The 72,089-nt window shown below is 39.1% G+C and overlaps 1 protein-coding gene, 1 long non-coding RNA gene and 1 pseudogene across 2 annotated transcripts; 2 read left to right on the forward strand and 1 right to left on the reverse strand.

The window, feature by feature from the left end:
• Positions 1–2,564: 2,564 nt before the first annotated feature.
• On the forward strand, positions 2,565–4,399 carry LOC122236304. The gene is made up of 2 exons (XR_006214382.1): positions 2,565–2,762; positions 4,161–4,399. It is a non-coding gene; the product is annotated as an uncharacterized LOC122236304 (long non-coding RNA).
• Positions 4,400–23,626: 19,227 nt separating this feature from the next.
• On the reverse strand, positions 23,627–33,159 carry LOC122236305 (ankyrin repeat domain-containing protein 26-like). The gene is made up of 6 exons (XM_042977171.1): positions 32,962–33,159; positions 32,217–32,434; positions 30,752–30,980; positions 26,246–26,293; positions 25,180–25,225; positions 23,627–23,781 (listed from the first exon to the last, which is right to left on the reverse strand). The coding sequence occupies exons 2-6, from the start codon at positions 32,363–32,365 to the stop codon at positions 23,762–23,764; spliced, it is 492 nt and encodes a 163-aa protein (XP_042833105.1). The 5' UTR covers positions 32,366–32,434; positions 32,962–33,159; the 3' UTR covers positions 23,627–23,761.
• Positions 33,160–61,052: 27,893 nt separating this feature from the next.
• Positions 61,053–63,781, forward strand: LOC122236306 (annotated as a pseudogene).
• Positions 63,782–72,089: the final 8,308 nt, after the last annotated feature.

A 72,089-nucleotide genomic window follows, 5' to 3' on the forward strand; every position in this document is an offset into this window, starting at 1 on the left:
GGGAAGGAAAAAAAAAAAAAAAAGAGGTTAGAGTGGGAGAGAGCCAAAGCATTAGAGACTGTTAAAAACTGAGAACAAACTGAGGGTTGATGGGGGGTGGGAGGGAGGGCAGGGTGGGTGATGGGTATTGAGGAGGGCACCTTTTGGGATGAGCACTGGGTGTTGTATGGAAACCAATTTGACAGTAAATTTCATATATTAAAAAATAAAAAAATAAAAAAATAAAAAAAAAATAAATAAAATCTACAAAAAAAAAATTTGCTGATATATATTTTTTCTGTGTATAATTTTCTCAGCCTCTTATATTTCTGATCAATGGAAAGGTATACATAAAAGTACACGTGTTCTTATTCATGGACTTGAAAGCTATTTTCGCCATTGAAACACAGTTTTTACCTAGAAATAAACATAAAGGTCACAGAGGTAAATATTTAGGAAAAGAGCTTTTGGGGAAAAGATGCAACATTACCTTGGTAGCTCCTTAAGTCATGTCATATAAAAAACGTGGTTTATATTTTATATCGTATTTATTAATGGTAACACAAAATTGTTTGAATAAAGCCTTCCCCCATCATCTGGTATTAAGTTATTAATTTTTAAGTCTGGTATAGTAATGTTGTCCCATTCATTTTATAAGGCCCGAATATAATGCTATTGTCAAAAAAGTGTTATGTTTCCTCAAAAACTTAAAAATAGATATTCATGAATCCCACTACTGCGTATTTACCCAAAGAAAATGAAAACAGTAATTTGAAAAGTTGTATGCATCCCTATGTTTATGGAAACATTGTTTGTGATAACCAAAATAGGGAAGCAACCTAAGTGTCCATGGAGAGATGAATGGATAAAGACAATGTGTAATATGTATACAATGAAATATAGCTCAGCTATCACAAAGAATGAGATCTTGCCATTTGTGACAACATTGATAGACCTAGAGGGTATTATGCTAGGTGAAATAAATCGGAGAAAGACAAATAAACACTATCTGATTTCACTTACATGTGGAATATAAAAAAACAAAACAAGTGAACAAACAGAATCATAACTACAGAGGACAAATTGGTGGTTGCTAGAGGGGAGGTGCAGTTATAAAGTAAATAAGTCACAGGAATGAAGAATACAGCATATGGAATATCATCAAAAATATTGTATTAATGTTGCATGGTGACAGAGGGTAACTACACGTACGGTAGCAAGCATAGCATAGTGTATACAATTGTCCAATCTGAATTTGTATACTGAAAAACTAGTGTAACATTGTATGTCAACTATACTTCAATTAAAAAAAAGTATTAGGGAAAACAGTCTCTGAAAATACGGGGAAACATGTCAGCTAAAACATTTGTCCTCACACCCAAATTTGTAAAGACATTGGAATCCTTATCACCACAGTGTTGACTATGTTCAGTACACTATTTTGGAGCCCGATTGGGGCATTCAGGGAGAGGCTAACTTGTCTAAGGAAGATCTAAATAAGAACATTCTAGACAGGAACAGTTGTAATATACACTTGACCCTTGACCAACATGGTTTTGACCTGTGCGGGTCTACTTTACTTACACATGGATTATTTTTGGATAGTGTACAGTATTGTAAGTGTATTTCCTCTTCCTTCCGTTTTTCTCAATGTCATTTTTTGCCCTAGCTTATTCTACTGGACAAAACACGTATGAATCGACTGTTTATGTTACCGGTAAGGCTTCCGGTCAACAGTAGGCTATTAGTAATTAAGTTTTGGGGGGATGAAAAATTGTATACAGGTTTGTGAATGTACCCCAACCCCTGTGTTATTCAAGGGTCACCTGTAGTCAAGTGTTTCAAAACTTGGTCCTAATTTGGAGAAAGGAAACAAAGTTACAATTGAAAATTTTATACTGTTTTCCTTATCTGTAATTGAGAAAGTTATAAATCAGAAGCTAAGTTTGAAAACTGTTGTAACCCTCTATTTTTCCTTTCTTCAAAGAGATTTTCTGAAATCTTTGTGTGCATATGAAAAGAAATAAGTGTTTTAGTCATAATACAGATAGCAAAATATTTTTACTCAACTTTTTGCCAATAGAATTTCCACATGACAGTATGACAGTCCCACTTTCTTCATTTTATATATATTTAAGAGTCAGTCCTGAAAAACTAATAGCAAAAAGCATTCCTTCAAATTTTGTTTTTCTAAGAGTGAAAAAATGGAAAGCCCATTTTAAGGAACAATTCATTAAGGTAAAAACCTGATTAAACTTTCACAAATGGCAGTTTTTCTAATCATTTCCAAGTAATAATTCAGTATACAATATGAATCTTGTTTAAACTTTTTTGTACCAGTAAGATCAAACATCACCTTTCAGAGATTATACATATTCAATAGATCAATATTAATTGTGCTTTTTATCAGATTCGCTTAAATAGCATTATATATATATTATACACATATTATATGTAATATATATGTGTTATATATTACACACACACGTATATATATATACATATATATACATATATGTATGTGTGTGTATGTATGTATCTGTTCTCCATTATCTAAAACTAAAATAAAATAGGAATTTATTTTATTCATGTGATTGTCTTCCTATTTAAGCAATCCCTAACTTTGGTTTAATCTCTACAAGTATTATTTCAAGACCACATGTCGTAAGCTATATATAATTCCTACAATGACTTTTGTTTACCTTACACATTCTAAATAATATTTGGCTTATTTCAGACGCAGCAGGAGTTGGAGAAAAGAATAACCAGAGCACTAGAAGAAGGTATGTTGCCAAAATGTATGAAGTTAGATATCATTGATTTCTGAAATAAACTATAAATAGTAAATGGCATCCCTTTCCATTGTTTGGATAATAGATGCTACATTCACATTTTTTTGTACATAGCTAATAAAAAATGTAAAAGCATGAGCATAATGAAGAACACACTTCTTCCTCATTTAGTCCTCATGTGTCATAGCTCTTTTAAAATCTCCCACAAGTCTAGGGGCACCCAGGTGGCTCAGTCGGTTGGGCGACGGATTTCAGCTCAGGTGGGTTCAGGCCCCACAGAGGGCTCTGTGCTGAAAGCTCGGAGCCTGGAGCCTGCTTCAGATTCTGTGTCTCCCTCTCTCTGTGCCCCTGCCCGCTTGTGGTTTGTCTCTCTCTCAAAAATAAATAAACGTTGAAGAAGTTTTTTTCAATCTCCCTAAGTCTTTATATCTGTTATTATTTCTGGCGACAATCTTCCTTCACTGGTGCCATCCCTGTGGAACTGTCAACCTGCACAAATCTCAGAAAAGGTGTGCTTTATCAAATTGTTGTTTCTGCTAGTGATAGAAGACCCAAAAAGCCAAAGTCGTCTTAGTAATGCTTGGTTAAGTAATTAGAGGTCATATAGCTGTCACTTGACAGGTAACGGGTTTCAATCTTCACTCATTGACTTTGTCATTGCTTTTGCCCTTGGGTAAAACTTCAAGTTCCTTAGCATGGAACGAAAACACCCAAATCAGTTTGCTTCTTGCCAGATGATTCAGCCTTGTCTCTCACTATTTGCCCTACTCTGCTGCTTTGCTCTAGCACCTTGTCAAACTAAACTACTCATAATTAATTGCACAAGTGTTCTTCCTCACTTCTAGCCCTTTGTATGTGCTTCTTCCATCTAAGTAGCATACTTTTTCCTTATCCTTCAGGTATCAGCTGACATATCACCTTCACCAAAGAGCAGACAATATTGACACAAAACTGGGATGTCCCTTCTGTATGTTCCAGTAGTGCTGTGTTTCATACCTGTCACTTACATCTGTATACTTGGCTCTGTTTGGAAATGCCTGTTTGATTTTTCGGTTTATAGTTTATGATTGTTCAGGGTGGACTGTGTCCTCATCTTGTACTTTCATCTTGTAATGAAAAAAACAGAAACTCTGACATTTATCTACAATAGCAATTAATTCAGTGTGCAACCCTGAGCAAAATATATTTAATACTAATCTTGGGTTTCATATTGCAGTTGTACGTAGGTATTTTTCATTTTTCTTAACACTCATAAAGGCCCCAACTTTTTTTTTCTATTTCCTTTCCTTTCCTTTCCTTTCCTTTCCTTTCCTTTTTTCTTTTTTTTTTAATCACTTGTAGTGAAAAGTATTTTGGAGAAAGAAGATAATTCTTTCTTTTCCTTTTCAGCTGCTACCAAATTTGAATGAGGATCCTGTAGAAATCCTTTAGTATCTACTGATGATTCAATTCTAAATCAAGATCCAGTATGGAGAGCGTCACGAGAATATGTACAGATTTTGAACCAAAATTATACAATTTGAAAAATAAATAGAAAAAATTTACTGGATGCTTACAAAACATTTTCATTGCTTCCCAATTGAACACACTATACGGCAAAATCTTGATTAAAGGAAAAAGTTTTTGTATCATATGTGTGTAATGAAAATCTTTATAATATTTTAAACTATGTTTCTTGGCATCTCATTAACTTTTAAGCACATTTTGTACGTGGAAACTACCACTAGAGGGTTTTACATACATCAGACTGCTCCACTACCAGCGGTTTAAACAGCACCCAAACAACCAAGTTGTCATTAATACTTCAGTAGTGTTCATGGATGGCTTTTTGTATTTCCCAATTTTTATGACTATATGTGGGCCTAAAGATTTAGACATTATGTTGATATATTCCTGCTATGGCTATTGCCAATGTTTGTACATATTACAATTTTTTTATACTACCATAAAACCTATCTATAATTTTAATTGTAAACACTGATTTGTAGCTCTTTCCACATGGAGAAATAAGATTTGCCTAAGGCTTTTCAACTTTTCTATTTATTTATTTATTCATTTATTTATTTTTGATTTGCTTTTTGGAAACAAAGTTAGAGACAAGAAAAATTAGAGAAAACAAAACAAAAAAAACTCCCCGCCCCCCGCCCCAGAGCCATTTGCAAGTAAACTGCTAATGGGATGCCTGATTCCTGTAGCATTTAAATCCTACAAGTCAGGGGGCGCCTGGGTGGCGCAGTCGGTTAGCGTCCGACTTCAGCCAGGTCACGATCTCGCGGTCCGTGAGTTCGAGCCCCGCGTCAGACTCTGGCCTGATGGCTCGGAGCCTGGAGCCTGTTTCCGATTCTGTGTCTCCCTCTCTCTCTGCCCCTCCCCCATTCATGCTCTGTCTCTCTCTGTCCCAAAAATAAATAAAAAACGTTGAAAAAAAAATTAAAAAAAAATAAAAATAAAAATAAATCCTACAAGTCAGTACATTCCACATAACTACCATACAACCTTCACAATCAGAACATTAACTCTAATACACTCGACTCTTAAACAACGGGGTTAAGGGCTCTGACCACGCCCCCCACAGTCAAAAAGCCATGAACAACTTTTGACCCCCAAAGACTTAACCACTACTACTACCAGTAATCTTTTGTATATTATACGTATCATACTATATTCTTAAAGTAAGCTACAGAAAATAATACCATGAAGAAAATTATAAAAGAAATTACATTTCCAGTACTGAAAAAAAAAAATCTGTGTGTAGTCAGTGCACCCATTAAAACTCTTTTGTTCAAGGGTTCAGTATAATTCTATCATTTATTCCTCATAATTCTTTTTAAGTTTGGTCACTTATCTGTAGTATACGTTATACCAAGGAAGGTCCTGTTTAGAGCCATGTATTGAATTGTGTGTCTTAGTCTCTTTCACTCCAGAACAGTTCCTTTGTCTTTCCTCGACTTTCATGACTTTTGACCTTTTGACGAGTAAATTCCAGTAATGTGGAATGTCTTTCAATGTGGATTTTTCTTAGGCTTCCTTATGGTAAAATTCAGACCATACATGTTTAGCAAGAGTATCACTACAACCTACTCTTTGCATCCTATCATGTGACCTACAATTTTCATTTGTCCCCATACTGGTGATGTTAATGCTGGCCACCGGAGGTAGTATCTGCCAGGTTTCTCGCCTGGAATGTTAACTTTCCACTTTCCAATTATTTAGTATTTTATGGGGAAGTACTTTGAGACATGTAAATATCTCCTTTCTCAGACACCCTGTGCCAGGCCACCTCTTCTGCAGATGACTTGCCCCCCTGCAGGTTCTGAAAACCCCCACTGGGCTATTCTCCCCCTGTGCAGATGCCTCCCTACCCTGTTCAGGCTGTGATACTTCATTATTCTATACCATTCACTTTTCAGGGATGCTCTCACTTGAGCTCCAACACTGTGCAGGGTGACTGTCCTACACATAATGCCTTCCCCATTCTAACACCTCACTCTGGACCCCCACAACTCCATGCCTCTGTTTCTAGGACTGGGAACTAAAATGTTGGGGATGAGAAAGAAGAAAGGAAGAAGGGCTCCACAGGTCTTTTATAATCAACTTGGCAAGCTCTCCAAAGCCGGTTCTCATTGGAATTGCATCGAATCGGCCAACAGTTTGTAAGGAAAGACATTTCTTATACTGATTTTTCCAAACAACTAGTCTTTTAATTATCTAAGATTATTCCCCACAATATATTGTTTCTTACTCGAGTGTTTTATCTGCAGATTCTTTTGGATTTGGTACATGCAGTGACATATAATCTATAAATAGTGGCATTTTTCTTTCCAATTCCTAGAGCTTTCATTTTTTTTCTTTCCTACTACAAGAATGACGTTGAGTAAATGTGAGGATAGTGAGTGTTCATGTCTTCTTGAAATTGCAACATGTAAAAGTAGTTTTCTATAACTATGTAGATAGTGGGGTTTTTAAAAGTGTGCGTCTTTTATTAGTCTCTTAGTTTGCTCTTGCCGTTTACAACAGATCACCATCCACGCAGTGTCTTAAAGCCACACGCATTTATCTCACATTTTTATGGGCCAGAAGCTAAGCAGTGGCTTAGCTGGGTCCTTTGTTCAGGTTCTCACAAGGCTGTACTCAAGGTGTCTGCTAGACTGCGCTTCCCCATTTGGGTGCTTCAACGGGGAAGAATCTGCTTCCAAGCCCATTGAGTTTGTTTATAAGAGAATTTCCTTGTGACCGTATGACTGGACTCATTTCCACAGCTCTTTGCTAGTTGGAGGCTAGTTGGAGGCTTAGGTCCTAAGCGTTCCCAGACACTTGTCTTAGTCTTTTTGGGCTGCTCTAACAAAATACCATAGGCTTATGGAAAAAAAAAAAAAGTTTTATTTTTCACAGTTCTGGAGGCTGGGAAGTCCAAAATGAAGGCACTGGCAGATTCAGTGTACAGCGACGGCCTGCTTCCTGGTTCATGGACGCTGGTCTTCCTGCTTGGCACAGGGCCAAGGGAGCTCTCACAGCCCTCCTTTATAAGGGCACTAATCCCATTCATGAGGGCTCCACCTTCGTGACTTCATTTCCCAAATCCCCCACTTCTAAATACTATCACGTTGAACATTAAGAGTTAACACATGAATTTGGGTGAGTGGGGACACAAATATTCAGCCTAGAGCAAGGCTGTTCCTTGTTCTTGGCCACGTAGACTTCCTCAATACGGCCGCTTAGTTTAGGAGGCCAGCAAGGAGACTGTCACTTCAGCGAAGGCTCAGTCCTCCTTGAAGGGTGTTCACGTGATTAGATCAGGGTTGCCTAGCATAATCCTCCTTTTGATTAACTCAATTAACTGAATTAATTATGTCTGCAATTTTCCTTTACATGTGCCATATTCTAATAGCTAGAGTCAAGTCACAGATCTTAAGCGAAAAGATTTATAAAGAAAAGGTGACAACACTAAAGGGCAGATACTATGGGGTCACTTAGGGTCTTTCTGCTACAAGTATATTAAGGAAGTTCTCTTATAATACTAGTTTTCTAAGTTCTGTCATGAATGAATATTGACTGTTAAAAGATGTTTATTTCACATCTATTGAGATAATTTTTTTAACTGTTTATTTTTGAGAGAGACCAAGCAAGCCAGCAGGGGAGGGGCAGAGAGAGAGGGAGACAGGATCTGAAGCAAGCTCTGCGCTGACAGTGGCGAGCCCAATGTGAACCCCACGTGGGGCTTAAACTCACATACTGTGAGATCATGACCTGAGCCTAAGTTGGATGCTTAACCGACTGAGCTACCCAGGTACCCTGAGATAAGTTTTTAAAATATTTGTGAATGGGGGGAGGGGCCAAGATGGCGGAACAGCATGGAAGTTTTGTGTGTGTCTCCCATCCATGAAATACAGCCAGGCCAACACAAAACCATCCTACACACCTAGAACACTGATTGGAGGACTAACACAACAATCTGCACAACCCGAACCACAGAATTCAGCAGGAATTTACCCCAAAAGAAAGAGCATGAAGAAACCACAGCCAGGGATTTAACCAACACAGATACAAGCAAGATGTCTGAACCAGAATTTAGAATCACGATAATAAGAATATTAGCTGGGGTCGAAAATAGATTAGAATCCCTTTCTGCAGAGATAAAAGAAGTAAAAAATAGCCAGAATGAAATTGAAAATAATATAACTGAGCTGCAATCCGGATGGATGCAGTGGCAGCAAGGATGGACAAGGCAGAACAGAGAATCCATGATATACAGGACAAACTTATAGAGAATAACGAAGCAGAAAAAAAAAAAAAAAAGAGGGAGATGAAGGCAAAAGAGCATGATGTAAGCATTAGAGAAACCAGTGACTCATTAAAAAGGAACATCAGAATCATAGGGGTCCCAGAAGCGGAAGAGAGAGAAATAGGGTTATTAAGGTTATGTGAGCAAATGATAGCGGAAAACATTTACAAAACCTGGGGAAAGACACAGACATCAGAATCCAGGAAGCACAGAGGACCCCCATTAGATTCAACAAAAACCGACCAACAAGGCATATCATAATCAAATTCACAAAATACTCAGGCAAGGAGAGAATCATGAAAGCAGCAAGGAAAAAAAAAAAAAGTTCCCTAACCTAAAAGGGAAGACAGATCAGGTTTGCAGCAGACCTATCCACAGAAACTTGGCAGGCAAGAAAGCAGTGGCAGGATATATTCAGTGTGCTGAATCAGAAAAATATGCAGGGGCGCCTGGGTGGCTCGGTCGGTTAGGCGTCCAATTTTGGCTCTGGTCATGATCTCGCAGTTTGTGAGTTCGAGCCCCCTGTCGGGCTCTGTGCTGACAGGTCAGAGCCTGGAGCCTGCTTCGGATTCTCTGTCTCCCTCTCTCTCTGCCCCTCCTCTGCTCATGCTCTCTCTCTCTCTCTCTCTGTCAAAAATAAATAAACATTAAACAAATAAAAAAATAAATGCAGCCAAGAATTATTTATCCAGCAAGGCTGTCACTCAAAATAGGAGAGAGAAAAAGTTTCCCAGACAAACAAAAATTAAAGGAATTTGTGACCACTAAACCAGCCCTGCAAGAAATTTTAAGGGGGACTTTCTGAGGGAAGAAAAGATGAAAAAATATATATACATACATATATACATATACATATATATATACGTATACATATACATACATATATATATATATACTAAAAGCAACAAAGATTAGAAAGGAGCAGAGAACTCCACCAGAAACTCCAAGTGTACAAGCGTCATAATGGCAATAAATTCATATCTTTCAGTACTCACTCTAAATGTCAGTGGCCTCAATGCTCCAATCAAAAGGCATAGGGTAACAGAATGGATAAGAAAACAAGGTCCATCTATATGCTGTTTACAGGAGACCCAGTTTAGACCTAAAGACACCTTCAGATTGAAAATAAGGGGATGGAGAACCATCTATCATGCTAATGGTCAACAAAAGAAAGCTAGAGTAGCCATACTTATATCAGAAAATCTAGAGTTTAAAATAAAGACTGTATCAAGAGATGCAGAAGGGCATTATGTCATAATCAAGGTGTCTATCCACCAAGAAGACCTAACAATTGTAAACACTTATGCGCCAAATGTGACAGCACCTTAATATGTAAATCCATTAATCACGAACATAAAGAAACTCATCGATAGTAATACCATAATAGTAGGAGACTTCAACACCCCACTCACAGCAATGGACAGATCATCTAATCAAAAAAAAAAAAAAAATCAACAAGGGAACAATGGCTTTGAATGACACACTGGACCAGATGGACTTAACAGATATATTCAGAACATTTCATCCTAAACCAGCAGAATATACATTCTTCTCCAGTGCACATGGAACGTTCTCCAGAATAGACCATATACTGGGACACAAATCAGCCCTAAGTAAGTACAAAAAGATTGAGATCATACCGTGCATATTTTCAGACCACAACACTATGAAACTCGAAATCAACCACAAGAAAATATTGGGAAAGGTAACACATACTTGGAGACTGAAGAACATCCTACTAAAAAATGAATGGGCCAACCAAGGAGTTAAAGAGGAAATTGAAAAGTATATGGAAGTCAATGAAAGGGATAACACCACAACCCAAAACCTCTGGGATGCAGCAAAGGTGGTTATAAGAGGAAAATATATAGCAATCCAGGCCTTCCTAAAGAAGGAAGAAAGATCTCAGATACACAACCTAACCTTACGCCTTAAGGAGCTGGAAAAAGAACAGCAAATAAAACCCCAAACCAGCAGAAGACAGGAAATAATAAAGATTACAGCAGAAATTAATGCTATCGAAACAAGCAAACAAACCCACAAAAATACCAGTAGAACAGATCAATCAAGCCAGAATCTGGTGCCTTGAAAGAATTAACAAAATTGATAAACCACTAGCCAGTCTGGTCAAAAAAGAAAAAAGGAAAGGACCGAAATAAATAAAATCAGGAATGAAAGAGGAGAGATCACAACCAACACAGCAGAAATAAAAACAATAATAAGATAATAGTACGAGCAATTATATGCCAATAAAATGGGTAACCTGGAAGAAATGGACAAATTCCTAGAAACATATACACTACCAACACTGAAACAGGAAGAAATAGAAAATTTGAACAGACCCATAACCAGTAAGGACATCGAATTAGTAATCAAAAATCTGCCAAAAAACAAGAGTCCAGGGCCAGATGGCTTTCCAGGGGGGAATTCTACCAAACATTTAAGGAAGAGTTAGCACCTATTCTCTTGAAACTGTTCCAAAACATAGAAATGGAAGGAAAACTTGCAAACTCTTTCTATGAAGCCAGCACTACCTTGATTCCAAAACCAGTCAGAGACCCCACTACAAAGGAGAACTATAGACAACGTTCCCTGAGGAACATGGATGCAAAAATTCTCAACAAGATATTAGCCAACCAGATCCAACAATACATGAAAAGTATTACTCACCATGACCAAGCGGGATTTATACCTGGGATGCGGGGCTGGTTCAATATCTGCAAAACAATTAACGTGATTCATCACATCAATAAAAGAAAGGGCAAGAACCATATGACCCTCTCAATAGATGCAGAGAAAGCATTTGACAAAATACAGCATCCTTTCTTGATAAAATCCCTCAAGAAAGGAGGGAGAGAAGGAGCATACCTCGAGATCATAAAAGCCATATATGAACAACCCAATGCTAATATCCTCAGTGGGGAAAAATGGGAGTTTCCCCTCTAAGGTCAGGAACAAGACAGGGATGTCCGCTCTCGCGACTGTTACTCAACATAGTATTGGGAGTCTTAGCCTCTGCAATCAGACAACACAAAGAAATAAAAGGCATCCAAATCGGCCAGGAGGAGGTCAAACTTTCCCTCTTCTCAGATGACACGATACTCTATATGGAAAACCCCCAAAATGCCACCAAAAAACTGCTAGAATGGATTCATGAATTCGGCAAAGTTGCAGGATATGAAATCAATGCGCAGTAATCGGTTGCATTCCTATACACCAACAATGAAGCAACAGAAAGAGAAATCAAGGAATCTATCCCATTTACAGTTGCACAAAAAGCCACAAAATACCTAGGAATACATCTAACCAAATAGGTGAAAAATGTATATACTGAAAACCATAGAAAGCTTATGAAAGAAATTGAAGAAGACACAAAAAAATGGAAAAAAGATTCCATGCTCCTGGATAGCTAGAACAAATATTGTTAAAATGTCGATACTACCCAAAGCAATCTACATATTCAATGCAATCCCTATCAAAGTAACACCAGCATTCTTCACAGAGCTAGAACTTACAATTCTAAAATGTGTATGGAACCAGAAAAGGCCCCGAAGAGCCAAAGCAATCTTGAAAAAGAAAACCAAAGCAGGAGGCATCACAATCCCAGACTTCAACCTATACTACAAAGCTGTAATCATCAAGACAATGTGGTACTGGCACTTGGACAGACAGTCAGATCAATGGAACAGAATAGAGAACCCAGACATGGACCCACAAATTTATGGCCAACTAATCTTTCACAGAGCAGGGAAGAATATCTAGTGACATAAAGACAGTCTCTTGAGCAAGCGGTGCTGGGAAACTGGACAGCGACATGCAGAAGTCTTAGCCTCTGCAATCAGACAATACAAAGAAATAAAAGGCATCCAAATCGGCCAGGAGGAGGTCAAACTTTCCCTCTTCTCAGATGACATGATACCTGTTCGTGGTCTGTCTCCTCTACCCACACCCTGGCGCTCAGAATGTCAACAGGAGAGCAGGGTGATCTTAAGTCTGTAAGCTTAAGTCAGCCCGAAGATGGAAGATCCAGTGGGGGAAACTGAAGTCCGGCAGGAACGGGGAGGTCTTGAGCATTGGTGAGCTACAGTAGCACGCACGTGGTCTCTGCTGTGCCAGGACCTCCCCACAGCTCGCTGCTGCCTGACCTCGGCGAGTCCTGTCCCTTCTCCAAACCTCAGTTTCCCCCTCTGAAATGGTCACGTGATGGTGAGAAAACATGGAGCACTTCACCTGGTGCTCAGGCTCTCCCGGCAAGCTAGTGGCATTGCTAAGGCCTGGACCCTGGCCACCTGACTCCTGAATGACTCTGTCCCCTTGTGGTGATGGTCTGGTCACTGCTGTTCCTTTCTCTTCTTTCTCACACTCAGTGGGACATTTGGGCACTTGCGGCCCTTTTCCGGAATGCTCTCGGGATCTAGAAGAGGGAAAAAACTAATCAGAGGAGGAAGAACAGACTGGCGGCTCCATATGAAGGAGCAGGGTCCCGGTGCCTACAGCTCTGCATGGTGCCCTGTGCCATTTGGTGAGGGCTTCTTGAGTGTCCCCCGGTGGAGACGGTCGGGTCCTGAGCCAAGGGCACCGGGGCCCCTCGAAGGCAGGGGTGGGCAGAGGTGGATTGGGAAGGGAAAAGAGAAAGTGCTCATTGTTCCAGCTCCACGGAGGCTCCCCAGGTGCACCTGCTCCATGGCACCTCTCCTGAAGGAGGTGGACGACCTTCCTCGGGCTCCCAGAAAGCTGGAGCTGTAGGATCTGGGACAGGAGCAGCCTGGTCACTTCCCCAGATCCCTTTGAGGCGGTGTTACCAGCCCCTGCTTTTCTGCCTCCAAGAGAGGAGGATTCCAGAGTTGGGGGCGGGGGGCAGAGCCAGGGTCCCAGCCCATCCTTTTAGCCAGGAGCAGCCGGGCATGGTGCCAGGCACTAAGCACCCAGGGGTGAACCGAGATCTCTTCCTGTTTCCCCTCCTTCCTTGCTGGGTCTCCTCCGGACCATCAGCCATCCTGCTCAGAGGGCTTTGAAGGATGGAGTCCTTCCCCGTGTCTCCGCTCTCCAACACTTCCCTCCATTGTGGGGGACCCGTAGAGTTCCTGTACATGAGCCACCTCATCGGGGTGTGCCTTGCCCAGGCAGGACTAGACTTTTTCCAACCCCAGACCAGTTCTGAGAGCCCAGCAGCACTGACTGCAGGTGCAAGTGTGTGGATTTGGGGGCGGAGGAGGAGTGTCGTTTATTCATTCAACAGGCCAAGGTCAGCACCTCCTTTGCATCAGGCTCTGTGCTGGCGCCCCAAGAGAGTTGGGCAGCACCACCCAGGGTAGGGTGAGGAGCCCTGGGGGCAGGCCAGGGGTGAGGCAGCTCAGTCCTCCCTCAGTCTGGGGGAAGTGCAGTTCAGCTGAGCCTACCTGGGCAGGGAGTGAAAGATTACACAGAAACTTGGAGCCTCCTAGAGTATTTGGATTTTATCCTGGGAACAGGTGTTCCAAGCTGAGAGGGGCAGCATCAGATGTGGCTTTTGCTTGGCTCGTGGGGCTCAAACCAGGAGCCCCTTCCCTGGCAAGGCTGCTGCTGTTGTCCAGGTGAGTGTGGATGGTGGCGCAAGCAGCATGGGACAGTAGCATAGGGGGCCAGGTGGGACAAGTACCTGGGCATTGAAGAAACCTGCCTGGCGATGGGGAGTGCGAGGTCAGCGAGAAGCCAGATTCAGGATGACTGCCGGGCTCCTGGCCTGGGAGACTGGGTGGATGGTCACATCTCGGGTTATCAGCTCAGGTTTCAGGAACCACTATTTGAGCGAGTTCTTTGTGCCTGGTTTTGCAGCAGAGGGTCCCAGGCAGGATGGGAGCCGACTCTGAGCTCAGGCCTCTGCCCTCCAGCTTGGCCCAGACCCTGCCGGGTCTGCTCCTCTATCTCCCTTAACCCTACAGGCACTTTAGCCTCTTGAGTGCATGGCTGCACCTCGCAACTGTGCCCTGTACACATGGGGGAGTGTTACTCCACTCCTGCTGCCTGGGTACACGGGGACAGCCCTAGCCCCCACACGCCGACCCTGTGCATTGATGTGTCTCATCCCCTCGCTGTGCAAGGGCATTTCCCCCACGTCTCAAGGCGCAGCTTCTGGAACAAAGCCTCTCTGCACTACAGTTTGGATCTCTCACCCTCCTGGCCCTATGCTAGAGCAGGCTCCATGAGGACAGAAGAGGGCTGGGGCACACCCTCCCCTCCCCTCCTCTTCCCCACCTCAGGCCTGTGGGCTAGAGATGGAGCTGAAGCTCTGTGCTGAAGTGGCCCTTTGTAGATTGTCCCCCTGGAGGATGGGGGAGTCACTGACTAATTTCACTTAGCATAACACCCTCCAGTTCCATCCATGTAGTTGCAAATGGCAAGATTTCATTCTTTTTGATTGCCGAGTGATATTCCATTGTATCTAGATACCACATCTTCTTTATAAATTCATCCATCGATGGATATTTGGGCTCCTTTGCATACTTTGGCTATTGTTGATAGTGCTTCTATAGACATGGGGTACATGTGTCCCTTCGAAACAGCACACCTATATCTCGTGGATAAATGCCTAGTGCAATTGCTGGGTCGTAGGGTAGTTCTATTTTTAGTTTTTTGAGGAATCTCCATACTGTTTTCCAGAGTGGCTGCACCAGCTTGCATTGCCACCAACAATGCAAAAGAGATCCTCCTTTTCCACATCCTCACCAACATCTGTTGTGGCCTGAGTTGTTCATGTGAGCCATTCTGACAGGAGTAAAGGGTCAGCTCAGTGTGGTTTTGATTTTTATTTCCCTGATGAGTGATGTGAAGCATTTTTTCACGTGTCAGTTGGCCATCTGGATGTCATCTTTGGAGAAGTGTCTATTCATGTATTTTGCCCATTTCTTCACTTGATTTTTTGTTGTTTGGGTGGATGAGTTTGAGAAGTTCTTTGTAAATTTTGGATACTAACCCTTTATCTGATATGTCATTTGCAAATACCTTCTCCCATTCTGTCAGTTGCCTTTTCATTTTGCTGATTGTTTCCTTCACTGTGCAGAAGCCTTTTAGTCTGATGAGGTTCCACTAGTTCATTTTTGCTTTTGTTTCCCTTGCCTCCAGAGACGTGTTGAATAAGAAGTTGCTGCGGCCAAGATCAAAGAGGTTTTTGCCTGCTTTCTCCTTGAGGATTTTGATGGCTTCCTGTATTGCATTGAGGTCTTCCATCCATTTTGAGTTTATTTTTGTGTAAGAAAAATGTAAGAAAGTGGTCCAGGTTCATTCTTCTGCATGTCGCTGTCCAGTTTCCCAGCACCGCTTGCTCAAGAGACTCTTTATGTCACTAGATATTCTTCCCTGCTCTGTGAAAGATTAGTTGGCCATAAATTTGTGGGTCCATGTCTGGGTTCTCTATTCTGTTCCATTGATCTGACTGTCTGTCCAAGTGCCAGTACCACATTGTCTTGATGATTACAGCTTTGTAGTATAGGTTGAAGTCTGGGATTGTGATGCCTCCTGCTTTGGTTTTCTTTTTCAAGATTGCTTTGGCTCTTCGGGGCCTTTTCTGGTTCCATACACATTTTAGAATTGTAAGTTCTAGCTCTGTGAAGAATGCTGGTGTTGCTTTGATAGGGATTGCATTGAATATGTAGATTGCTTTGGGTAGTATCGACATTTTAACAATATTTGTTCTAGCTATCCAGGAGCATGGAATCTTTTTTCCATTTTTTTGTGTCTTCTTCAATTTCTTTCATAAGCTTTCTATGGTTTTCAGTATATACATTTTTCACCTATTTGGTTAGATGTATTCCTAGGTATTTTGTGGCTTTTTGTGCAACTGTAAATGGGATAGATTCCTTGATTTCTCTTTCTGTTGCTTCATTGTTGGTGTATAGGAATGCAACCGATTACTGCGCATTGATTTCATATCCTGCAACTTTGCCGAATTCATGAATCCATTCTAGCAGTTTTTTGGTGGCATTTTGGGGGTTTTCCATATAGAGTATCGTGTCATCTGAGAAGAGGGAAAGTTTGACCTCCTCCTGGCCGATTTGGATGCCTTTTATTTCTTTGTGTTGTCTGATTGCAGAGGCTAAGACTCCCAATACTATGTTGAGTAACAGTCGCGAGAGCGGACATCCCTGTCTTGTTCCTGACCTTAGAGGGGAAACTCCCATTTTTCCCCACTGAGGATATTAGCATTGGGTTGTTCATATATGGCTTTTATGATCTCGAGGTATGCTCCTTCTCTCCCTCCTTTCTTGAGGGATTTTATCAAGAAAGGATGCTGTATTTTGTCAAATGCTTTCTCTGCATCTATTGAGAGGGTCATATGGTTCTTGCCCTTTCTTTTATTGATGTGATGAATCACGTTAATTGTTTTGCAGATATTGAACCAGCCCCGCATCCCAGGTATAAATCCCGCTTGGTCATGGTGAGTAATACTTTTCATGTATTGTTGGATCTGGTTGGCTAATATCTTGTTGAGAATTTTTGCATCCATGTTCCTCAGGGAACGTTGTCTATAGTTCTCCTTTGTAGTGGGGTCTCTGACTGGTTTTGGAATCAAGGTAGTGCTGGCTTCATAGAAAGAGTTTGCAAGTTTTCCTTCCATTTCTATGTTTTGGAACAGTTTCAAGAGAATAGGTGCTAACTCTTCCTTAAATGTTTGGTAGAATTCCCCCCTGGAAAGCCATCTGGCCCTGGACTCTTGTTTTTTGGCAGATTTTTGATTACTAATTCGATGTCCTTACTGGTTATGGGTCTGTTCAAATTTTCTATTTCTTCCTGTTTCAGTGTTGGTAGTGTATATGTTTCTAGGAATTTGTCCATTTCTTCCAGGTTACCCATTTTATTGGCATATAATTGCTCGTACTATTATCTTATTATTGTTTTTATTTCTGCTGTGTTGGTTGTGATCTCTCCTCTTTCATTCTTGATTTTATTTATTTCGGTCCTTTCCTTTTTTCTTTTTTGACCAGACTGGCTAGTGGTTTATCAATTTTGTTAATTCTTTCAAGGCACCAGATTCTGGCTTGATTGATCTGTTCTACTGGTATTTTTGTGGGTTTGTTTGCTTGTTTCGATAGCATTAATTTCTGCTGTAATCTTTATTATTTCCTGTCTTCTGCTGGTTTGGGGTTTTATTTGCTGTTCTTTTTCCAGCTCCTTAAGGCGTAAGGTTAGGTTGTGTATCTGAGATCTTTCTTCCTTCTTTAGGAAGGCCTGGATTGCTATATATTTTCCTCTTATAACCACCTTTGCTGCATCCCAGAGGTTTTGGGTTGTGGTGTTATCCCTTTCATTGACTTCCATATACTTTTCAATTTCCTCTTTAACTCCTTGGTTGGCCCATTCATTTTTTAGTAGGATGTTCTTCAGTCTCCAAGTATGTGTTACCTTTCCCAATATTTTCTTGTGGTTGATTTCGAGTTTCATAGTGTTGTGGTCTGAAAATATGCACGGTATGATCTCAATCTTTTTGTACTTACTTAGGGCTGATTTGTGTCCCAGTATATGGTCTATTCTGGAGAACGTTCCATGTGCACTGGAGAAGAATGTATATTCTGCTGGTTTAGGATGAAATGTTCTGAATATATCTGTTAAGTCCATCTGGTCCAGTGTGTCATTCAAAGCCATTGTTCCCTTGTTGATTTTTTTTTTTTTTTTGATTAGATGATCTGTCCATTGCTGTGAGTGGGGTGTTGAAGTCTCCTACTATTATGGTATTACTATCGATGAGTTTCTTTATGTTCGTGATTAATGGATTTACATATTAAGGTGCTGTCACATTTGGCGCATAAGTGTTTACAATTGTTAGGTCTTCTTGGTGGATAGACACCTTGATTATGACATAATGCCCTTCTGCATCTCTTGATACAGTCTTTATTTTAAACTCTAGATTTTCTGATATAAGTATGGCTACTCTAGCTTTCTTTTGTTGACCATTAGCATGATAGATGGTTCTCCATCCCCTTATTTTCAATCTGAAGGTGTCTTTAGGTCTAAACTGGGTCTCCTGTAAACAGCATATAGATGGACCTTGTTTTCTTATCCATTCTGTTACCCTATGCCTTTTGATTGGAGCATTGAGGCCACTGACATTTAGAGTGAGTACTGAAAGATATGAATTTATTGCCATTATGACGCTTGTACACTTGGAGTTTCTGGTGGAGTTCTCTGCTCCTTTCTAATCTTTGTTGCTTTTAGTATATATATATATGTATGTATATGTATACGTATATATATATATGTATATGTATATATGTATGTATATATATTTTTTCATCTTTTCTTCCCTCAGAAAGTCCCCCTTAAAATTTCTTGCAGGGCTGGTTTAGTGGTCACAAATTCCTTTAATTTTTGTTTGTCTGGGAAACTTTTTCTCTCTCCTATTTTGAGTGACAGCCTTGCTGGATAAATAATTCTTGGCTGCATTTATTTTTTTATTTTATTTGTTTAATGTTTATTTATTTTTGACAGAGAGAGAGAGAGAGAGCATGAGCAGAGGAGGGGCAGAGAGAGAGGGAGACAGAGAATCCGAAGCAGGCTCCAGGCTCTGACCTGTCAGCACAGAGCCCGACAGGGGGCTCGAACTCACAAACTGCGAGATCATGACCAGAGCCAAAATTGGACGCCTAACCGACCGAGCCACCCAGGCGCCCCTGCATATTTTTCTGATTCAGCACACTGAATATATCCTGCCACTGCTTTCTTGCCTGCCAAGTTTCTGTGGATAGGTCTGCTGCAAACCTGATCTGTCTTCCCTTTTAGGTTAGGGAACTTTTTTTTTTTTTCCTTGCTGCTTTCATGATTCTCTCCTTGCCTGAGTATTTTGTGAATTTGATTATGATATGCCTTGTTGGTCGGTTTTTGTTGAATCTAATGGGGGTCCTCTGTGCTTCCTGGATTCTGATGTCTGTGTCTTTCCCCAGGTTTTGTAAATGTTTTCCGCTATCATTTGCTCACATAACCTTAATAACCCTATTTCTCTCTCTTCCGCTTCTGGGACCCCTATGATTCTGATGTTGTTCCTTTTTAATGAGTCACTGGTTTCTCTAATGCTTACATCATGCTCTTTTGCCTTCATCTCCCTCTTTTTTTTTTTTTTTTCTGCTTCGTTATTCTCTATAAGTTTGTCCTGTATATCATGGATTCTCTGTTCTGCCTTGTCCATCCTTGCTGCCACTGCATCCATCCGGATTGCAGCTCAGTTATATTATTTTCAATTTCATTCTGGCTATTTTTTACTTCTTTTATCTCTGCAGAAAGGGATTCTAATCTATTTTCGACCCCAGCTAATATTCTTATTATCGTGATTCTAAATTCTGGTTCAGACATCTTGCTTGTATCTGTGTTGGTTAAATCCCTGGCTGTGGTTTCTTCATGCTCTTTCTTTTGGGGTAAATTCCTGCTGAATTCTGTGGTTCGGGTTGTGCAGATTGTTGTGTTAGTCCTCCAATCAGTGTTCTAGGTGTGTAGGATGGTTTTGTGTTGGCCTGGCTGTATTTCATGGATGGGAGACACACACAAAACTTCCATGCTGTTCCGCCATCTTGGCCCCTCCCCCCATTCACAAATATTTTAAAAACTTATCTCAGGGTACCTGGGTAGCTCAGTCGGTTAAGCATCCAACTTAGGCTCAGGTCATGATCTCACAGTATGTGAGTTTAAGCCCCACGTGGGGTTCACATTGGGCTCGCCACTGTCAGCGCAGAGCTTGCTTCAGATCCTGTCTCCCTCTCTCTCTGCCCCTCCCCTGCTGGCTTGCTTGGTCTCTCTCAAAAATAAACAGTTAAAAAAATTATCTCAATAGATGTGAAATAAACATCTTTTAACAGTCAATATTCATTCATGACAGAACTTAGAAAACTAGTATTATAAGAGAACTTCCTTAATATACTTGTAGCAGAAAGACCCTAAGTGACCCCATAGTATCTGCCCTTTAGTGTTGTCACCTTTTCTTTATAAATCTTTTCGCTTAAGATCTGTGACTTGACTCTAGCTATTAGAATATGGCACATGTAAAGGAAAATTGCAGACATAATTAATTCAGTTAATTGAGTTAATCAAAAGGAGGATTATGCTAGGCAACCCTGATCTAATCACGTGAACACCCTTCAAGGAGGACTGAGCCTTCGCTGAAGTGACAGTCTCCTTGCTGGCCTCCTAAACTAAGCGGCCGTATTGAGGAAGTCTACGTGGCCAAGAACAAGGAACAGCCTTGCTCTAGGCTGAATATTTGTGTCCCCACTCACCCAAATTCATGTGTTAACTCTTAATGTTCAACGTGATAGTATTTAGAAGTGGGGGATTTGGGAAATGAAGTCACGAAGGTGGAGCCCTCATGAATGGGATTAGTGCCCTTATAAAGGAGGGCTGTGAGAGCTCCCTTGGCCCTGTGCCAAGCAGGAAGACCAGCGTCCATGAACCAGGAAGCAGGCCGTCGCTGTACACTGAATCTGCCAGTGCCTTCATTTTGGACTTCCCAGCCTCCAGAACTGTGAAAAATAAAACTTTTTTTTTTTTCCATAAACCTATGGTATTTTGTTAGAGCAGCCCAAAAAGACTAAGACAAGTGTCTGGGAACGCTTAGGACCTAAGCCTCCAACTAGTCTCCAACTAGCAAAGAGCTGTGGAAATGAGTCCAGTCATACGGTCACAAGGAAATTCTCTTATAAACAAACTCAATGGGCTTGGAAGCAGATTCTTCCCCGTTGAAGCACCCAAATGGGGAAGCGCAGTCTAGCAGACACCTTGAGTACAGCCTTGTGAGAACCTGAACAAAGGACCCAGCTAAGCCACTGCTTAGCTTCTGGCCCATAAAAATGTGAGATAAATGCGTGTGGCTTTAAGACACTGTGTGGATGGTGATCTGTTGTAAACGGCAAGAGCAAACTAAGAGACTAATAAAAGACGCACACTTTTAAAAACCCCACTATCTACATAGTTACAGAAAACTACTTTTACATGTTGCAATTTCAAGAAGACATGAACACTCACTATCCTCACATTTACTCAACGTCATTCTTGTAGTAGGAAAGAAAAAAAATGAAAGCTCTAGGAATTGGAAAGAAAAATGCCACTATTTATAGATTATATGTCACTGCATGTACCAAATCCAAAAGAATCTGCAGATAAAACACTCGAGTAAGAAACAATATATTGTGGGGAATAAGCTTAGACAATTAAAAGACTAGTTGTTTGGAAAAATCAGTATAAGAAATGTCTTTCCTTACAAACTGTTGGCCGATTCGATGCAATTCCAATGAGAACCGGCTTTGGAGAGCTTGCCAAGTTGATTATAAAAGACCTGTGGAGCCCTTCTTCCTTTCTTCTTTCTCATCCCCAACATTTTAGTTCCCAGTCCTAGAAACAGAGGCATGGAGTTGTGGGGGTCCAGAGTGAGGTGTTAGAATGGGGAAGGCATTATGTGTAGGACAGTCACCCTGCACAGTGTTGGAGCTCAAGTGAGAGCATCCCTGAAAAGTGAATGGTATAGAATAATGAAGTATCACAGCCTGAACAGGGTAGGGAGGCATCTGCACAGGGGAAGAATAGCCCAGTGGGGGTTTTCAGAACCTGCAGGGGGGCAAGTCATCTGCAGAAGAGGTGGCCTGGCACAGGGTGTCTGAGAAAGGAGATATTTACATGTCTCAAAGTACTTCCCCATAAAATACTAAATAATTGGAAAGTGGAAAGTTAACATTCCAGGCGAGAAACCTGGCAGATACTACCTCCGGTGGCCAGCATTAACATCACCAGTATGGGGACAAATCAAAATTGTAGGTCACATGATAGGATGCAAAGAGTAGGTTGTAGTGATACTCTTGCTAAACATGTATGGTCTGAATTTTACCATAAGGAAGCCTAAGAAAAATCCACATTGAAAGACATTCCACATTACTGGAATTTACTCGTCAAAAGGTTAAAAGTCATGAAAGTCGAGGAAAGACAAAGGAACTGTTCTGGAGTGAAAGAGACTAAGACACACAATTCAATACATGGCTCTAAACAGGACCTTCCTTGGTATAACGTATACTACAGATAAGTGACCAAACTTAAAAAGAATTATGAGGAATAAATGATAGAATTATACTGAACCCTTGAACAAAAGAGTTTTAATGGGTGCACTGACTACACACAGATTTTTTTTTTTCAGTACTGGAAATGTAATTTCTTTTATAATTTTCTTCATGGTATTATTTTCTGTAGCTTACTTTAAGAATATAGTATGATACGTATAATATACAAAAGATTACTGGTAGTAGTAGTGGTTAAGTCTTAGGGGGTCAAAAGTTGTTCATGGCTTTTTGACTGTGGGGGGCGTGGTCAGAGCCCTTAACCCCGTTGTTTAAGAGTCGAGTGTATTAGAGTTAATGTTCTGATTGTGAAGGTTGTATGGTAGTTATGTGGAATGTACTGACTTGTAGGATTTAAATGCTACAGGAATCAGGCATCCCATTAGCAGTTTACTTGCAAATGGCTCTGGGGCGGGGGGGGGGGAGTTTTTTTTGTTTTGTTTTCTCTAATTTTTCTTGTCTCTAACTTTGTTTCCAAAAAGCAAATCAAAAATAAATAAATGAATAAATAAATAAATAGAAAAGTTGAAAAGCCTTAGGCAAATCTTATTTCTCCATGTGGAAAGAGCTACAAATCAGTGTTTACAATTAAAATTATAGATAGGTTTTATGGTAGTATAAAAAAAATTGTAATATGTACAAACATTGGCAAGAGCCATAGCAGGAATATATCAACATAATGTCTAAATCTTTAGGCCCACATATAGTCATAAAAATTGGGAAATACAAAAAGCCATCCATGAACACTACTGAAGTATTAATGACAACTTGGTTGTTTGGGTGCTGTTTAAACCGCTGGTAGTGGAGCAGTCTGATGTATGTAAAACCCTCTAGTGGTAGTTTCCACGTACAAAATGTGCTTAAAAGTTAATGAGATGCCAAGAAACATAGTTTAAAATATTATAAAGATTTTCATTACACACATATGATACAAAAACTTTTTCCTTTAATCAAGATTTTGCCTTATAGTGTGTTCAATTGGGAAGCAATGAAAATGTTTTGTAAGCATCCAGTAAATTTTTTCTATTTATTTTTCAAATTGTATAATTTTTGTTCAAAATCTGTACATATTCTCGTGACGCTCTCCATACTGGATCTTGATTTAGAATTGAATCATCAGTAGATACTAAAGGATTTCTACAGGATCCTCATTCAAATTTGGTAGCAGCTGAAAAGGAAAAGAAAGAATTATCTTCTTTCTCCAAAATACTTTTCACTACAAGTGATTAAAAAAAAAAGAAAAAAGGAAAGGAAAGGAAAGGAAAGGAAAGGAAAGGAAATAGAAAAAAAAAGTTGGGGCCTTTATGAGTGTTAAGAAAAATGAAAAATACCTACGTACAACTGCAATATGAAACCCAAGATTAGTATTAAATATATTTTGCTCAGGGTTGCACACTGAATTAATTGCTATTGTAGATAAATGTCAGAGTTTCTGTTTTTTTCATTACAAGATGAAAGTACAAGATGAGGACACAGTCCACCCTGAACAATCATAAACTATAAACCGAAAAATCAAACAGGCATTTCCAAACAGAGCCAAGTATACAGATGTAAGTGACAGGTATGAAACACAGCACTACTGGAACATACGGAAGGGACATCCCAGTTTTGTGTCAATATTGTCTGCTCTTTGGTGAAGGTGATATGTCAGCTGATACCTGAAGGATAAGGAAAAAGTATGCTACTTAGATGGAAGAAGCACATACAAAGGGCTAGAAGTGAGGAAGAACACTTGTGCAATTAATTATGAGTAGTTTAGTTTGACAAGGTGCTAGAGCAAAGCAGCAGAGTAGGGCAAATAGTGAGAGACAAGGCTGAATCATCTGGCAAGAAGCAAACTGATTTGGGTGTTTTCGTTCCATGCTAAGGAACTTGAAGTTTTACCCAAGGGCAAAAGCAATGACAAAGTCAATGAGTGAAGATTGAAACCCGTTACCTGTCAAGTGACAGCTATATGACCTCTAATTACTTAACCAAGCATTACTAAGACGACTTTGGCTTTTTGGGTCTTCTATCACTAGCAGAAACAACAATTTGATAAAGCACACCTTTTCTGAGATTTGTGCAGGTTGACAGTTCCACAGGGATGGCACCAGTGAAGGAAGATTGTCGCCAGAAATAATAACAGATATAAAGACTTAGGGAGATTGAAAAAAACTTCTTCAACGTTTATTTATTTTTGAGAGAGAGACAAACCACAAGCGGGCAGGGGCACAGAGAGAGGGAGACACAGAATCTGAAGCAGGCTCCAGGCTCCGAGCTTTCAGCACAGAGCCCTCTGTGGGGCCTGAACCCACCTGAGCTGAAATCCGTCGCCCAACCGACTGAGCCACCTGGGTGCCCCTAGACTTGTGGGAGATTTTAAAAGAGCTATGACACATGAGGACTAAATGAGGAAGAAGTGTGTTCTTCATTATGCTCATGCTTTTACATTTTTTATTAGCTATGTACAAAAAAATGTGAATGTAGCATCTATTATCCAAACAATGGAAAGGGATGCCATTTACTATTTATAGTTTATTTCAGAAATCAATGATATCTAACTTCATACATTTTGGCAACATACCTTCTTCTAGTGCTCTGGTTATTCTTTTCTCCAACTCCTGCTGCGTCTGAAATAAGCCAAATATTATTTAGAATGTGTAAGGTAAACAAAAGTCATTGTAGGAATTATATATAGCTTACGACATGTGGTCTTGAAATAATACTTGTAGAGATTAAACCAAAGTTAGGGATTGCTTAAATAGGAAGACAATCACATGAATAAAATAAATTCCTATTTTATTTTAGTTTTAGATAATGGAGAACAGATACATACATACACACACATACATATATGTATATATATGTATATATATATACGTGTGTGTGTAATATATAACACATATATATTACATATAATATGTGTATAATATATATATAATGCTATTTAAGCGAATCTGATAAAAAGCACAATTAATATTGATCTATTGAATATGTATAATCTCTGAAAGGTGATGTTTGATCTTACTGGTACAAAAAAGTTTAAACAAGATTCATATTGTATACTGAATTATTACTTGGAAATGATTAGAAAAACTGCCATTTGTGAAAGTTTAATCAGGTTTTTACCTTAATGAATTGTTCCTTAAAATGGGCTTTCCATTTTTTCACTCTTAGAAAAACAAAATTTGAAGGAATGCTTTTTGCTATTAGTTTTTCAGGACTGACTCTTAAATATATATAAAATGAAGAAAGTGGGACTGTCATACTGTCATGTGGAAATTCTATTGGCAAAAAGTTGAGTAAAAATATTTTGCTATCTGTATTATGACTAAAACACTTATTTCTTTTCATATGCACACAAAGATTTCAGAAAATCTCTTTGAAGAAAGGAAAAATAGAGGGTTACAACAGTTTTCAAACTTAGCTTCTGATTTATAACTTTCTCAATTACAGATAAGGAAAACAGTATAAAATTTTCAATTGTAACTTTGTTTCCTTTCTCCAAATTAGGACCAAGTTTTGAAACACTTGACTACAGGTGACCCTTGAATAACACAGGGGTTGGGGTACATTCACAAACCTGTATACAATTTTTCATCCCCCCAAAACTTAATTACTAATAGCCTACTGTTGACCGGAAGCCTTACCGGTAACATAAACAGTCGATTCATACGTGTTTTGTCCAGTAGAATAAGCTAGGGCAAAAAATGACATTGAGAAAAACGGAAGGAAGAGGAAATACACTTACAATACTGTACACTATCCAAAAATAATCCATGTGTAAGTAAAGTAGACCCGCACAGGTCAAAACCATGTTGGTCAAGGGTCAAGTGTATATTACAACTGTTCCTGTCTAGAATGTTCTTATTTAGATCTTCCTTAGACAAGTTAGCCTCTCCCTGAATGCCCCAATCGGGCTCCAAAATAGTGTACTGAACATAGTCAACACTGTGGTGATAAGGATTCCAATGTCTTTACAAATTTGGGTGTGAGGACAAATGTTTTAGCTGACATGTTTCCCCGTATTTTCAGAGACTGTTTTCCCTAATACCTTTTTTTAATTGAAGTATAGTTGACATACAATGTTACACTAGTTTTTCAGTATACAAATTCAGATTGGACAATTGTATACACTATGCTATGCTTGCTACCGTACGTGTAGTTACCCTCTGTCACCATGCAACATTAATACAATATTTTTGATGATATTCCATATGCTGTATTCTTCATTCCTGTGACTTATTTACTTTATAACTGCACCTCCCCTCTAGCAACCACCAATTTGTCCTCTGTAGTTATGATTCTGTTTGTTCACTTGTTTTGTTTTTTTATATTCCACATGTAAGTGAAATCAGATAGTGTTTATTTGTCTTTCTCCGATTTATTTCACCTAGCATAATACCCTCTAGGTCTATCAATGTTGTCACAAATGGCAAGATCTCATTCTTTGTGATAGCTGAGCTATATTTCATTGTATACATATTACACATTGTCTTTATCCATTCATCTCTCCATGGACACTTAGGTTGCTTCCCTATTTTGGTTATCACAAACAATGTTTCCATAAACATAGGGATGCATACAACTTTTCAAATTACTGTTTTCATTTTCTTTGGGTAAATACGCAGTAGTGGGATTCATGAATATCTATTTTTAAGTTTTTGAGGAAACATAACACTTTTTTGACAATAGCATTATATTCGGGCCTTATAAAATGAATGGGACAACATTACTATACCAGACTTAAAAATTAATAACTTAATACCAGATGATGGGGGAAGGCTTTATTCAAACAATTTTGTGTTACCATTAATAAATACGATATAAAATATAAACCACGTTTTTTATATGACATGACTTAAGGAGCTACCAAGGTAATGTTGCATCTTTTCCCCAAAAGCTCTTTTCCTAAATATTTACCTCTGTGACCTTTATGTTTATTTCTAGGTAAAAACTGTGTTTCAATGGTGAAAATAGCTTTCAAGTCCATGAATAAGAACACGTGTACTTTTATGTATACCTTTCCATTGATCAGAAATATAAGAGGCTGAGAAAATTATACACAGAAAAAATATATATCAGCAAATTTTAATTCAAAGAACATTTTTAAAGGATTTTTAATTAGAAGGATTTTCTCATTAACTGTTAGCATTCAAATATGGCCCATAGAAATCTAAGGTTCGGTTGGGGGCACTGCAGGATTGAGGGACAAGGAAGTCACAGCCGTAGTCTCCATCTCTCCTTTAGTTAGACAGCTCTACTTCTCTCTGTTTTACACAATATAGTTTAATGCAAAAAAAAAATACATTCTATTCTTTGAAAAAAAATTATTTTGAAGGTATAAAAGTCACTAATTTAGTCAAAGTCCCGAATTTTGCGTAATAGACAAAAAGGGCTCAGAGAGAGTGTACTTTGCCTGAGGTCATGAATCCAACTAGATGCAGACCAGGAATACACTTGTGGTCTTACCACGCCTAGAGTTCTATGCCCGTTACTTCCTCATAGTCAGGAAAAATACGTGTATTTTAAGTATAACTCAGAGAAAATGAATACATAAAACTTTGTCATGTGGCTCAATAATGTTTAGGTATGAGGCCCACAATAGTAGCTCTAAAACTAAATTACAAATTTTAAAGTCATCAATAAAAATAAAGGAACAGAAATTATGTTAACTCCTTTTAGTAGCAGTCAATTTTTAAGCACAACTTTTTTAAACCACAGGACAGAGAACTCGAAAGAGAAAATCTTTAGGTGAAGCAAGCAAGCTGAAACTGAGGGAATTCTTCCTGAAAGAATTATTTATTTCTTCCAAAGAAAATTTGGTTTATCAAAATCAATCAACAAATGAGTGAACCCATGGTGTGGTTATTTATAGCAAAATTTCAAACCCAACACAGATTTCTCTTTCCCATCTAGCATGCTTTTGCCTAACCTCTCATCATTCGTTGGTATGTACAAAAGACACAATTCACTTTATAATTTAAATCCAGTCGGAAATTATAGGTGAACCTTCACGTCTCACATGTGGACTTATCTCTACCCCTCCCTCCCGACGGGAAGGGAGAATTACCTAACGGGTGAATTTGGGAGAAGGAGCTAAGCAGTGCTTACGTGTTTCTGAATCTCCTCTTTGAAAAAGATGTGCCTGCCCACAGTAACATGAATTTGGGTCTGCTCTCAGCTCTGTGGTAATCACCCGGCCCCCGGGGTGGGGGTCAAGCATTTGTTTCCTCAATTTACAACTGTGTGGGGAAGTGCCCAATTTAGGAGGAAGCCCAAAGTGGCTAACATAACCTAAATCATATCTTCCAATTTGTTAGTGTGTATTAGTAATAAAGCTACTAAGTTTCTCTCCATCTCCCTGTCTCCTGTGTTCTGAATTTAGAACGAGAAGAGCAGGGTTACTTGCCGCCTACCCAGTGTCACCTGTCACAGCTCCACCGAGAAAAATGACTAGACAGCACTTACAGAAACATTCTCTTCTTCCTTGACTTCATAACTAACGTACATTGTTCAAAGGCCACGCCAACTCGAAAGAGAGAAAAAGTTGAAAGGAACCATTTTAGGAACAAACATAGAAAGTCAGACAAACTGAGGACACAGAGGAGTACATTTGAAATGAAAGAACATGACAAAAGAAGAAAAAAAACGAAGTGAAACAGAGATAAGTAATGTACCTCATAAAGAGTTCAAGGTAACGGTCATAAAGATGCTCCGTGAACTTGGGTTGGGAGAATGAATGGATCCAGTGATAACATCAACAAAGAGATAGAAAATATAAAAAAGAACCAATCAGAGCTGAAGGATACAATAACAGAAATGACGAATACACCAGAGGGAATCAACAGCAGATAAGAAGATGCAGAAGAACAGATCAACAATTTGCAAGACAGGGTAGTAGAAATCATCCAAGCCAAAAAAAAAAAAAAAAAAAAAGAGAGAATTTTAAAAATGAGGCTAGGTTAAGGGACCTGTGGGACAACATCCAGTGTAATAATACTTGCATTCAAGGGGTTCCAGAAAAAGAAAAGAGAAACGGGCAAAGAACTCATTTGAAGAAATAAAAGCTTCATTTTAAAAATTCAAATATTTGTTTGATTTAGCTATTTATAAAATGCCCTACAATCGCTCAGCAAGATATTTTATAAAAGTTGAAACAAAGGTGGTATAAGTCAAAAAAAAAAAGGAAAAAGAAAAAAGAGTGCCATAAGTAAGAAAGCAATTAAAGATGTATTCTCGTGTAAGAAAACAGCAAATCTTTTAACTTAAAAGAGAAATTAACCTTTTTAGTGTTACAAGTTGATTTCATTCATAAAAAGGACTTACCATGGATTCTTTTTTTTTTTTTTCTTTTAAGTAGCCTCCATGCTTAGTGTAGAGCCCAATGCAGGACTTGAACTCATGACCCTGAGATCAAAACCTGAGCTGAGATCAAGAGTTAGACGCTGAACTGACTGAGCCACCCAGGCACCCCCATGGATTCTTCTAAATAGTAAACATTCATATGTCGTTAAGTGTTTGGAGGACGATCATTCACTGACACACAGGGGTGCAAAAACTGGATTATAGCAAAACTTTCAAATGTTTATGAACCACTGCCAACTGAAAATAAGTCCAAGCATCTGAGTGTACCTGCGGTTAGCAGGCAATAACATTTACTTTCTAAAATCAAATTTAAGTGAAAGCTTTTCAAGAAATTTAACATGGGTCAGTCTAGTTATATTTACTGAATAGAGTTAATGCTAGGTGTCTCTTGTGGTGCACCTGGGTGGCTCAGTTGTTTTTAGTGTCCAAATCTTGATTTTGACTCAGGTCATGATCTCATGGTTTTGAGACTGAGCCCCACATTCGGCTCTGTGCTGAGCATGAAACCTGCTTGGGATTCTCTTTTTCCCTCTCCTTTTGCCCCTCCCCTGCATGCACTCACTCATTCTCTCGCTAAAATAAAATAAAAATTAGTATCTCTTGGAAATGAGAGATCAAGGGACTAAAATATATATATAAAATTTACCTCAGTTCTTTCTTAGCACATATAATTATGACTTTTACTTCATATGTATTAGTTACTTAAACAACTCAGAATTTCACGAAATTAAAAGCAACTATTATATCAGATATCTGAAACCCAAACTAAAACAGATAATATAACTCACCTTCCACAAGGAAGTCTTCCAGTAGTCATATGACGGCCGTGGGTTTAAGGTAGGAATCACTAAGTTCCCCCTTGGAGTAAGGTTTCCATTGAGCACTAAATTATTTTCAAAATGTCCACAATAAGGTGGTTCCAGGCCTGGGCTCACACTAAGGGTCCTGAGTAAAGTTTGGTGCTGCTGTCTCTCCTCAAGAAGTTTTGTATTGCTCTCTGGCAGTCTCTCCTTAGCCCTGTGAAGATTAAAAAACACAAATACATTTTCTTTTTACCTAAATCATTCCTAAATGACTTACGTTTTTTAAGTTTCCATAATAGTAAATAGCATTTGCCATTGAACAGTGTTTTAACACTGAACATGTGACAGAGCACACCTACTATCTAAAATTATACTTTTAAAATTGTTCTAAAGACATGCTTATGATTCCAGGGGGATTCCTAACAATTCAGACCAGGAAAGAGGGAGAAGTGGCTATCAGTGATGTACATGGCTTAACAAATAATACTTGCTGTCTTCTGGAGTGGCTGTACTGACAGGATCCTTCAGGATGCCATTATATATACATACTTATATTTAGTAAACCTGTTTACAGGTATAAAACTAAAACATTCCTCAAAGACATTTTCAAGCGTTTGCTTTCACCACTCTTGTACATTTCACTTATTATCTGAAAGAAACTGAGCATCTGACACTGAGGAATCATTGAGACCAACAATCTCTAGGGGAGATAGTAGATGGCAGAGGTGTGATCAGAAAGAACTAAAACAGCTACAGAGGCAATTAGCTTATAACAGTTACCAAGGCACTGGAGGCAGAATCTGCCCTTTCTGTCTTCCGTCTTCCACATGCCTCCCTCCCACCATGGTGCTCTTTTTAGCCACTTTGGGAATTATGCTACCCTTCAGCCCTGTGTGAGTCTTTCTGTATTTCACCTGGATGCCTTTATGTAAAGTAGAAAAAGCATAAAGGATAGTTTGTCTCAAGGCCCACTCTAGTAATCATACCAAAGATCACAATCGAGAGAATAAATGTACCAAGCTGCCAGGATGAGTAGTAGTAGTACTTGACCTTTTAGGTTAAAGATGTAATCTTCCAAAAAGAAACTCATCGACATTTCTATTTAGGGTAATTCTGACAAGCAATTTTATAATAATATGCTTCTAAATGAGAAAGCTTCAAACAATGCACTTAAAGACTAGCAGATCCGATCAATGGAAAATATACAGGGCGGGGGGTGCGGGGGGGTGGGGGAAGAGGTCCTGTAAAAGCGAAAAAAAGAGGAGGGATGCAAACGGTCCTGGACTAACATTTCAAAGGTAAGTTCACTTAGAAACATCATTTTCCAAAATGACACCATCTAGTTGGCTTGCACTTCCTACTCATCTCATGATCTTGGCTCCACAGACATTATGCTGTGGAGGCAAATTAATAAGCTAAATTTCTTGTCTATGATTCTCTTTTGACTTACCTGTTCAGCTTATTTCTCAAGGACTTTCTAACTTTTAATTCTTCTAGGTAGAGTTGCCTGTAGGTTTCCAACTCTGTTTTAGTAGAATCTTCTTGAGAAGTCTTCATTGTAGAGACCTGAGATTCCAGATCTCTAATTCTAAGTTCCATTTAACTTCTCGCTGAAGCATGAGCATTTTCTCTTAACTGGTCCAAGTGTTCTCAAGCTGCTGCTTGTGCCTAAAGCAAATTAACAGGATAGTTTTAAAATAGCTATAATCTGAATAATTAATTATACCTGTTTCCTTTAGTTCGGAGTCAATGATTCAGAGAGCAATTTTAAATGAAAAAAAGCTCAAGTGTAAAATATTTATCATCAATGTCAACTGAATTAAATATGATTTATAAAATTAAAGTTCAATCATTCTTGTATTAGTATTCACGCAATCTGATAATTCAAATAATAGAATCAATGACAAAAATTTAGAAGTCAACAATAAACTTAATAATCCAAGTACAGTGCAATTTTTAAATCATAATTTTTCTTTTCCTCTTAATAGTGAGACTAGTTGTTTAAACCATCATTTTTTCTTATCCTCTAGATTTAGTAGGAATAATGATGAAACCTGAAATCTTTAAAGGAACAAATACCTCCAGAAATCTACAAATTACCATAAAGCAAGTAGAGGAAACCCATACAATACATCTATCCAAAATGTAATTTGCAGTGAAATGAATTAAAGCACATTACAGATCAATCAATTAACCTGTAAAAACAGGTTGACTTCGTGTCATTTTTCTACTATGTCCAGTCGTGCTCTTTCTTCAATCTCCCGTTTATACTCTTCCACTTGACCGCGTTCTACCATATTCATTTCCATAAATTGTTTCAATTTTACTACTTCTTGCTGTAACTTCTTGTTATTGCTCTCTAGTTTTTCACGTTCTTCTTCGAAAGCTTTCATTGATAACTCTTGTTGAAGAACTTGATTTTTTTGCATCCAGGTGTAGACATTTTGAAGATGTAGTTTCCAGTTCTGTTGTAAAGACATCAGCCTGCATGAATAAAACACTATAGTTTGGAAGTGGAGTGAAAAGAGTCTAACTCAAAACTACTATCAAAATGTGTTTTTCAGATTTTAAGTAATCTCTACGCCCAGTGTGAGGCTTGAACTCACAATCTCAAGATCAAGAGTAACTGAGCCAGCCAGGCACTCAAATTTTTAAATAAACTCATTTGCAATAAAATGTTACCTGTCTTAGTATGTGGAACCGTAAACAACTCAGAAAATCAAGAGACACGTTAAAGACATCAGGTGTTACTGAAATAGATCTTTGCTATCATTCTCTGTACTACACATTTGCACTTGATTCTATACTTTTTCTATGATTTTTTCATATCTTTCTTTCATACAATAAGTCCCCTCTTAGGAGAAAGTCTCTTAGCCTTTCCCGCATCTTAACACTCCATAACTTTCAAAGACGTTTTAGCAATATCATATTGACTTATGTATGCCCAAGTCAAAAAATACGTCTCAAGATAAGACTCTGAAAATAAGACTCTAATTCATGAATCTAGAAGTAATGATTCTAATGCCACGGCCTGTTTCTGAACAGCAAATGTTTTATGCTAATTTGAACTGCATTCCCAGGAGAAATGATTCTCTGGAATGTGTTAAGAAATCACATCTCCCAGTATAAAACTTTAATTGAATGATCCACGTATTTTTTTGAGGCAAAAACAAAAATTTAATTCAATACTGTTATCTTGTAATCCTTTGTTACTTTCTAGAAAATAAGAGATAATACTAAACAACAACAACAACAACGACAAAACTGGCTGGAGTTTCAGTGATGCTGAGTTGGGAAGGACTTCCATCCATTCTATATGATTGGTAAGACAAGGTGAGTGGATGTGGTGGTTTTATAAATTCGTTGATACTTCTGTGAAAATCCCTCCCCTTAAATATATGCTGGCTTCAGTAACTGGTTTCTAGTGAACAGAATATGCAGAACTGCTGTGATATTTAAGGCCAGCCTAGAAAATGTGATACAGCTTCCATCTTTCTTTCTCTAGGGAAGCTCACCCTTAGAACCCAGCCACCACGTTGTGAGGAATACCAGACTACCTAGTGAGTCTTCATGTAGATACTCCAGCTGAGACTAGCCAACGTCTTAGCCAAGGCCAGCCTCAACAGCCAAACACGTGTGTGAACAAGCCTTTAGATGATTCTAGTCTCCAGCTTCCAGTTATGCCAGCTGATGCCAAATGAAGAAGAAATGAGTTGCCCTACTCTGCTCTCCCTAAACTAAAGATTGGTGAACAAGAGAAATGCTGTTTTGAACTACTAGGTTTTGAGGTGGCTTATTATGCAGCAGTAAATTGCTACCACAGATACTGATACTAAAAATGGTGTGCTGCTATTCAAAAAAACCTAAAACTAAACTTTGAACCAGGAGGTAGGCTGAACCTGGAAAGATGTAGGAAAGCATAAGAATGAGACCGAAAAAGGGCCTCCACAAGACTCTTAGTGGAAACCTGATGGCCTGTGAAGAGGCTGACAGCAAGGGTTTCTAAGCAAGTGAAGAAAATGACACTGGAGGAAAGGGAAGTCATGCTACAAAATACCTGAAAGTAAAACGGATAGGAAAGAGAAACTAAAGAAAGACTATGCAACTGAAAGGAACCAGGACTTACTGGGTTCAAGTATCTGTTTCTCGTTTACAGCCTCTCTACATGTTGAACTGTCAAATAATGCTAAAATAAAGAAATGGCTTTTGGGTTAAGAGAAAATCCAGGGTGCTACCAGGAAAACAGAAAGATTTAAGGTATGCCTCCAATTTCTTTAAGGATCTTGAGTATAAGATTTTTTTTAAAGTGGGTTCCACACCCAACATGGGGCTTAAACTCAGCACCCAGAGATCAAGTGTCACATGCTCTACCAACTGAGCCAGCCAGGAGCCCCAAGAGTAGACGAATTTTAAAGGCATTGTCATATAAGAGCTTCACAGGAAACCTGAAACTTGGGAGGGTCGCTTTGCTAAAACACGGCATGAAATCCAGTAATATTTACAGAAAACTAAAAAAAGTTAAGAGATTTATAATAGCAAAACATACTATTTGCTACCTTGGACTAAAAGAGACCAAATAGTGCAAAATGAAAAGAGGATTTGGGTCTTAGAAATCCCACAGGGAGGAGGCAGGATGAAAAAACAGCTGCAAATACAGGTCATTCCTTATGAAAAGGAAGGAACCAAGAGCTCAAAGAGTAAAGAAAGGGAAGAGACATGGAGAAAGTATTCCCGTGGTTAGGACTAAGTCCTAACTTAAGAACTGACAGCGTACATCAGGCTATATTTCAAAACTCTTATGGACTAGGGTGCTTCCCATCTTCTTTTTCTGAATGGGACAGTCTTCAGCAGTTGACTAGGATGTTGCATTTGTGAGTGATAAATAACTGTCTCGTTCTCAAGTCCTCATATTAAGAACCCTTGCACTCAAGGGGCTATACTTCAGATACCATAACCCAGGCAGCTTATCCCCACTGCACCTATGATAGTAAGATCTTGGACTCAAGCCCTGAACCTAATGCCATGATAACTGAGACTCGCAGGAGGTATTGGAGGGGGAGGGGAGTGAATGTATTTTTCAGGTGGGAGGAATACAAACATTTGTGGCCAGTGGGTAAATTTTATTGCTTTTTAAAGGTGTCCATAGGTTTTAAATATTAATTCCATTTTTAAAAAAGGCCATGGAACAACTTAGTGACTTGCTCCTAATGAACAGAATATGTGACTATGATCCTGTGTGTATTCCAAGCCTAGGTGACAAAAGGCGATACAGCTTCTGCCTTGCTCTGTATCTCAGGCTGCTTACTTGGAATCTAGCTCCCCATCTAGTGAGGAAGCCTAGGCCACAAAGAGGGTCTAGGTGTGTCAGTTTAAGTGTTTCTGCTGCCTCCTGAACTGAAGTCCCAGGCAACAGCCAGCATCAACCACCAGACGTTAGTGAACAAATCTTCAAATGGATCCAGCCCCAAACCTTTCAGTTGCCCCACCTGAAGCTGAGCGGGGCAGAGACTAGCTGTCCTGGCCACACTTTTCCTAACAGATTTGTGAACAAAAGAAATCTAACCTTTGGGGAGTTTGTTAAGAAAAAAACAAAGATGATAAATTGCAAAGTGGATGAAAAAAAAAAAGAGATGACACCTAAACTTGTATAGGAGAAATTGGTCTCCATTAAAGTAGGATGTAATAAATGTTAAGATTAATTTATTAACAACCAATGGTGCTAATGAGAAGAAGCAGATAACTAGAAGCAAGATCTAAGAAGTTTTTCTCTCAGTTTTTCCCCAGTTCGGATCATATTAGCTGCTCATTTTCCATATGTGGCCTTTATTATATTGAGGTATGGTTCCTCTAAGCCTACTTTGTTGAGGTTTGTATCATGAATGGATGTTATAGTTTGTCAAATTCTTTTTCTGCATCTATTGCAATGATATGATTTTATGCTTTTTTGAAAATTATGTGATATGAGGTATCACATTCATTGACTTGCAAATATTGAACCACCCCTGCAAACCAGGGATAAATCCCATTTGGTTATAGTGAATGATTTTTTTTAATGTTTATTTATTTTTGAGAAAGAGCACAAGAGGGGAAGGACAGAGAGGGAAACACAGAATCTGAAATAGGCTCCAGGGTCCAAGCTGTCAACAGAGCCTGACACTGGGATCAAACCGACGGACCATGAGATCGTAACCTGAGCTGAAGTTGGGTGCTTACCTAAGCCACCCAGCTGCCCCTGCCCCCGGTGAATGATTTTTTAATGTATTGTTGGATTCAGTTTGCTTATTTTGTTGAAGATTTTTGCATGTTCATCAGAGATGCTGGCCTGTAATTCTCTTTGTGGTGTCTTTATCTGGTTTTGGTATCAGGGTAAAGCTGGCATAGAATGAATTGGGAAGTTTCCCTTCCTTTTATGTTTTCCTGGAACAAGTTGAAAAGGACAGGTTAAACTTTCTTTTTCCTTTTTTTTTTTTTTTGGATTAGCTCTTCTTTACATGTTAAAATTTACGTCTGAAGTCATCTGGTCTTAGACTTGTGTTTGTTGAGAGTTTTTTGATTCCTGATTCAGTTTCCTTGCTGGTTATTGATTTTTTTCAAATTTTCTATTTCTTCTTGTTTTAGTTTGGTAAGTTATATATTTCTAGGAATTTATTCATTTCTTCTAAGTTGTCCAACTTGCTGGCTTACATTTTTTCACAATATTCTCTCATAAATGTTTGTATGTCTGTGGTGTTGGTTCTTATTTCTATTCATATTTGTGGTTTTATTTATTTTGGTATTTTCTATTTTCTTGATTACTCTGGCTAACACCTTATCAGTTTTATTAATTTTTGCAAAGAACCAGCTCTAGGTTTCATTGATCTGTTCTAGTTTTATCTTTTTGTTTGTCTATCATTCATTTCTGCTTTAATCTCTTTTTTTAATTTCATGTTGAGAGAGACCACACATGAGTGGGGGATGGGCAGAAAGAGAGAGAGAGAGAGAGAGAGAGGGAGGGAGGGAGAGAGAGAATCCCAGACAGGTTCCATGCCCCAGCAGAGAGCCTAACACGGGGCTCCATCTCACAACTGTGAGATCATGACCTGAGCCAAAATTGAGTCAGACACTTAACCAGTTAGGCCACCCAAGGGCCCCCTGCTCTGATCATTACTTGCTTTCTTCTGTTGGCTTCAGGCTTCATTTGTTGTTCTTTTTCTAGCTCCTTTAGGTGTAAGGTTAGGTTTTTTGAAATTTTTCTTGCTTCTTGAAGTAGGCTTATATTACTATGTACTTCCCTCTTAGGACCACGTTTGAGCATCTCAAAGGTTTCAGAGCAGTGTTTTTTCATTTCCATTTATATACACATATTTTTTTAAATTTCTTCTTGTATTTCCTGCTTAACCCATTCCAGTGTACTAGCACGTTATCTAACCTGCATGTATTGTTTTCAATAATTAAGGCCTGTTTTTATGATCCATTCTTGAGAATATTCCATGTACACTTGAAAACAACGTGTATTCTGTTTTAGGGATGGAACGTTCTGAAAAAATCTCTTAAGTCCAATCTGGTCTGCTCTGTCATTCAAAGCCATTGTTTCTTTTTTTTTTTAATATATGAAATTTATTGTCAAATTGGTTTCTATACGACACCCAGTGCTCATCCCAACAGGTGCCCTCCTCAATACCTATCACCCACCCTCCACTCCCTCCCACCCCCCATCAGCCCTCAGTTTGTTCTCAGTTTTTAGGAGTGTCTTATGCTTTGGCTCTCTCCCACTCTAACCTCTTTTTATTTCCTTCCCCTCCCCCATGGGTTCCCGTTATGTTTCTCAGGATCCACATAAGAGTGAACACATATGGTATCTGTCTTTCTCTGTATGGCTCAAAGCCACTGTTTCTTTGGTGATTTTCTGTTAAGATGTATTTTTTGGTGATTTTTTTTAAGATCTATTGATGTAAATGGGGTGTTAAAGTACCCTATTACTGTCTTATTATCAATTAGTTCTTTTATGTTGGTTTTTTGTTTTATGTACTTGAGTGTTCTCATGGTGGGTGCATATTTACAGTTGTTAGATCTTTCTATTGGATTGTACCCTTTATTATGATATAGTAGCATTTTTTGGTTCTTGCTACAGTCTTTGTTTTTGGTTGTTTATTTTGAGAGAGACAGAGTTGGGGAGGGACATGGGAGAGAAAATTTCAAGCAGCCTCCATGCTGTCAGCCTGGAGCCCAACATGGGGCTCAAAGCCACCAGCCATAAGATCATGACCTGAGCCAAGACCTAGTCAGTCGCTCAAATGACTGAGGCACCCAGGTGTCCCACAGTCTTTGTTTTAAGGACTCTTGTCTAACAAAAGTGTCGATATTTTTTCTTTTAACGTGATAAATTTTTCTCCATCCCCTCGCTTTCATTTTTTTAAACAGAATTTATTGTCAACTTGGCTAAAATAAAGTGTGTACAGTGTGCTCTTGGTTTTGGGGGTAGATTCCCGTGGTTCATCACTTATAGACAACACCCAGGGCTCATCCCAACAAGTGCCCTCCTCAATGCCCACCACCCACTTTCCCTTCTCACCCACTGCCCCCGATCAACCCTCTGTTTTCTGCATTCGAGTCTCCTATGGTTTGCCCCTCTCCTTCTCTGTTTGTAACTATTTTTCCGCTTCCCTTCCCCCACGGTCTTCTGTTAAGTTTCTCAAGTTCCACATAAGAGCAAAAACATATGATATCTGTCTTTCTGTGACTTATTTCATGTAGCCTAATACCTTCCAGTTCCATCCACATTGCAAGAGATAGCACGATTTCACTCTTTCTCCTTGCCAGGTAGTATTCCAGTGTATATATAAACCACATCTCTTTCTCCATTCATCCGTTGATGGGCATTTAGGCTCTTTCCACAATTTGGCTATTGTTGAAAGCACTGCTATAGACATTGGAGTACATGTGCCCCTATGAATCAGCACTCCTGTATCCTTTGCATAAATTCCCAGTAGTGCTATTGAGGGGTTGTAAGGTAGTTCGATTTTCAATTGTTTTCAGGAACCTACGCACTGTTTTCCAGAGTGGCTGCACCAGTTTGCATTACCACCAACAGTGCAAGCATCCCCTCACTTTCAATCTGCAGGTGTCTTTATGTCTAAAATGAGGTTTTTATAGGCAGCATACAGATGGGTCTTGTTTTAATCCATCCTGTCACCCTAGGTCTTTTGGTTGGAGTGTTTATTCCATTTATATCCAAAGTAATTGTTGACAGGTATGTATTTATTGTCATTTTACTACTTGTTTTGTGGTTGTTTCTGGAGATTTTCTCAAATCCTTTATTGTTTTTCTCCCTTTGATGTCTTTCTAATTTGCTTTAATGATATATTTGGATATGATAAGCATTAATTTGTATATCACCTCTTCTGCGTGTAGCAGTCTATATTAAGTTGATGGTCACTTAAGTTAGAGCTCATTTTTTTTCTCCTCCCCATGTTTTGATAAGCTATTATATTGTATATCCTTTTTGGGGGCATTTCTTGACGATTTTTTTTACAGAAATATACTTTTTTACTGGTTTTACATTTCCTGCCTTTATACTGTCACTTTTGATCTCTCCTTTCCACTCAGAGCCCCTGATAATATTTCTTACAGGCTGATTTAGTGGTCACAAACTCCTTCCATTTTTGTTTGTCTGAGAAATTCTTTATCTCTCCTTCTATTATGAATGATAGCCTTACTGGATAGAGTATATTTGGCTGCAGATTTTTCTCATGCAGCACTTTGAATATATCATGCCATTTCCTTCTGCCTTGCAAAGTTTCTGTTGAAAAATCTCCTGCTAGCCTTGTGGGTTTTCCCTTGGAAGTGAATGACTTGTTTTGCTGCTTTTAAGATTTGTAGCAGTGGGGCGCCTGTGTGGCTCAGTCGGTTAAGCATGACGATCTTAGCTCAAGTCGTGACCTCGCAGTTCGTGGGTTTAAGCCCTCCAGTGGGCTCTGGACTGACAGCACAGAGAGTGCTTGGGATTCTCTCTCTCTCTCTCTCTCTGCCCCTCCCCTGCTTGTGTCTGCGTTCTGTCACAGAAATAAAAAAAAAAAGCAAAACCAAAAAACAAAACACTAAAAAAAAAGATGTTAGCAGTATATTTTGCAAATTTAATTACAACATGTCTTGGGTGTTGACTTTGATGGAAGTTCTCTGTGCCTCCTGGATCTGGATGTCCGTTTTCTTCTCCACATTAGGGAATTTTTCAGCTGTGTCTTCTAATCAATTATCTGTCCCCTTCTCTCTGTCTTTTTCTTCTGGGACTCCTATCATATGAATGTTTTTACATTTGACGGAGTCACTGAGTGTCTTAAGTCTATTCTTGCATTGGATAATTCTTCTTTGTCTTCTTCAGTTTCACTGCTTTCCATTACTTTGTCTTCTAGGTCATTAATTTGTTCCTCTGCTTCTTCCAGCTTGCTGTTCATTTTTACTGCACTCTTCATCTCTGATTCTTGAACTCTGTTATGTCTATGGTAAGGGTCCCTCTGATGTCTTCCATTCTTTTCTCAAGTCCAGTGAATATCCTTATGATCATGGTTTTAAATTCTCTATTAGGCGTGTTATTTACATCTGTCCCATTTAGGTCTCTGGCCATGGCCTTATCCTGTCCTTTCATTTGGGATAAATGCCTCTGTCTTTTCATTTTGTCTAAGTATCTGCCAGCTTCTGTGTGTGAGAGAAGCCAGTTATGTCACCTGCTCCTGAAAGTAATGGAATTAGGAAAAAGACGTCATGTAATGCCCAGGGTCTAGCACTTCAGGGAGTGTCACCAGTGTGTGCTGCATGTGTTCTGCTGTTGTGTTCTGGCTATGCTATCCTTCAGGCCAGTCGTCTGCAGAGGCTCTCCTTGCCTGGGCTGGTGAGTGTTTGGTCCCTGGCCTGAATGTAGCGAGTTTTAACTAGGTGTGTTCTGGTCTGCTTAGGAAATGAGACCTGTCACCACCTCTACTGGAACTGAGGCCAAGGGAAACTCTCTGGTTGGGAGATGTGGTGTGGGCAGGCATTTGTCCCGGTCTCCTGGGGGAGGGGTCTGCTGTGCTGGAACTCAAGCAAGAGTGATTGAGAAAGGTAGTTCCACCAGAGTGCAAGGGGGTGGCGTTTGGTGTAAGCAAGTTAGGTAACCAGAGTTAGCAATGCACTGCTTCCTGCAGGCGGCTTTATGTTTGTGGTGAGGGGCAGGAGAAGGAGATGGTGCCAGCCAGCGGCTTTGTTCCTACAGACAGGTCTCTCTGAACTTTGCCTCTGAGGGTCGTGCTCTGAGAAGAGCAAATAATCTACCCACTGTGTGCCCCAGGCACTCTTCAGACCACTGTATCCGTGCTGTATGCTCCCACGTTGTTTGCCTGCCCTCTGTCCAAGAACAGTGCAGTACCTCAGGACTCTAACCCATCTAAACCGGATGCCCTTTAAAACTCCAGACTTTAAGCACTACTGGTTGCAAGAACTCACGAAATACAGCCCGCCCGTCTTGTTTTCCAAGCCAGTGGGTATGGGGATATGTTCTCTTTGTGCATTCCCCTGTGTGTTCCTCTCTCTCATCCTTACCCACAACCTCGACTCCCTCCCCTCTGCAGCAGCCAGGGTATGTTTCTCTTCTAGGCGACACTTCTGCATCAAGGACCTTCTTTGATGTGGCCTCTTTTCTCCCTTTTGTTGTGGAGTTTGTTCTGTCAGTCTTCAGGTCAATTTCTGGGGTATTTAGGGTGAGCTGACTGTTATCTAGTTGTATTCGTGGGATGAGGCAAGCCTAGAGTCCTCCTACTCCTCTGCCATCTTCCTGTCTCTAAGATCTTTTGCTAAGATTCCCTTCAATTTCAACAATTCTTACAAGTAGGCTGGAATGCCTCTTTAGAATTTCCCCTCAAGTTAAGGTAGAAGCACAGACATACGATTTGAAGCACAATAGTTGAAAAACTAGAAAGAGTCAATTTGATAACCAAAATTGGGCCTTTGATCTGATTTCAATTAAAGGAAATAGGCAGCTTTGAGTATTTTTTAATCCATTGAATACTCAATCTTCATTCTCCTTTCCTCAGTGAGGAAATAAAGAGACTGTTATGGAATCATTTTTCATCTTTTCAGTAGCAAAACAAATGTACTGTCCTTTAGCACTACTTAAATCAACTGCACATTCTCCTTTACCTTACTCCAACCTTGTTTGTGTGGGGAGGTAAGACCATTTCATCTTTGTGTTGTCCCACAATGCTTCTCCATATCATACAAGTTGGCTTCAAAAATTTTTTTGTCATTCAAATTACCAATCTACTATTTGTTTCTGATAAATCAACTTAATACTACCTCACTTTGTACAGCTGTATTATTTGAATGATGTAATGTTTATTCCATTAATTATATGCCGAGCTATAACGTCTAGCTATGCATATCTTTCTATTTAAGTGAAAGAAGGGGATACAGGCTACTGTGTTTTCCAAGAATGTAGGATCTGTGCCAAGAACAGGATTAACACCAGTGTTACACACAAGAACCAGGTCAGAAGAGGATCTCATTGTGAACTGCAAGATGATGGATTAGCAAGATTGCTTAACAGGAAAGAGGAATAGCCCAGAGTTAATCTTTTCCTTCCTAGATGGTGAAAACTATGGATGAGTCTATGCATTATAATGAGATAATAAAATATAATGAAGTAAACGGTAGACTGAGTCAAGAGATCCTATGGCCAAGATTTGATGGAAATGAAAGTGGGCAGCACTGACTGAGACACTAAAAGTTTGCACAGGCGGGGAACCTGGGTGGTTCAGTCAGTTGAGCCTCAACCTCTCAGGTCATGATCCTAGGGTCATGGGATCAAGACCCCTGTCAGCCTCCACACTAAGTGTGAAGCCTGCTAAAAATTCTCTCTCTTCTCTCTCTCTCTCCCTCTCCCTCTCTCTCTCTCTCTCTCTCTCCCCACACACCCCCTTGTCCTGCTTGTGCATGCTCTAAAAAGATATATAAGTAAGTAAGTAAATAAGTAAGTAAATAAATAAATAAATAAATAAAAAGTCTGAACACACCAAAGAAAGAGCATTTTATCTTTTTGAGCCTGACTTCACATTGAGTCATGGGGTCAGCAAGGCATAGGCTGGCGAAAGGGTCCTTCAAGAAGCAAAAATCTCTATAGGAGCAAAGTTAAGTTCTACTACATTGACTTTTTATTATTACACAAGTGACTGGTAATTTGCAAGATAACTAGGAAGAAGTTTTCATAAAATTTGATATGGTACTGGCATAAGGACAGACATATAGATCAATGTATTAACATTGAGAATATAACAATAAACTCTCACATTATAGTGAACTGATTTTCCACAAGGGTGGCAGACAATTAAATGGAATAAGAATAGTCTTTGTAGCAAACGGTACTGGGACAAATGGATATCCACATGCAAAGTAATAAAATCAGACCTCTACCCCATAGCATATATACAAAATTAACTTAAAATCTAAGAGCTAAAATGATAAAACTCTTAGAAAAAAGCTTACGTGTATATGTTTGTGACTGGATTTGGCAATGATTTCTTGGACATGACACCAAAAGACAAAAGCAGATTAAGTTTACTTCATCAAAATTAAAAACTACTACGCTTCAAATATCACCATCAAGAAAGTGAATAGGCAAGTGACTAAATAGGAGAAAATACCTGAAAATCCCATATCTGCTAAGGGATTTGTATGTAGGATATTTAAATAACTCTTCCAATAATGAAAAGACAATCCAATATAAAAACGGGCAAAAGAATGGATTAGTTCTTTAAAGACAATACAGAAATGGATAATAATCACGTTCAAAGGGAGATGTTCGGGGTGCTGGGTGGTTCAGTCAGTTAAGCTTCTGATTTGGGCTCAGGTCACGATCTCACGGTTTGTGGGTTCGAGCCCTGCATCAGGCTCTGTGCTGACAGCTGGGAGCCTGGAGCCTGTTTCAGATTCTGTGTCTCCCTCTCTCTCTGCCCCTCCCCTGCTCACACTGTCTCTCTCAAAAATAAAAGAGACATGTTCAACATCATTAGTTCTAAGAAAATGCACACCAAAAACCACAAGATGCCATTTCATACCCACTAGAATTGCTATCATAAAAGCAACAGATAATGACAAACATTGGCAAGAATCAGGAAAATGGGAACTCTCAAAAACTGCTGATGAAAATGTAATGTTGCTGCCACTTTGCAAACAGTCTGGCAGTTCCTCAAAAGGTTAAACTAGAAAAACAATTGTTCTAAACTTATTTGAGAGAGAGTGCACAAGTGGGGTAGAGGGACAGAGGAGAGGGAGGGAGAGAATCCCAAGCAGGCTCCATGCTCAGAGCAGAGCCCAATGTAGGGCTTGATTCCACAACCCTGAGATCATGACCTGAGCTGAAATCAAGAGCCGGCCACGCACCCGGCTGAGCCACCCAGGTACCTGCCCCTCCTCAAAAGGTTGAAAAAACAAAACAAAAACAAACAAAAAAAAGGTTTATTCAGCAGAGTTACCATATGAAGCAGCAACTGTATTTATAGGTATATACCCAAGAGAAATCAAAACATGTTCACATAAAAAGTTGTTCATTACACAAAAAATAACCTCACAATGGATGAAAGACCTCAATGGAAGACAGGAAGCTATCAAAATCTCAAGGAGAAAGCAGGCAAAACCCTCTTTGATCTTGCCTGCAGCAGCATCTTATTCAAAACGTCTCTGGAGGCAAGGGAAACAAAGGCAAAAATGAACTAGGGGGACCTCATTAAAATAAAAAGCTTGTGCACAGCGAAGGAAACAATCAACAAAACTAAAAGGCAGCTGACAGAATGGGAGAAGGTATTTGCAAATGACATATCAGATAAAGGGTTAGTATCCAAAATCTACAAAGAACTTCTCAAACTGAACACCCAGAACACAAGTCATCCAGTGAAGTAATGGGCAAAAGACATGAATAGACACTGCTCCAAAGAAGACACCCAGATGGCCATACAAATCAAAACCACACTGAGATACCACTTTGCGCCTGTCAGAATGGCTCACATGAACAACTCAGGCAACAACAGATGTTGGTGAGGATGCAGAGAAGAGGATCTCTTTTCCATTGCTGGTGGCAATGCAAGCTGGTGCAGCCACTCTGGAAAACAGTATGGAGTTTCCTCAAAAAACTAAAAATAGACCTACCCTACGACCCAGCAATTGCACTACTAGGCATTTATGCAAGGGATACAGGTGTGCTGTTTCGAAGGGACACATGCACCGCCATGTTTATAGCAGCACTCTCAACAACAGCCACAGTATGCAAAGAGCCCAACTGTCCACCGATGGATGCATGGATAAAGAAGATGTGGTATGGGGTGCTTGGGTGGCTCAGTCGGTTAAGCGGCCGACTTTGGCTCAAGTCATGATCTCGCGGTCTGTGAGTTCGAGCCCCGCATCGGGCTGTGTGCTGACAGCTCAGAGCCTGGACCTGTTTCAGATTCTGTGTCTCCCTCTCTCTGACCCTCCCCTGTTCACGCTCTGTCTCTTCCTGTCTCAAAAATGAGTAAAAAGTTAAAAAAAATTAAAAATAGATGTGATATATATATATTCATTCCATGGAGTATTACTCGGCTATCAAAAAGAATGAAATCTTGCCATTTGCAACTACGTGGATGGAACTGGAGCGTATTATGCTAAGTGAAATTAGTCGGAGAAAGACAAAAATCATATGACTTCCCACGTATGAGGACTTTAAGAGACAAAACAGATGAACAAAAGGGAAGGGAAACAAAAATAATATAAAAACAGGGAGGAGGACAAACACAGGAGACTCATAAATATGGAGAACAGGATTGCTGGAGGGGTTGTGGGACGGGGGATGTGCTAAATGGGTAAGGGCATTAAGGAATCTACTCCTGAAATCATTGCTTCACTAAATGCTAACTAATTTGGATGTAAATTTTTTAAAAAATAAAAACTAAATATAAAACAAAAAGAGGAACCCCCCCAGGCTCACCAAAATATTTCTCAACCCAGGAAGCCTCTGGTTGGGGAATCAGGAGATAAGGACCTTCTAGAGAAGTCAGAGCTATGGACTGAGTTGCCCGAATGCAATCTTAAGTTTTTGATTCACAGAGAAGACCGTAAAGTGGCAGCTAATTTCATACCATGACCCTAATTCCTTTCTATAGAGATGTACAGAAACTCCCTCGTTATTCTTTAATAAGCTTCATCAGCTTCGCATATGCTTACAAATTTTAGTTTTTGAGACCTTCATGATTTCTTTAGGGCACAGTAGCAGGACAAGGCCTAGCACTCTCATTCATAGAAGACTGATCAACAGAGTGTCATATTACTCGCATGAAAAGTTCCCTATTACAATGTGACTCATTTGTAAGACGTCTAGAAAAGAAAATGATTTTCAATGACTCTTCAGCCACAAAAAGGACCAGTCAACAGAATGTCCTAATTCCCCTGACGGGTATAGCTATCTAATGAAACTTGCATGTATATTATACAGCTTTTGTGACTGACAGAAACGAGTTGGTCAGTGTATCTACCTCCTTGCTCCCTCTTAGGATTTACAGTGAGCATCTTCCAAAGGAGGGTGAGAGTGGGGGACATTAACTGTTCTGCTTGGAAAACAGTTGGGGTTTCACTACATATCAATAAATGAGAATCCTGAATGGCACATTAGTCTTTTCTGAGATTGAATTGTGAAATCTCTGAAAGGCTGATGAACTCAAGTGATTGGAAAAAGAAAATGGGTTTCTGAACTTGCAATGGTAGGAGCACTATGTTACTAGGTAAGGCCCTGACAGAGGAGAAATTTCTACTTTTTCACTGGCATTTCTTGTCATTTACAAAATCCAACAAAGAGAAAAGTCCATTCCTTTGAGAAGGACGTTTGCATAAAGACCTGCTAGTCATTCTTGACGAAGACAGTATATTGCAAACTTGTAATTACAAATTACAATTCATCATGAAAATAACCCGTTCTGAAACTCTCACTGAAGGGTTGAGACTACAAGAAAAAGACAGAATTCAAGATGACATGGTCACTCAAAGTATGCGGAGGTTTGAAACACGTTGAAAAATATTAGCAGGGACTCACACATCTGTATGCCAACGTTCACAGCAGCATTAACAGTAGCCAAAACGTGGACTAAACCAAACGCTCACTGGGATATAGATAAAATGTTGCTTTTTTTAGACTCTCACAATGTTTTTATGAAAATCTCACTATAAACACCATTACTTTATGAGTTCAATCAACTTCATCTATATTGAAGAATTACAACATTGTAGCAAGTAGGAATAATATCAACCAAATATTTGGAGCAGTGAGATTTTCCATAGGATCCAAAACATACTTATGTACTACTACTAGTGAAATAAGGATTCCTTTTCATTAGGACAGACATTAAGAACCCGACTTACTAAACTTGTCTTTATCACGTTGCTCTCAAGATCTTGAATTTGGGCCGCTTGATGTTTGCTGGTTGCTTCTTCCGTGGCATTTTTAACCTGTAGCCTAAAAGGCAGATCTTAAGATAATTATTCTCGCACAAAAATTTAAAACAACATCATATAGTTTCTGAACAAATGAAGATCTTACAGAAATTCTTTAAATTGTATCAAGAGGAAGATTTGGGAATGTTCCCTTTCTCTTTTTTTTTGTGGATAAGGTGCAAAATTGAGACATAATATGCCACAATTTTGCATTTCAAAATAGCCCAAAGCTGGACATTGTATCCAGCTTAACAATGATATACTGGCATAACTAATACACTTCCCATACTACACTGTTTATCTTCTTTATAAATAAAAAAGTCTTTTTCTGTGAAGCTTAAATTATACTTTTGCACATGATCTTTCATCTCCTCAGTATATCTTACGGCCTCTGCATGTCGTTCCTGTTCTTCCTGCAACTAAAATAAAGAAAAAAATAATTTTAACCACTGAAAATATAGTAAAACACCATCGCCTGTTTCTTTATTTTTTTTGACCTGAGAGAGAGACAGAGAGTGAGAGAGTATGCAGAAGTGGGGAAGAGAGACAGAGGGAGAGACAGAGAAAATGGTATGCAGGCTGCAAGCTCAGGGCAAAGCCTGATGTGGGGCTCGGCCTCATGACCGGTCTCATGATGTGGGATTAGGGATCATGACCTGAGTGGAAATTAAGAGTCAGGACCTCAAGCAACTATACCGCCCAAGCGCCGATGTAAGTAAAATCTTTTTGGAGCCAGCCTCTCTCTCCTCTACATGCTGATTGACGGCTACTTTGAGGCCATAACAAAAGAGTTCAACTTCTGTAACAGAGACTTTGGCCTACAAAGACGACATGTTTCAACACTCTTACAGGATAGTTTACCAGCCTTATTCTCCTACAAAAACATAACATTGTTAATGTTTTTAAATTATATATGATCAGATAAACATTCAAATGTATCTATTGGTCAAATGGGGAAATATAGGAATTTACCTTATGGTAAACATTTCTAGTTTCATATTCCAAGCACCACATCAACTATGATTTTACATATTCACATAGGTGAATGCCGTTGCTATTCTCATGATTACAAAACTGAACAAGCTGTTTTCAGTGACAACAAAATGATGAAATTTTTAGAAGCAATATCCTAGTAGGGGCAAGAATGCCTGGTCTGAATTCCCAGTTCTGCTCATTATGAACTGTATGACCTTGAGCACACTACCTAAAACTTCCATATCTCAATCTCTGCATCTGTAAAATGAAAGTAATAATAGCACCTACTGGGGCACCTGAGTGGCTCAGTCGGTTCAGTGTCTGGCTCTTGATTTCAGCTCAGGACATGATCTCAGGGACATGTAATTGAGCCCCACATCGAGCTCTGCATGGACAGAGAGGAGCCTGCTTGGGATTCGCTCTCTCTCTCCCTCTCTCTCCTTCTCTCTCTTTCCCCCTTTTTCTCTCTCTCCCTACATGCCCTTCCCCACAATCTCTCTGTCTCTCTCTCTGTCTTTCTCAAAACAAAGGACCTTAAAAAAGTGATCTCTAAATAAATAATAGTATCTACCCCACTGGGAGGTTGGGAAGATTAAATTAGGAAATAAGGAATCAAAAAGTTAGAAGGGTACGTGGAACATAGCTCTAAGTGTCTGCATGTAGCATGGTTACTGTTGCTGTAGTTAGCATTCCAGTACAATGTGATAGTTTAGGCAGGTGGCCTAATACAAGTTTTCCCCTATACAAATTATAAAGTTATTCTTCATTCCACTGCAAGTGGTAGCAAATGGGGAGCATGAGGCCCAGAATCTCCTCAGTACTTCAAAAACTTTGCCAATGCCACAAGCCAACAGTACTTTTTCCCACTTATAATCATTTTAACATACTTCCTCTCTTTACCACGCAGTGGACAATGCTCACAGACTACGGTACAAATAGCACCACCTTTACTGAGTAGTAGATCCTTTACATGACCATCAGAGGCAAGGGAAAGCCACTGACATGGAAATAATCGAGTCTTGTGAAACTAAAGTTCCTCAGTCGTTTCATGTCCATACTGTTTACGTTAGGCTGCTTTAGCATGTACTCTGATGAAGAGTTTAAGGCTTTGTGGTAAAAGCATATCAGAAAAGCTGTCCCCAGATATTTGCAGTTGAAAAAGTGCTATAAATCTGTAAATCCCAGTTTGGGGGCTCCTTGGTGACTCGGTTAAAAGCGGCCAACTTCGGCTCAGGTCATGATCTCGCGGTCCGTGAGTTTGAGCCCCGCGTCGGGCCTCTGTGCTGACAGCTCAGAGCCTGGAGCCTGTTTCAGATTGTGTGTCTCCCTCTCTCTGACCCTCCCCCGTTCATGCTCTGTCTCTCTCTGTCTCTAAAGTAAATAAACGTTAAAAAAAATTTCTTTTTTTAAAATCCCAGTTCTGGCTGTGTAAAGAAGAAAGACAAATTTAACGTGCTTTTTCATAGTGAGAGGGAAAAATAAACATTTGATTGAACATTTCTCCTCTATTTGATTAAGTGCTCTCATTAATTGTTTTACTTATATAAGTGTGTGTGTATAGAGATATACACACATTTTTTTAACGTTTAATTTTTGATACAGAGCACGAGTCTGAGTGGCGCAGAACGTGAGGGACACAACAGATCCAAAGCAGGCTCTGTTGACAACAGAAAGCCCGATGCAGGGCTCCATCTCAAGAACATGGAGATCATGACCTGAGCCAAAGGCAGACTCTGATAGGACTGGAGCCAGCCAGGTAACCCTCAATTTAGTATTTCATTTCTTAGCATATATTTAGAGTGAAAGCTTTGTTATACCAATGTTTCCAAGAAGAATTTATTGATACGGTATAAAGCACTTAATTTTATCAGAAAAGCTGTTAAAATATTTTCAATTTATACAAGGATAAGTACCACACGTATCAATTATTACTATCCCTTAAATTTATACTTAGGAAGACGAAATTACCTGTCATGAAAAAAAACATAAAAATGACAAATAAAGGACTGAATTGTTCTTCACAGGCTAGATGACAAGTGTCAAGAGAGTTAAAGCTAATGGGAGTTAGAACAGTCAGAGAAAGTTCATTGGAAAGGAGACTGTGAGCCAAGTCTGAATAACATAGGTTTACTCAAGAGGAACAGAAACTAAAAAGACAGTAAGGACAGCATGACGAACGGCTGAGAGATGGTGAAATCAACCCAAATAACTCAGAGCATAAAATCTGATGGCAGAGACATTAAAAACGGAGGTCCACACAAGAACTACGTGAATGTTCATAAGCAGCAGTATTAATAGGAAAGAAGTGGACACAACCTAAATATCCATCAACTGATGAATGAACAAGGGCTTTAGCCCACAAGGGAGTACTCTTTGACAAAAATAAATGAAGAACTGATATAAGTTGTAACCAACACAGAAGAACCCAGAACACATTAAGTGAAGCTAGCTAGTCCCAAGGGACCACAAATTGTGTGACTCCATTTATATGAAATATTCACAAGAGGCAACGCCATTGAGAGACCAAGTAGTCTCAGGTGGTTGCCTGAGGCGGGGGGGCAACGGGTAAGGGTTTCCTTTCAGGGTGAGGAAAACATTCTACTTGATGGCAGTGATGGTTGCACGGATGTACACAGAGACAGTGAAATGTGAGTGGCAAATGGGTGACTTTTATAGTATGCGTTTTTTACCTCAAAAAACCTTTAAAAAAACCCAATGGCAGGACACAGAGAATGTTCTTAATTCTCGCCTTTTGGGCGTCCATAGTACACATGATCTGAATATTTCTGTGCTTTGACAATATGTCTTAAAGGCAAAGAAAATGAAGGAAATGCCGAAGTTCAAGTGGTTTGTTAAGTGATATTTCTGTACAAGTCATCCTGAAATCAATACGCATTCTTCCCAAAAGGGAAGAGGAGAACTAAGACAATTATCTGAAACATTCCATTAAACATTATCTTCTGATTTGATCCAGCTCGCCTCATCATGGTAATAGAGATATCATTAAAAAGATTGTTTAGTAGGGGCAAAAGTCTCTTGGGCACCCGGGTGGCTACTTCAGTTAAGTGTCCAATTCTTGCTTTCAGCTCAGGTCATGATCTCACGGTTCATGAGACTGAACTTCACATTGGCTCTACACTGACAGCATGGAGCCTGCTTGGGATTCTCTCTCTCTCCTCTCTCTGCCCCTCCCCTGTTAACATGCACGCACACACTCTCCCTCACTCTTTCTCTCTCAAAATAAATAAACTGTCACAAAAATTTTAAAGAAAGAACGAAAAAAGTCTCTCAATTTCTGTGAGGAAGGATACAAAAGCCTCAACTTTCCTAAGAGTAAGTATTATAAGAAAACAATGTATAACACCAATAGGAGAAGGAGAGGCAGAAGTTTACGAAATAAATGCAATGTAAAGATACTAAAATCATAATAAATTAATTATAATGAAAATACCAAAGAAAGCGGTCCATGGAAATTGGTATCCTAAAACACTTTATATCATTTAACGAGCTATAAGTTAGGTGGTGACAGGTTACATTTACTACATACCAGACTTCTGATTTGACCTAATTTCTTCTTGAGATCCCGTGTTTCATCTTCTAGAAGAATTTATGATGTAACTTCTGGGGAAACCTCTGACATAGACTGTTTCTTCAGAGTATCAGCCAGTTCTTGTTGAAGTTGTCTCACAACTACCTAATAAGACATTTCTGTTACAGATTTTCTAAACCATCTTATGATTAAATTATGTTAAGAGACAACTCTTACATACGTACTTTGAGAAATAACACATACATCAATTCACCGTCTTTTTGTAACACATACACAATTTTGTTCACTGAATTCAAAAACACAAAAGATGTTTTCTCCCTGCCTAGTTCTGATTTTTTATGGTGTCTCTTTCCAGTCTTAACATGACAATTTCATCCTGCAACATGTGGTTTTTATGCAACCGATCTTGTGTTTTCTCATGATTATCAGAAAGCTAAGTAAAACCAAGCACATTTTCAGATAGCACTCAATAAAATGGCATTATTATGATTTTCTTTGAAATGAAAGTATCATCTATGTTTCAACAATGAAAAGGTTGCAGGGGGTGCCACGGTGGTTCAGTTTAGGTAAGTGTCTGACTCTTGATTTTGGCTCAGGGAATGATCTCACATTCTGTGGGTTCAAGCACCGCATCAGGCTCTGTGCTGACAGTCAGGAGCTTGCTCAGGATTCTCGCTCTCCCTCTCCCTGCCCCTCCTCTGCTTGCATTCTCTCTCTCACTCTCTCTCTCTCTAATGAATAAAGAAACATAAAAAGAAAGAAAGGTAGGAAGGAAGGTTACAGTAAGTGAATATCCAACTGGAAAAAAATACAGTTGGCTCCAAATCTGACATATTATACAAGCATAAGTTCCCAAAAGTTCAGAACTTTAACTTAACATAATGAAGGCATGAAATTAAAAAAGAATTGGTGAGAAAAGTGTTCAGAATCTCAGAATTGGAAAAGTCTTTTCTGATTTACAACCAGAAGGCCTAAAATAAAAGATTAATACATCTGACTACACTTAAAAATTTAGTTTACAGTAGATATCGAACAAGCTACCCCACAGTAAAATCCTTAGCTCTGCATATACTCGGACAGATTAAATTTCCTAAAATTCTTCTTTCCTGAGAATATTTCATAGATAACTACTTTGCTACCATTTCTATAGTCAGTTATAAGAATTATATCTATTGATAACTGACAAATCTAGGCACTGTACTATATAATAGAAACACTTCTACATATATCAATGAACTCAGTTGGTTATCACAATTCTAGAATGGAGAGATTAAAACGGTGAGCTGCAGGACTCTCCCCAGGTCTTCTCACTCCACAACTAGTGCTCTTGCACCAAGCACTGCCACTTCTCTAGTGTAAATACACAAGTACGAAAGAAGTCTTGTATTTCAAAACACTGATAGGAAATAAGGTGAAATTTATACATCTCTTAGAAAATCATGAGATTATTTACTGCTGCAATAACTTGTATTTCTTCTTCATGTGATAACAGTAACAAATATAAAAGAGGGGAAATACACTCAAACATTTTATTAGGATTAAAATACCTATCAACATATTATCATTAAGTATATATCACAGCATAACATTGTTATCAAAAGTTCCTTGTAATGAAATAGGATGCTTCTTGAAGCAAAACTGTTACTTTTCTTAAAAGTAGGAGACTTGATACCGAAAATATGATCAGGGAACTGGCTACACTCGTCCTCCTGTCCATTAGCGAAGTGTTCAACTAACCTATTAATATATCAAAGCAGTGAAGTAACTGTTCAAAACCAAAACACATGTTGCTAGTAGAAATAGTTTTGAGATTAGGGAAAGCTCATCAAGTCCTACAGAAAGTAATAAAAGCCTCTCCTTTGGATGAGGATATTATGAATGTCACTAGTTGTTGCAGAAAAATGCATTTAATCAAGAATATTATTTTATCCAATGAAGCAAAAATGCCACCGTCCCCATGCCCCTCTGCAAAATATATGTTTTTAAAATCCTCTACAGTTTCCATGATGAACAGAGTTCAGTTTCTTATAAACATATATATATTTATACACACACACGGAGTAAAAGTAATAACTAAAACATAGAATATATACAAATACATAAACACATGTACTTCAAAATAACTAAAGAAGATACCTTAGAATTAGTTTTCTTATGAGCCATTTCTAAGACTCTGGCCTTCTGATCTGGAGAAAGTTGCCACTGAGTGTCATTGCGCTCTTCTACAACCTGGAGACACATTTCATTATGATTCTGGTCTCATACCGTTAAAAAAAAAGTTCAAAAATTGAAGAGGAGAACTTTAAAAAAATGTTCAAAAGAACATGATCCCATGTTTAAATTTATTTTAAACCTAAATAATATATATTGAGTCAAAGGGATATTATAAAATATATATGTATTGCACTATGTAATATTGATGGAAATACACTTTTTATCAAAATCTGATTTACGTGATTTTTTGTGGCCTTAATTTCCATGTTTAGCGTTCTAAGAGCGAGTTGAACTTGTTTTCTTTCAACTTCTTTCTTATAATAGTCTTCGTTTCTCCTTAACTTTTCCCTAATATTTTCATATAACATAAAAGGATTTATCTTTCTTCTTTTTCTTGTTTTAAGGTATATCTGCAATTACATGTGCTTCTTTTATTTTTTTTAATTCCTTTTTTTAACATTTATTTACTTTTTAAGACATAGGTAGAGAGAAAGTATGAACGGGGGAGGCACAGAGTGAGAGGGAGACACAGAATCGGAAGCAGGCTCCAGGCTCTGAGCCATCAGCCCAGAGCCCGACGGTGGGCTCGAACTCACGGACCCCGAGATCGTGACCTGAGCTGAAGTCGGATGCTCAACCTACTGAGCCACCCAGGCACCCCTACATGTGCTTCTTTTAAAATTTCAAAAAAAGTTCATTTTATGATCTGGTTCCACAAATGTTGGCTTATTATTCAAATGAAAAATTACTATGTTCTCCAATTGTTTTCCTTGTAGGGATCATGTTTTTAATTTGTCACTTTAATCTCTTCAAAACCATATATACAGTTGAAAAAAGCCAGGAGAAAGCATTATGCAACTTAGTTTTAGTCAGTAATAACTCTGGTAGATGTTGTAGGAAAGGAAGTTTGAAATTCTTCAGGAAAGTTAGAGTTGAAAATTATCCCCTTTCCCACAGGTATAATTATTCCTCCATAGGACAGATAATTCAGTTTCTCATTAAAAGGAGAAGTTGCTGTTTTCCTGGAAATAAAATTTCCACTTGACGAAACCTTACAGGTACCTCCAAAAATGATGTGCAGTGTAAGAGAGCATCTGTGGATGTTGTTTCCACAACATACCCGTGCACTGTCATCCAAGACTATGCTGACAAGTCTAATATCTGTTGCCTATAATTTTTGTTTCTTCTTCCACAACACTTGCAACTTACCTTGTTGAGGGTGATTACCTACTTTACGAATCACTTAAACGTCCCTTTTAGAACAACACAGGATACGTATTAAGTAAACAATAGAGTAATATGACCTTTCAGCATACACTCTTGAATTAAATGTTATGACAGAGATGTTGAAAAAACTTATCAGTAATCACTTTCCGTATTACTTTTTTTAATGTTTATTCATTTTTGAGAGAGAAAGGGAGAGCCCCTGCAAACGAAGGAGGGACAGAGAAAGAGAAAGAGGGAGGCAGAAAATCCGAAGTGGGCTCTGCACTGACAACACTCGATGTGGGGCTCAAACTCACGAACCATGAGATCATGACCTGAACCAAAGTCGGACGCTTGACTGACTGAGCCACCCAGGCGCCCCCAGTTTACATTGTTTAAATTTTTTATTGAGAGAGAGATGACACAAGTGAGCGAGGTCAGAGAGCAAGAGAGACAGAATCCCACGAGGGGCAGACAGACAGGGAGAGACAGTGAGAGAAGAGGAGCTCACCCGAAGTGGCGCTCGTGCTCACCTAAAGCCGGGCTCGAGCCCACCCAAAGCAAGGCTCAAACTCAAGAGATCATCATCTGAGCCGAAGCCAGATGCTTAACCAACTGAGCCACCCCGGCACCCCCACTTTACCTTTTAACCCCTGCATGTTAAGAAGCAAACGGATCTATTTAGGGGAATTTTACTGTCTTGAGAAAATTGACCATTTTATAATCTGTTGGTAGATACACAAAGTAATATAAAATTTCCTGAGAACAATTTAAAAAATATGGATCAAAGACGTTTTTTAAAATTTTTATACTTTAACCAGATTATATTATATTGAAGAATTGATTTCAAGGAAGTAACCAGGCATGTAGAAACAGTTTTATATAAAAGACATTCCTGACAGCATTAATTAAAATACTGAAAGATGAAAAACAAGCAGAATTCAATCTCTTCAATAATGATGTTTCTTGGACTATGGTGGACTTTTATATGGCCGATAAAATTGTGATTTGGAATACACATTAAATTATTATAAGTATTCACTGTTAAGAACTTGCTGTGTTATTTCCAAGAATCACACACCTCACAACACTAAACAAGTATAATTTCCAGGAAAATCCCATAAGGTAAGTCAGCAATTACAAAATTTTCCCTACACATCTGTAGTGTAAAAGGAAAGAGTTGAAACATTTCCTTCAAGCCAAGATGCTATACCTCAAACAGCAGAATTCACGTTCCCATTCCAATTTTTGATGCTCTAACTGTGATATCATGTCTTTGGCTTCTCGTAGCTCGTTTTGTAGTGCACTAACCATTTTTTCCATTTTTGTCATTTTTCCCATAAGTTTACAGTGATTTTTTGTTAGGTTTCCTTAATTACTAATAAGAAACATGTATATCTTGGATTTTCAAGAAGCCAGCATAATCGGCATCAGAGAAGAAACAGAAATAAAATAAATGAGTACTTTTTGCATATACAGGCCTGGGCATCTTCAATTCACTCATTCACACATTGAATAAATATATAACTTCAATGGAAGATGTTACACTCAGCTCTACAGGTACAATAGAGAAGACCCCTGGCTCTCGATTAGCTTAAAGTCTAGTGAAGGAGAAAGAATGACTCAAACGGTAATTCTAAATTCAGATAGTTCCTATTAGAAGACAGAGTTCTGTGATCATAACTTGATCTAGATTGGGCCCAAGGAAGATAGATGTCCCTGAGGAGGAGATAACTATACTGAGGAATGAAGGATGAGCAGGAGACAATTAAGCAAAGGAGGAAGACAAGCACTCTAGACAGTCTAGAGCATGTGCCGAAGTTCCACTGTAATCTGCTTCTGGCCAAGATGGTGTAACACGTACTTATTGATCTTCCTACCTGAAGCAAGCAAAAACAAAACAGAAAAAATACAATTTTAACATGATTTTCAAGACGCAGAACTTCAATGAAGGAACATGATCCCTGAAAAAACACGTTAGCCTAACATATATGCCCAAGCTCACTGCCTTGAGAGAGTTTTCAGGCTACGACACAGGAGACATAAATTATTTAAGTAGATTTCATCAGACTCCTTGATTCGAGGAAGCAAAACTGAGAGTCTGGTGAAGTCAAGGCAGAGACGTTAGGTCAGCATCCAGGAGACGAGAAAGCAGGACACAGAAAGAACCCTGGGCATCTGCACAGGGTCCCCTTTGGCTATTCGGCAGAATAACAACCAGTGCATACATGGAAGGAGGTCATCAAGGGGAAAAAATCTGAAAAGAGTAGAGGAACACTGCCTGCTGTTCCCACAGCACGAGGGACAGTATCTATTCACATTAGCTAAGATAGAAAAACTCATAATTTGAGTTAGGCTGATCACCACTCTGGATTCACCCAATAACTCATAAGAGCAAGACTAAAGGATCCAACTGTTTGTAAGTAACTTAACTATATCTCCAAACAAAGCATGAAAAGATAACTAGAGGCATAGAAGCTATTGTTTTCAAAACCAAATAGCACTTACAGAGATGTAAATTATGTTAGCCATGAACAATACGCTGGGTAGGAATAAACACATATTAGACATCACAAAACAAAAGACTGAAGTTTAACATTGGAAACCCGGGAGAAAACTTCAACTGGGAAATATACAATTGCCCAAAGAGGCAGGGAAGGGACAGGAAAAAAAATGGCCCAAATCTTCCTAAACTTCATGAAAACTATAATCCCACCAACCCAGGAAGGATCTGTCTAGAAAAGAAGAAATGGAAGTCAACTCTTGTAATTTTCCTAAACTATATACAATGTGGTATAACATGACTGGAAGGGAGACTGTGATGCTGAAGCCATAGACTATAAACCCTAAACCAACCACTAAAGCAGCAAAATTGAAAAGTTCTAGCTAGGAAGCCTAAATAAATAAGTGAATAAATGAATACATGAATAAATGAATACATTAATAAATAAATAAATGGATAAAACTCTATCATAAAAATTACTCGATTAAAAGAAAGCGGAAAAAGAAGAGAACGGGAACAAGGATCAGACAGGGCAAATGCAAATCAAACAGCATGATGACAAATTAAAATCCACTATCTCAAAAATCACAGTAAATGAAAACGGTCTAAAGCCTCAACTAAAACGCAGACTGTCAGAATGGATAAAAAAGGAAGACTCAACTATATGCCACCTATACAAAATGGACTTTAAATGTCAAGACAGAAATTTGTTCGAAAGACAGAAATATGATATACCACACTAACCCTTGACCAAAGAAGGCTGAGCTAGAGTGGCTCTATGAACACCAGACAAAACAGTTTCAAGCAAAAAAATTATTACCAGCAATAAACAACAGGTCATTGTATAATCATAAAAGGGTCAATTAAGAGCAATCTTAAATGTTCATGTATCAATAGCTTCAAAGTACATGAAGCAAAAACTGATAGAACTGAAAAGAGAAATAGGCAAATTCACAATTATAGTCTGGTATTTCAATAGGCTCAACATCAGCAAGGACATAGTAGACTTGGCCGCCACTATTCTTCTCAAGGATCTATGGAACACTTACCAAAAAAGACTATGTTCTGGGTCAAAAAGAAATCTTAAAAGGAAGAAGTCAAGAGGCCTGAAGTCATAATAGTTTGTTCCCTGACCACAAAGCAATCAAATCAGAAATCAAGCACAAAAATATCTCTGGAAAATACTCAACTATTTGTGAACTACAGAACACATCGAAATATCCCCTGAGTCAAGAAGTAATGAAAAAAGAAAAAAAAATTAGAAAGGATTCTGGACTGAATGAAAATGAAAACATAATAGAATTTGTAGAGTCCTGCTTTAGTAGCACTCACATGAAGACTGATAGCACTGAATGTATACATTAAAAAAAAGAGGGAAGTGCGGTGCTCCTTGCTGCCTTGGTGGCTCCTCCCTCAGCTTCCCAAGCACCCCGCCCTGCCCCGCCCCACCCTGGCAGTGGCTGGAGAGCAGGTGCTTTGTTTACAGGCATACAGCAGGCACTTACCTGGGTGGGGGTGGGGTCCGCCACCTGCCGGGAATTGAAGGTGGGGGAGTAGCTGTAGGAGGCGACCCCCCTAGTCTGAGCTGGGCATGGGCCGGGCACCGGGCTCTGCTGGAGCAGGAGGCGGTGACGGTGGCAGAGGCATGGCCCTTCTGGAAGGGAAAGCCCAATGCCTGTGAACCTGTCTCCCCTCCCTTCCTCTCCGACCCTGCCATGAGTTGTGTGTTCTAGCTCCCCATCTTTTTCTCTCTACCTACATCACCACCCTTCTTCCGACTTCTCTTCCCAGCTTCTTGTGACCCTTTCTCTCACTTAAGCCTCAGTTACTCAGGCTCTTTTCACCCTAGTCCTGCCGGAGACTTCATATGCCAGCAGTCTCTTTCCTGGGATGTCCCCATCCTTCCCCTCTCCCCTCATCCTATTCTGGGCTGATGGCAGCTAGAAATCTTTCCTATTGCGTTTACCTGCAGTTTCCACCTGGCCCTGAAGCTTGGCGCAGATCAATTCCACCACACCCACGCTGAGAACGACCCCTAGGAGAACCACTTGTCCCATGGTGGTATTGGACAATGTGTTCTCGATTTTCCTCTGGTTGCTTATTTTAGTCTGAATATTTGTTACTCTCCATTGCTATACTTTACAAACGTATGTTTTGGTTGCATGACAAGGAGTTAGAAATGAGCCAGAGACCATTCGCAGGTAAAGAGATTTACACATTTAGGATTAAAGGAAGAAAGGAGAAACAGAATGTTAAGAAGTTTAGATTCCTCAAAGTGTTTTGATATCTTTTGTGATCTGAGGAAGTGGGGATTACTGACCCTACACAGATTGACATTTTGGGAGAAAATTTCATGATGCTTGATTCGCTCTTGGAGTAACATGAACACAAGTTCTCAAACCTGCATATTCTCTCATTTGGAACTAGCTGTATATCTGAATGTTCACTTTCATCAGAACTTGTATCAGAGAAATAAGGGGGTCTGGTTCAACGAAAATGACTACGTCCGGGACCTGAAAAGGGTCATTCTGTTTCCTAATAGTGTATATGGCCGTTTTAGTGGGCACAGATCAGGGTTTTTACAGTTTACTTGGAGTATCCAGCACTGCGAGCAGCAGAGATAAGACAAGCATTCACGAAGTTGGCATTGAAGCTACATCCTGATAAAAAACAAAAAACTGTAAACAAAAACGAAGAATTCGGGGTGCCTGGGTGGTTCAGTCTGTTGAGCGTCCAACTTCCGCTCGCTCGGGTCATGATCTCGCAGGTCGTGTGTTAGAACCCCACGTCGGACTCTGGTTTGATGGCTCGCAGCCAGGGGCCTGCTTTGGATTCTGTGTCTCCCTCTCTCTGCCCCTAACCCATTTGCATTCCGTCTCTGTCTCTCTCAGTAAATAAACACTAAATAAATAAATAAATAAATAACCAACCAACCAACCAACCTACCAACCAAATGAATAATCCTAACGTACAGAGTGATTTTCAAAAATAAGTAGAGCATATGAAGTACTCAAAGATGAAGATCTGTAGGAAAATTATGACAAATACGGAGAAAAAAAACTTGCAGATGATCCAGAAGGTGGCCCGTATGAAAGCTGGGATTATGATCGTTATGATTTTGGTATTTATGATGATGATCCTAAAGCATGACACTGGATAGAAGAGAATTGGATGCTGCTGTTCATTCTGGAGAACTGTAGTTTGTGAACTTTTACTCCCCAGGATGTTCACACTGCCATGAATTAGCTCCCACATGGAGAGACTGTGCTAAAGAAGTAGATGGATTACTTCGAATTGGTGCTGTTAACTGTGGTGATGATAGAATGCTTTGCCGAATGAAAGGAGTCAACGGATCTCCCAGCCTCTTCCTGTTTAGGTCTGGAACGGCCACAGTGAAATATCACAGGGACAGATCAAAGGAAAGTTTGGTGAGTTTTGCCATGCAGCGCGTTAGAAACACAGTGATGGAATTATGGACAGGAAATTGTGTTCACTCCATAGAAACTGCTTTTGCTGCTGGTATTGACCAGCTGATCACTTTTTGTTGCAAAGGAGGAGATTGTTTAACTTCATAGACACGACTCAGGCTCAGGGGCATGTTGGATGGTCTGTTTAATGTAGGATGGATGGACTGTGCCACCCAGGACAAACTTTGTAAAATTCTGGATATTATGACAAGTACCACTGCCTATTTTCCTCTGGAACCACATTAAATAACAGAGAGAAAAGCAGCGTTTTGTCCCTTAATTCATTGGATGCTCGAAAAATATATTTGGAAATCGTGCATAGTCTTCCAGATTTTGAGCTACTTTTGGCAAATACACTAACGGATCGATTTGCTCATCATCAGTGGCTCTTATCATTTAGTTTCGGAAAACATGAAAATCGAAATGATCCTGAGTTGAGGGAACTAAAAACTCTACTCAAACGTGAACATATTCAAGTTGTCAAGCTGACTGTCCCTCTGCACCAGACATCTGTAGTAATCTCTCCTTATTTCAGCCATGTCTAGCAGTATTTAAACGACAAGGAACCAAAGAATATGAAATTCATCATGGAAAGAAGATACTTTATGATATACTACCCTTTGCCAAAGAAAGTGGTAATTCTCATGTTGTCACAATTGGACCTCAAAATATTCCTGCCGATGACAGGAACCGTGGCTTGTTGATTTGTTTGTGCCATGGTGTCCACCATGTCAAGCTTTATTGCCAGAGTTACAAAAAGCATCAAAGCATCTGTGTGCTCAGCTTAAGTTTGGTACACTAGATGGTACAGTTCACGAGGGACCCTGTAACACATATAACATTCAGGCGGATTCAACAACAGTGATATTCAACAAATCCGAGGTTCATGAATAAGAAGGACATCACTCTGCTGAACAACAGATCTTGGAATTCATAGAGGATCCTAGGAGCCTACAGTGACCTCCCTGACACCCACCACTTCCAATGAACTAGTTAAACAAAGAAACCATGAAGAAGTCTGGATGGTTGACTTCTACTCCCATGGTGTCATCCATGTCAAGTCCTAATGCCAGAATGGAAAAGAATGGCCTGGACACTAACTGGACAGTTACTTTTGGCAGTATAGACTGCCAAAAGTATCATTCTTTTTGTGCCCAAGTGCTCAGAGATACCCTAAGATTCCCCCCCCCCTCAAAAACCAAATAAATCTTTTCAGTATCACAGTTACAATGGCTAGAAGAGAGATTTGGGGTCTGGGATTTCTACCTCAAGCATCCACAAATCTAATGCTTCAGACGTTCGATGAAAAAGTTATACAAGGGAAAAATGACTGGGTGATTGAATTTTATGCTCCTTGGTGTGGACCTTGCCAAAATTTTTCTCTAGAGTTTAAGCTCTTGGCTAGGATGATGAAAGGAAAAGTGAAAGGTGGAAAAGTAGACTGTCAGGCTTAGGCTCAAACATGCCAGAAAGCTGGCATCAGAGTCTATCCGACTTTTAAATGTTATCCCTATGAAAAAGCAAAGGGAAACATTTGGGGAGAGCAAATAGATGCTAGAGATGCAAAAGTAATCGCTGCCTTACTAAATGAAAAATTGAAAAATCTCCACACTCGTAGAGAGAGAGATAAGGATGAAATTTAATGATGTGAAGATGAAGAAAAAAGAGAAAAGGAATTCTAACACAGGACATCAGAGGATCATCTTTGTATGATGTCTCTACATTCTGGGTCAGAATAAAGGAACAATATCTCGGAACTGTAATTGCACCATCTGAATTCTGTACGACATTGGTATAAATGAAGGGTCTGCAAGCTTTTTTTGTAAAAAGCCAAACTGTAAATATTTTAAGCTTTGTAGACCATGTACTTTTGTCACATATTACTTTGTTTTTGCTTTGTTTACAACCCTTTAAAAAATATAAAACTTTTCTTAGCTCAGAGCCATACACACACAAGCCAAGCCACATTCAGTCCATGGGCCATAGATTGCTTACCCCTGGAAATGATACTAAAACTGCCTGGCTCAAACAGGAGCCTGCTCTGCCATGTACATACATGTCTAGGGTCTATTCCTTAAAGTTTTGTGGCTGGCCCCAAAGGAAATAACTGGGTATTTATTTACCTGTCTTAAAAGTTGTGTGAAATGGATTGTGGCCATAGTTTCATTAAAAAAAAACCCCACACACACAAACACACACACACAATATGGCAGATAACCTATTTCGTGGTGTATTATAGTAAAGAGATATTCTTTTTTCTTTCTAAAGGTTGAAGAACTGATTTTAATTTTTCACAATTGAGAAAAATTTTGGTAAATTAATGCCAATAGATTTCTACAGCATCTAGAAAAAGAAGAAGAAGAAGGAGGTGGAGGAGGAGGAGGGAAGGAGGAGAAGCAGAAGAGTAGGAGGAGATGGAAAGAGGAGGAGGAAGAGGACAGAGGAGGAGAAGGAAGGAAGAAGAGGAAGAGGAAGAGTAGTGAAGAGGAGAGCGAGATGGAGAGGGAAAGATGGGAGAAGAAGAAGAAGAAGAAAAGGAGGAGGAAAGAGGAAAGGGAAGAGGAGAGATGGAGTAGAGGCAGAGGGAGACAGAGCAGGAAAGGAAGAAGAAGAAAAAGAAGAAGGAGGAGGAGGAGAAGGATAAAAAGAGGAGGAGAAGGAAGAAGGAGGGGGGAATAAGGAGAGGGAATAAGAAGAAGAGGAAGAAGAAAGGTCTGAAATCTATGACATTGGGTTCCACCTTTTGAAACTAGAAAAGGAAAACAAATTAAACCCACACCAAGCAGAAGAAAGGAACTAATAAAACTCAAAGACATTAAATCACATGAAAGAAAGCAGAAAAACGATAGAGAATAATCAATGAAACCAAATTCTTTCAGAAGGTGAAAAAAGGGATTAATTTCTAACAAGACTTATCCCAAAATGAAGAGAAACAAGGGAAGTATTAACAATATAAAAGAGATTAGTAATGTAACTAACATTACTGGAGATTCACAGATACTAAAAAAATAACAAAGTAATATGAAAATTAATTAATTTGACAACTCAGATGCAGTGGGTAAATCCCGTAAAAGACAGAAATTATCAAAGCTCAATCAAGAATAAAGGGTGCTTGGCTGGCTCAGTTGGTAGAGCATGTGACTCTTGATCTCTGGATTGTGAGTTCAAGCCCCATGTTGGGTGTAAAGATTACTGAAATGAAGTGAAGTGAAATGAAATGAAGTGAAATTAAATAAAAAAAATAAAATAAAGGAAAAAAAGAACCGATAAGTTAACTAAATCTATATGTATAAAAGAAACTACAGTCTTAAAGATCTTTCCACAGAAAACAATTCCAGGGCCAAGGGGCTACACTAGTAAATTCATCCATTTTAGGAAGAAATGTTATCTATTCTACACAAAGTCTTCCCCCAAAATGGAGAGGAGAAATATTTCTCACCTCATTCTATAAGGCTAGCATTACCTGAAACCAAAACAAGACAAAGATACTATAAGAAAGAAAATTCTGTCATAATCATGGGAGTACAATTTCTGAAGAAACCATCCACAAATCAAGTCTAACACTACATTAAAGAGGGGGTGTCAACATGGCAGAGAAGTAGGGGGATGTGTAATTAACGCATCCCTCAAACACAGCAGTGAGGCAAGAAGATGTGGAAATCTAGGAATCCAGGCTACGGAGTGACATAAACATCTCCAGGGGCCGCCCATAGGGACAACTTGCCAGGTCATGGAGATTTTTAATCTATTCTTTCTGCACCTCTTCTGTATCTCCTTATTTTCCTCTCTCTCTCTTCACTGCCTGGATTTTTTATAGTTTCTCTGACTCCCTGCCTGGTCAATTTTTTGTCTTCTTCTCTTTTCCTTTGCCCCTGTCATTTCCCCCTTTGTATGGGAGAAGGCATCTTCCATCACCCCCCCCAACTGTTTAAAATCTTTTCCAAGGTTAAATTATGAACAAATCTAAGCACACCTGCTGGAATGACAAACCAACCAATATGAGTAGGGAAATAAAGCAACCAGAGTCACAATAGAGAGCATGAAACACACTCCAAAGACACCTGTTGAAGGGCCAGGCCCTGGAGAGTGCTCACAGATGCAGGACACATGACAACTAGGAAAACACATAAATTACCGAACACTGATGAAATGTAAGAATTTTCAAAAGAAACTCCAGGAAGAAAGAGCTAAAGAATTGCTCAAAACGATATAAACAATATCGGTTCAAGAATTTAGAATAATTGTTGTAAGATTAAAAGCTGAGCTTACAAAAAAACACAGAAGACAGCAGAGAATCTATTGCTGCAGGGATCAAGGAACTAAGAAATAGTCACAGCAATTAAGAAATACTGTAAATAAGATGCAAAATAAACTAGATGCAGTAACAGCAAAGATGGAGGAAACAGAGGGGAGAATAAGTGACATAGAAGATGAAATTATGGAAAATGACGAAGCCAAGAAAAAGGGTGATAAGAAAATATTAGACCATGAAGGGAGTATTAGAAAACGAAGTGATTCGATGAAATGTAATAATATCCGGATTATAAGACTTCCAGCATAAGAGAGAGATAGAAAAAGGGCAGAAAGTTTACTTGAACAAATTATAGGTGAGAACCTCCCTAATCTGGAGAAGGAAGCAGACATCCAAATCCAGAAGGCACAGACAACTCTCTTCAGATTCAACAATAGGTCTTCTCCACAGCATATCATAGTGAAGCTGGCAAGTTACAAAGACAAAAGAGAATTCTGAAAGCAGCAAGGGACAAACGGGCCTTAACCTACAAAGGTAGACACATATGGGTAGTAGCAGACCAGCCAGCTGAAACTTGGCAGGCCAGGAGGTGATGGTAGGAAAAAGTCCATGTGATGAATAGGAAAATATGCAGCTAAGAATGCTTTCTCCAGCAAGGATGTCATTCAGAATAGAGGGAGAGATAGGCTTTTCCAGAAAAACAAAAACTACAAGAGCTCATGACCCCTAAACCAGCCCTGCAGGAGATCCTAAGGAGACTCTGTGAGTGGAATGTTGTCAAGGCTACAAAGGACCAGAAACATCACCACAAGCATGAAAGCTCCAGACAACACAATGACATGAAATCCATATCTTTAAATAATCACTCTGAATGTGAAGGGACTAGATGCCCTTTTCAAAACACATAGGGTATCTGAATGGATTAAAAAACAAACAAAATCCATCTATATGCTGTCTACAAGAGACTTATTTGAGACATGAGGACACCATTAGATTGAAGGTTAGGGGATATAGTAGCATGTATTATGCTACTGCAAGTCAAAAGAAAGCTGGGGTAGCCATACTTAGATCAGACAAATGAGATTTTAACATAAAGTCTCTAACAAGAAATGGCGAAGGGCATTATATCATAATTAAGGGATCTATCCATCAAGAAGAGCTAAAAATTGTAAATGTTGGTTCTCCCAACTTGAGAGCCCCCAAATATATACCTTGATTAATCACAAACATAAGCAATCTTATTTATAATCATTTGGAAATTTTAGGGGACTTTAATACTCCCTAACAACAATGGACAGATCACCTAGGCACAAAATCGGTAAAGAAACAAAGGCCCTGAATGATACGCTGGACCAGACGGATTTGACAGATCTATTCAGATATTTCATCCAGCAGCAGCAGAATACACATACTTCTCTAGTCTACGTGGAACATTCTCCAAAACAGATCACACAGTGGGTCACAAAACAGCCCTCCATAAATATAAAAGAACGTATGCGTATTTTCATTCACAACTCTATGAAAATTGAAATCAAACAAAAGAAAAAGTTTGGGAAGCCTCTAAATGCAAGGAGGTTAAAGAACATCATATTGGAGAAAGAATGGGCCAACCAGATGATGAAAGGAAAAATTAGAAAAAATATATGCAGGCAAATGAAAATGAAAACATGACAGTCCAACCCCTTCGGGATGCAGCAAAGGCAGCCCTAAAAGGAAAACACATTGCCATCCAGGCCTTTCTCAAGAAATAAGAACAATCTGAAATACAAAATCGAACCTCACACCTAAAGAAACTAGAAGAACAGCAAAGAAACCCTACAGCCACTAGAAGAAATAAGAAAGATTAGAGCAGAAATAAAAACTATAGATTCCAAAAGAAAAACCCCAAAAAACAAACAAAAAAATAGTAGAACAGATCAATGAATCTAAGAGTTGTTTTTTTTTAAAGAATAAATAAACTTGATAAGCCCCTAGCCAGCTTTCTCAAAAAGAAAAGAGAATCCAAATAGATAAAATCATGAATGAAAAAGGAGAGGTCACAATCAACACCACAGAAATACATTTATTAGAGAATACTACGAAAATGAATATGCCAACAAACTGGACAACCTGGAAGAAATGGACAAATACCTAGACAACTACACATTACAGAAACTCAAATGTGAAGAAATAGAAAATTTGAACAGACCCATAACCAGAGAAGAAATTCGATCAGTTATCAAAAATCTCCCAAGAAATATGATTCCTGGGCCAGAAGTCTTTCCACGGGAATTCTACCAGATATTTAAAGCAGAGTTAATACCGATTCTTTTCCAGCAGTTGAACAAATGGAAAAGCTTCCAGACTCTTTCTATGAAGCTAGCATTACCTTGATTCCAAACACAGAGACCCCACTAAAAAGGAGAATGACAGGCCAATATTCCTGATGAACCTGGATGCCAAAATTCTTAACAAGATCCTAGCAAATCCAATTCGGTAGTATATGAAGGAAATCTTCACCATGATCAAGTGGGATTCATTCCTGGGCTACAGGGCTGGTTCAATATTCGCAAATCAATCAAAATGATACATCACCTTAATAGAAGAAAGGATACGATCATTCATATGATCCTGTCAATCATTACAGAAAAAAAACATTTGACAAAATACAGCATCCTTTGTTAATAAGAAACCCTCAAGAAAGTTGGGATACAAGGAACATACCTTAACATCATAAAAGCCATATATGAGAAGCCTGCTGCGAATATCCTCAATGGGGAGAAACAGAGAACTTCCCCCTACCCTGCCCGCCGAAGGAACACGAAAGGGACGTCCATTCTCACCAGTGTTATTGAACATAGTGTTGGAAGGCCTAGCCTCAGCAATCACACAACAAAATGAAATAAAACACATCCAAATTGGCAAAGAAGAAGTTAAACTTACACTTTTCGCAGATGGCATGATACTCTACATGGAAAACCCGAAAGACTCCACCAAAAAGCTGCTCCAACTGATACATGAATTCAGCGAAGTCACAGGATACAAAATCAACACACAGAAATTGATTGCACTTCTATATACCAATAATGAAGCCACAGAAAGAGAAATCAAGAAACCGAGCTCATTTATACTATTACACCAAGAACCATAAAATACCTCGGAATCAACCTGACCAAAGCTATGAGTTTTGTATCCTGAAAACTATAGAAAACATATCAAAGAAATTAAAGAAGACACAAAGAGATGGAAAAACATTCCATGCTCATGGACTGGAAGAAGAAATATTGTGAAAATGTCGATAACGACCCAAAGCAATCTACACATTCAGTGCAATCCCAATCAAGGTTGCACCAGTATTCTCAGAGCTAGAACAAACAATCCTACAATTTGTATGGAACCACAAAAGATCCCAGATAGCCAAAGTAATGTTGAAAAAGAAAACCAAAGCTGGAGGAATCACAATCTCAGACGTTAGCCTCTACTACAAAGCTGCAATCATCAAGGGAGTATACTATCGGCACATAAAGAGACGCAAAGGCGAATGGAATAGAGAATATAAAAATGGACCCACAAATGTATGGCCAAATAAATCTTGGCAAAGCAGGTAAGAGTATCCAATGGGAAAAAGATAGGCTCTTTAGCAAATGGTGCTGGGAGGGCTGGACAGCAACATGCGGAAGAATGAAACAGGACAAGTTTCTTACACCGTGCATAAACTCAAAATGGATAAAAGACCTCAATGTGAGAGAGGAAACCATCAAAACCCTGGAGGAGAACACAGGCCACAACCTCTTTGGCCTTGGCTACAGCAACTTCTACTCAACACACCTCCGAAGGCAAAGGACGTAAAAGCAAAACTGGACTCGGGACCTCATCAAGGTAGAAAGCTTCTGCACTTCAAAGGAAACAATCCACAAAATTAAAAGGCACCAACGGAATGGGAGAAGATATCTGCACATGACATATTAGATAAAGGATTAGTACCCATACTCTAGAAAGAATTGGCCAAACTCAACACCCTAAAAACAAATAATCCAGGGAAGAATTGGACAGAAGACATGAATAGACACTTTTCCAAAGAAGACATCCAGATTGCCAACAGGCACATGAAAGGATGTTCAACGTCGCTCATCAGGGAAATACAAATCAAAACCACATTGGGATACCACCTCACACCGGTCAGAGTAGATAAAATTAACAATTCAGGGAACAGACATTGGTCAGGATGTGCAGAAATGCGAACTCTCTTGCACTGTCAGTGGGAATGCATGGTTGGTGCCGCTGCTCCAGAAAACAGTGTGGAGGTTCCTCAAAAAATTAAAAACAGAATTACCCTACAACCCAGCAATTGCACTACTAGGCGTATATCCAAGGGATACAGGAGTGCTGATTCATAGGGGCACATGTGCCCCAAAGTTTATACTATCAAGAATCACCAAATTATGGAAAGAACCCAAATGTCCATCAACTGATGAATGGGTAAAGATGTGGTTTATATATACTATAGATATTACTTGGCAATGAGACAGAATGAAATCGTGCCATTTGCAACGACATGGATGGAACTGGAGGGTAGTATGTGAGGTGAAATCAGAGAAAAACATATCATATCTTTTCACTCAAATGTGGATTTTGAGAAACTTAACAGAAGAACATGGGGGAATAGAAGGGGGGAAATAGTTTCAAACAGATAGGGAGTTAAACCATAAGAAACTCTTAAATACAGGGAACAAACTGAAGGTTCATGGAGGGGTGGAGGAAAGGGGAGAATAGGTGATGGGCATTGAGGAGGGCACTTGTTGGGATGAGCACTGGGTGTGGTATGTAAGTAATGAATCATGGGAATATACTCCCAAAGCCAAGAGCACAATGAATACACTGTATGTTAACTAACTTGATAATAAATTGTATTTAATTAATTAATTAGTTAATTAAACTACAGCCATGTGTGTATGTGGGGAGGGGAATCTAACAATACACTAAGAGATAATTTGTTGTTAACAAATGGGGTTTATCCCAGAAATGCAGAGTTGGTTTAAGTTTCAAAAACCAGTGTTATTCACCATATTAACAAACTTTTAAAAAAGAAAATTATATGATCATCTCCGTAGATAAGATAAGTTCCTTGTCAAAATTCAACATCCATTCCAGATAAAAACTTTTGGCAATCCTGGAATACAAGGGAACTTCAAAATGATTTAAAACAAAACAAAACAAAACAAGTCATGATAACTCTACAACTAACGTTGTATATAATGGTGAAAAACTGAATGCATTTCCTATAAGATCAGGAAGAAGACAAGAATGACATTCACTGAATGACTTTTTTTGTTCAGCACTATACTAGCAGTTCTAATCAGGGCAAACAAGATAAAGCAACAAAGGACATCCAGATAGAAAATGAAGTGAAACTGTCTCTATTAGCAACGACATGGTCACAAAATAGAAGTTGGCAAACTCCAACCTGTGGGCCACGTTACTTGTTTTGGTAAATTAAATTTTATCAAAATACAGCCATGTCCATTAATTTATGCAGTATCTATTGGCTGCTCTTATAGTACAATGGCAAAGCTGATTAGTTGTGACAGAGAATGTATTGGCTACAAGTCCACAGTATTTACCATTGTTAGTAAAATAGTAGTTAAAAATGAATTTTTATGACTTTTGCTTATATAGAAAATTTGAAAGAATTAAGAAAAATGCTACTAGAATTAATAAAT

This window comes from Panthera tigris (assembly GCF_018350195.1).
Source record: "Panthera tigris isolate Pti1 chromosome F3 unlocalized genomic scaffold, P.tigris_Pti1_mat1.1 chrF3_random_Un_scaffold_45, whole genome shotgun sequence".
Taxonomy (NCBI): domain Eukaryota; kingdom Metazoa; phylum Chordata; class Mammalia; order Carnivora; family Felidae; genus Panthera; species Panthera tigris.

Bases quoted from the DNA above. Each gene is read 5' to 3' on its own strand.
- LOC122236305 (XM_042977171.1), bottom strand. From the start codon at position 32,365: ATGGAACTTAGAATTAGAGATCTGGAATCTCAGGTCTCTACAATGAAG. The intron at 26,294-30,751 runs GTGAGTTATATT...TTTTTGCCCTAG, and splicing joins GGAAGACTTCCTTGTGGAAG to CTTATTCTACTGGACAAAAC. The intron at 25,226-26,245 runs GTAAGGCTTCCG...GGCTTATTTCAG, and splicing joins ATCGACTGTTTATGTTACCG to ACGCAGCAGGAGTTGGAGAA.